This window comes from Populus nigra, chromosome 2 (genome assembly GCF_951802175.1).
Source record: "Populus nigra chromosome 2, ddPopNigr1.1, whole genome shotgun sequence".
NCBI lineage: Eukaryota > Viridiplantae > Streptophyta > Magnoliopsida > Malpighiales > Salicaceae > Populus > Populus nigra.
Genome location: NC_084853.1, coordinates 41,489,395 through 41,557,566, shown reverse-complemented (window position 1 = coordinate 41,557,566; position 68,172 = coordinate 41,489,395). Strand labels below are relative to the sequence as shown.

Below are 68,172 nucleotides of genomic sequence, written 5' to 3'. Positions count from 1 at the left end.
ATTAACTCTCAACAAAACTGAGCTTGGAAAACATGCTTGTAAATCTTTAATCTAATTCAATAATTGAATTAAGAATCATACTTTGAACTTAGATTTTTTAAACGCTCCCAACATTAAATTCTTTTATTTAAGAAAAACTCATCCTCGAGTTTACAGTAAGAAGTTAAACTTTCTATTTTCAAATGAACAAATATTTCAAATGCAACATTATACTTAGCTTGTTCATAAATTGAACCTTTCACTAACACTTTAGCAAAATTAGTCTCTTTAGCTTGTTTCTTTTCATCATTTAGACTAGCTTTTTCTACGACTTCAGAAAGAAAATTTTTTCTCTGAGCTCTTTAATATCAACTTCAATCTTTTAAGTAATTCTAGCAACTTGTTCTAGCTTTTATCAATTGGTTTAATCTTAACTTATTCAATAACCTTAGTTTATTCTTTAAATTTCACCTCAACTTCTTGAACCATTAATTATAGTTTATTGACTTTTTTTTTTACATTATTGAATATTCAAAGTCATTTGCCTTAATTTGTTATAATTCTTTAAATGAAAAAAACTTGATAGTGCATGTGGTCTCTCAATGGCTTCTTCTAATAATACTAGAACAACAACCATATTCTATTTTTCCTATGTCAATTTTTCCAATGATAAAAATAATTACTTTTCTTTTACTTTTTTAAAAATAAACTTTTTAGTTGGAGCAACTGATCCACCATTAACCATATTGCATATCAAAGCCAGAATACTTGGTGTGCGTGAGTCGGGAATGAAATTGTTTTTAACTCTTTTTTATAATTGTCTTGAACAAGTCTTGCCTTAAGCTGCTTTTTCTTTATGTGTTACCTTCTTTCTATTTAAGAAGGTTGAATAGAAGACAAGTAATGACAATCTAATTACTTATATGTCCAATATAAAACCTCTTTATAATCATTTTGTACAAACTTAAAATTAGGATTTTTTTTTTTTTGTATTTTTCCATGATGAAAACACAAGTTTATTAGCACGAACATTGGCACGAAAAACATCATACCACTAATTTTCAGCATTATAAGTAAGTTGATGTCCTGAAAATCCTACCATCAGATAACCAGGAATCTTCATCAATAGATAGTACGATTTTAACTTCAACAACCATTTAATAATTTTTTTTTTAAACAACTCTCATGGAAGAAAGAAATTTTAGATAAATGTTGAATAAAAAACTAGTAACAATCTAGCTATTTATATGTCTAATATAAAATTTCTTCATAATAATTTTGTACAAACTTCAAAGTTAATAATTTTCTCATACTTTTCCATGATGGAATTGCAAACTTACCAATACAACTCTAATCATGTTAAAGATCATATCACCTATTTTCAGCACTGTAAATAATTTACATCTTGCAAATCCTACATCATGATATCTAGAAATCTTCTTCAATAGAAAGTATGCATACGACTCCACAACCATTTGATAAATTTTTTCTTCAAAAAAAATCCTAACAAGAAAAGGAATTTCATTGAAATAAAAAACATGTCTACAAAACTAAGTCTTTAATGCATTTCCAATCATGAACATCACTCTTTATACAGACATGATTGATTTCTAGGAATATATCGATGGTTCAGTGTACCTTGTGATAAATCTGGAGGCACATCCCTTTTTGTGCTGCCTCTCGAACTTTTACAGATCAAAGATGGCCTTCATTCCTTTATCACAAGGTGAGATGATATTGTTTTTAATGTTGTCGTCCATCAATCAGGCCAACTAGGCTCTCATATCGATTGAGTGTATAATAAAAGATTTAAAATTAGGGTTTTTTAAGCCTTTAAAATTACAGCTTTAAATTGTAGAAAAATAGACTTGAATTTCTGAAACTCTAAAATCACAATACTAAACTGTAGAGAAATCTTTAACTTGAAAAGTTCTGAATAAATTTCTAAATTATCAATTTGTTTAATCTCTTCTAAAAAATAAACTTGAAATATCTTTTTATACTATTCATGTTCTGGACCTATATTCTTAGAGGAAAAGAATCTTTATTGAAGATTACATGGTTAATAGAATCCAACTAATATTAAAAAACTCAAATTATTTTTGGCATGAAAACGACATGAGTTGAACTTTTATAGAATTGTGTATATAGAATACACTAACAAAATCCCAATCCAATCCATCAATATGAGATTAAAAATTAAACCCATTTTTGTCAAAAAAGTTTGTTTAACTTGTGAACAAATTATTGGACTTGGACCTTTGACAATAGTACCCCATCAACTTTGTACAGCTACCCGAGACATGTAACATTTATGGGGAAAATGATAATTTTATACTAATAATTATTTAAAAATACGACCGGGCCTTTAATATTTAAATAAATCCAATATTGTTTCTATTCTAATTACAGTGCGACATGAAGATTCTCAGATTTTGCATTCACGTACGACTTCTATAATTAATAAAGAAGATAAATGAATCAAATATAGAAATCAAAGGAAAAATATGTACATACATTGCTAATTATTAATTTGTATATACTTCGTGGGAAAGCAAATATTCCAAGAATAGTCTTCGTGCTATATATTCATTTGTATAATAAGACAATGAAAACATCAAAGAGCATCTTCAACTCTCTCTGCCTACAAAAAGGATAGATTAAGAGGGGGAGAAATCATTAAAGCGCTTAGCAAAACCCTAAATAATGAGTGTTACCTTTCGTATTGTGCCTTGTCTTCTTGTAACTCTATTATTTGGCCTCTTTGACCTTAGCAATGTCCCAGTTCACACACACACACACACACACATATATATATATATATATATATATATATATATATATATATATATTCCAACAAGATCAAAATTATAAATTAATTAAAACCCTAAAAAGATACTTATAATCTCCAACTCATTTTATACTCGCGAGCTCATCATATGCAAGCACATGTGATGTTCCTTCTAGCAAACCATTGTCTTCGCCGTTTCAGTGTTTATTAATCATATCCTGATGTTTCCCTGTTTAAGCTTTCACTTTAATTCATCTTGATAATTCTACAGCAAAATAGAAAGGGGAGCAAAAAAGAGGGAACTTAAATGGTGATCAGGTGCCTTTTGTTTTTCCAAAGAATTGGTTGACTTTTTTTTTCCAGAGAATTGGTTGACTTCTTTACATGACGAGTTGTTGATTTAACTAGAAACATATCATATATCATTTTATGGCGTTCCATGTGATAAGTTCAGTTAAGAAAGGTTAACCAGAAAGCAGTGCTGATAATTTTCTTGAGTTATTAGGATGAAGTGAAGAGTCAAACGGGTTTAAAGCAATTGCATAGACATAAATTAATTATAGACGGACGGACTAAATATTAGAATATGGTAAAAAATATTAACTATAAAGATTATTTTTTTAGCTTGACTCATGAGAAAGCATTAATTAATCATTGTAATAGTAACGTCAAGTTTTTACTTAATGTTAAAACTTAAACTTCTTATTGGAGGTCTCAAGTTCTTAACTGATAGATTTCCTTATGAGAATACTTAGGGATTGATATCCCTTATAGTACTATAGTTAAATGATTAATTTATTTCTATTAACCTAAATATTCATGAAGCATAACCATATAATTAAGAAGACTAAAGAGAGATTATATCTATATAATGTATCATTCAATCAGGTTCGATATGCATGATTAATTAGGGAAGGAGCATGTCAAAGTCCTTAATTATGTTCTCAAGGGAATTAGTCCTACATATCTCATCCCTAATTAAATTTCATCCCATGATTCTTTTTAGATTTTGAACCCGAGACCTCTAAGTGAAAATTTAAAATCTTCATTAATAATGGGGTTGTCCAATTTGGGATACTGTTGTTGTTGTTTTGATGATAAGCAAGTAATTTTAAAAACTATGGTCCTAAATTAAGACGTTATTTGGTAATGTGGCTGCGGGTGAGGTTTACTCGCAGCCACACATATCAGTGTTTGGTAAAGTAAGCAAAACTGATTTTGCTTGGTAAGACCCACTAATTTTTGCTGCCCAACTGCAGGATTGGAGAAGCAGCATTTTTGCTGCTTCTCGTGGGTATTTTTAAGGAACGGTGGAGTATGGCTTCACCGTCGTACTGTTCAGTTTTTTTTTTTGAAAAGCCAATGAGAAAAGTTTAGTTTTTTCCCCGAAAAAGCAGTGTAGTTAATCATGAACAATATTTTTTTTTGTTTTTTTTAAAAATCAGTTTAAGGTGAATTAAATTTACTCGTACTGTAATCTCAATTTTATTCTTGATAATATTTTACCTAATTTTATTGCACGCTTAAAAAATCATGGAAACAGTAGTTCTTGTCGAATGAGTTTTGTACGTAATGAAATTGTAATTTTTTTTAAAAAAAATTGTATTTCACTCGAAAAACTAGTATTTAATTGTTGGATAGATTTCATATGCAATGACATTGCACATTGTTTAATGGAATAATAAAAAATATTTGATATCAATATTATTTATTTCATGATGTAATAATAGTAGTTAAATCTACAATATTTAAATTAAAAATCATTAATATTAATATATATATATTTTTTAATTATTTTATAACCTCAATTTAAAAAGCATTTTTTTAACTAAACATATTAAACTACTTTTTGTTCAACCTCAATTTCAACCACAGTTTTAATCAAACATATATTTTTTCAAATCAACCTCAACTAAAAGTACTTTTTATAAAACAATTTTTTTAAAACCACAACCATAACAGTAACCGCAATACCAAACACACTCTAAGTGTCCTGCATATATATATATATATATATATATATATTGCTAGATATCATGTTCCCAGCACGAATAAAGATCGAAGAATCCTGTAATTAAGCGCTTGATATAGTATATAAATGAGCAACTAGAAGTCTAGAACACAAATGACAATTAAAAATTTAAAACTAATACGGAAAGCAATTTTACATTAATCCCAGTTGAAAGGCACAAATTTAAGTAATATCAATTCTCTTGATCAAGATTGCAATCTTTTTAAAGTCCAGTGACGACGATTTGAACCGATGGATGATTAAGACCAGAGACTGGGTCATGGCCAACAAGGATCGTCGAGAATGACATGAAGATCCGACCATGAATAAGGTCGAAAACGTTCGGTTGTCTAGGTTCATTGCTTACACGACTGTGCTAATTATCAGTATCTAGTTTGAATCACATTTAGATGTATGGTACACATTTGTCCCCCTCAAGTGGCTGAGCTGGGACGAGAATCGAACTCCCTGAAATCTAACCTCATTAAAGCACTTCCCACTTTATGTTTATCACCACAGGGAAAGAAAATAAATGGGGCAATTAGATAAGGTTTTTGGTGTTGGTGGGGTCATAATAATAATAATAATAATATGTGACATGAGTCCAATTAGCCCCCACGTAGGGCCATTCCATCTATCAGTTTTTTTGGTAATGATATGGTTGTATGTAGAGTGTATTGTCTGTCTATTTGTACATCAGCAAGGAATTTTGACATTTTCAAATCAATAAATATATGAAGAGATCCTATCCTATCAATATCAGAATATTCAAAACTTAATATTTATGTAAAAGAAAAGATCACTATACCTCTCACACTAAGAGATTCTAACTTTTGCGGTATAGTTTTCGATTATCATTCTCCGATAATTCAAAGGTAAAAAAAATAATGCGAACCGGGGAAAACCATTTTGAGCTAGGAAATGTGATGCCGTTCATGCGCAGAAGTACTGGAAGTGTGTCAATGCTGCAGTACTACATTTCTCATTTCTCTCTGTTTTCTTTTTTTTTTTCCTTAAGAAAAAAATCGGGATCATTAATCTGCAGATACCATGAGGAGGTAAAATGAAGATGGACAAATAGTGATCGGAGCAAAAGTCATTTATATATAGATAGTTCATGCTGAGCCAGGTTAACTATAACCATTAATGCCGGCCTCTTCAAGAGTAATTGTAAATCATGTGAAACGTGAAATAGGGCTCGGACAGGTATTCCTTCCTGGTCCAAGGAGGAGGCCAAATAGCCCCAGAAGGCAGTCTTATTTATAAAAGATGACCCGACGCATGCATCACGCTAAGGATGCGTCACATTCTTCAGATCAACTACAATAAACAGACCTGAAAGCATCATCCCGGAAAGATAAGTAGGGGAAATTGTAGTTCAGGAGAGCCATAGAAACGAATCCAAACCGAGCATTCATTTAATATGATGTCATATATTGTATTGAAGGGACCCTATTCATTTACACATACAATTTCAAGCAAGGCTGTAAAGTAGGGACTCACGATCCCGGCTGTCCATGTATAGGGCCCTCTGCTGAGCAAGCGATGACATGACTCATCTCATGTGAGGTGGTAAAATTCCCATGATTGATTATCATGACCATGCAAATCGATTGATTGTCAATGTGAGGTGAAATTAATCTCATGTTTGTGCACAAGGTCAAGTTTCACTTAGTACTTACTTTAGATTCTCAGACCCCACAGCAATTGACTTTTCACCCTAATTTTTAATCAGCAAACATAACTGGAATTGTTTCCAAGGCTATTCATTTCCTTATATTATGTTTATGATGAAGGGAAATCAAGGATCATGAACGAGACACGCCATACGCCATCATTAAGAACAGTGATTGTCGGCAAACCCATTTTTAACTTGATTAATTCACCGTTACCCCATGGTTTAGATCCCAGATCAGTGATGGATTTCCACTTATTTGTCTGCCATTATAATTATTATAATGACTTTGCATCACTATTCACCAATCACTTCCCTACTATGCTGCCCCTCAACTGTAAACAAGGAGTAGTAAGATAAATAGTAAGCTCCATTTGTTTCAACTTTAAAGCTTCATCTTTCTGATATTTTAAAATACTTTCACCAGTATAAATGTTTGTGTGTCAGCTGTTGCAAGGACAAATCTAATTAGGAGTTGCGTAAAAGCCTGTTTGGTTGGCTAATCCTAATGCACGGGAACTTTCTTCTTTCTTTCTTTGAAATTCCGAGTATTCTCGAATGGCTTTTTTTATTTATTTATCGGCTTTACAGCAGAATTTTAAGACTTTGTACCCTTTCAAGAGTAATATCTAGTTCATATATAGATATATCCGCCTCGTCTCACGTCACTCACGTCACTAGCTAAACCTTCTTTCATCCCTTCAATTTGATGAGCCCAACCTGCTTTCTCTCTATACGAAATCCCCAAATCACTCTCTTAGAATTCTATCATTGAAAATCTGTTGCGATCCATCATTTTACAAGATTTTCAATACTAGATATATAAAACCAATTCTAAGTTTACAAGGTGGTTTTCATCGTAAAATGTTAAGATTCATGACACATCATTGTATATATATATAGTCTAAACCTCTTAAATCTTTTATATTTTTTTTCTTAGAATGCAATCTATCTGACCAGTGAGAGTTAAATCTTTGTTCATAAATTAAATCTATATGCTTCAAACTCATCCATTAAATATACAAAATAAATTTTAGAATACAGATAAAAGCTTTAAGCTTTGAGACCAAAAAAACTTACAACGATTCCTTGGGACAGCACTTCAAAACGACTGAAAAGAACACATTGATTGGAATTAGCTAGAAAATTAGAGAGATTGAGGCATATTAACAAAAACATTGATCATCCATAGAGAAAGTTACTGTTCACCGGACTCCTGTATTGATAATTTCTCCATCACCATAACAACAATAAACAGTAGTTCAATAGGCTTGTTAATTTTATCATATTGATCGGGACAATTTGATGTTTTATCATTTCTAAAACAAATTAAAATAACTAAATTACCTTTAAAATTTAAAAAAATAAAATAAATATCCAGGGGCTTTTTGTATTTTCAACTTGGTCTTTTACGTATAATTAAAAAAATTAAAAGTGGTTGTCACATGCAACACATGCACCGACATTTAGAGGGTGCTCACGTTATTTCGACGATGCATGCAACATCTTTCGATGGACAAAAATTTCCTTCCATCATGTCATTGGAATTGTCACGATGTTCCCTTCCATTTAGGGTAGTGCATGGTGTCTGTTATTGGACGGTTTGTTGCTAGAAGTGCTTTCTTTCCTTTTCCCTGATTCTCTCTCCTTCCTTAAAAATTGTGTTGCTCATTGATCAAAATTTCAAAGTTATCCTATTGTTTATTAGGATTTCAATCTCGGTCTTTATTCTTTTAATTTCTAATTTATGTTTTTGGTATTTTTGTAAAATTCTGATTTGTTTTTAATTTCACTATTCAATCCTATTTGTGATATGTTATTTTTTCAATTTAGTCCTTATTCGTTTGATTTTGTTTTTTTATCCTTTTATTAAATTGATTTTTTTTTCAATTTCACATTTCAATCAAAATTTTATAGTTTTCTTCTAATTTAGTTTTTTATTTCAATTTTGATCATCATTCATTTAATTGATATTTTTTTTTGTTTTAGATCCTTTTGTATAATTGATTTTTTTAAAAAATATCATTCAACATCTAATTAGTCGAGAATTTAACTTTGTGGTTTATTGGAAGAGAATGCTTTTGGTTAATTGACCCAGGTCACGAGTTTAAAAAGTCAAAATGAGTTGGTATTACTTTTTTTTTTATTTTTTTTTAATTTCATCATTCAACATTGATTTCTTAAAAAAAGTAACAGGCTTTGTGATTCTTTTCCTTTTCTTTGCTATCGAGTTATCCTGATATCATGACATAGATCGCAGGTATGATAGGTTCATCGAAGTTTGCTCGACTCTTTTTATGGAGTCACTTTTTAAAAAAGGAATTATAATCTTTTTTTTTTGTTTTGTCCTTCAAGGTTTGGTTCATTTTGAAATTAATATTCACCATTTTTCCCGTTTTAGACTTTACCGGGTTATCCTTTTAGCATGATCTGAGTTGCAAATCTTGGTTATTTTAGTTGGTTATGATTCTTTCAGGTCCTATTTTTTGTTAATTTTTTTCTTAGTTTCATACTTATATAATTGGTTTGTTGAGAATTAAACTTTGTGATTTTTTTTTATTTTTTTCAATTGGGTTATCTCACCTTTATTATCCGAGTTACAAGTTTCTCATACTAATTTGGGTTGACTTGGTCCTTTTCTTTTATCTAATTTTGCCAATTTTGCCCTTTCATATTTAATTGAATGAAAAATGAGCTATATTGTTTTTCCCCTTTTGAAAAAGTTTTTTTCCTAGGTTATTGTGTTTACTTTTTTTTTATTTGTTTCATTTTTTGTCATTGCCTTTTTTTTATTTAGTTAAAACAAACCAACTTATTTGACTTAATCGGGTCTAGGAACCAAGTCATAAATTCTTCTTCCTTCCTTAAAACATGCTTACAACTATTGAACATTACTTTCTCAGAAAAATAATAATTTATCCTTGCAGCATAGTATGGGTCCATGTCAAGTACACCTAAAATGCTTGATAAATTTTATAGAACTTTAGTGTTTATAAACAATGAAGTTCCTCTCTGTTTTTTTTTTCAATTTAGCCTCCTCTTTTCTTTTCCTTACTATTTTTTCTTTCAATTTAATCTTTTTTTTCCTCAATTTTATCATTATATATTTTTTTAAAAAAAAATTATTTGGGTTGCCTTTAGATTGGCCAAGCCAGTTGGATCATGTCGGGATAACTTACACACAGTTTAATTTTCAATCTGGGCTAGGCACGAAGTTGGGTTGATAGTTGTTTTTTTTTGTCAATTTTGATAATTTGTTTATCAATTTCATCGTTAGACTTTTTTTACTGGTCAATTAGGTTGCCTTTAGACTAACTAAGTCGACTAGGTCATTTTAGGTGATCTCTCATATGGTTTAATTTTAAACTCGAGATAAGCAAGGAGTTTGTTGAGAGGTTTCAAGGTTGACTTATTAAGTCGGGTTTAATAACATTGCCAAGAAGTTGTCTATAACCTAAATATTTTTTGTTACAATAAAAAAAATTTGGATCCAACTCATCAATTTCATCGTTAGACTTTTTTTACTGGTCAATTGGGTTGCCTTTAAACTAACTAAGTCGACTAGGTCATTTTAGGTGATCTCTCACATGATTTAATTTTAAACTCGAGATAAGCAAGGAGTTTGTTGAGAGGTTTCAAGGTTAACTTATTAAGTCGGGTTAAATAACATTGCCAAGAAGTTGTCTATAACCTAAATACTAAATATTTTTTCTTACAATAAAAAAAATTTGGATCCAACTCACAATATAGCGCGACCTAATAAACTAGTTTTACTAATAATAATATCTAAATTTCAATATATATAAATCCAATATGATGCATTTAGAGATGTTAATTATGAATTATTTTAAATTGAATTGATACTTGTATATTCTCAAAGATATATTCTAAACTTTGGGTCCTTTTCCTTTCTAGCTTGGTTTCAAAAAATTAGGGGTGATCATTTTCGATTCGATTCGGTTTTTATTAAAAAATAAATAACCAAATTGAATTTAAAAAAAAAAACAACCGAAACCGGTTCAAACATACTGGTTTCGGTTCTGTTTTTTAGGACAAAAACAAGTTTGGTCGGTTTTTTCGGTTTCAGACTTATAAAACTGAACCGAACCAGTCGGTTTTTTAAAATTTTAATCGGTTTAATCAGGTTTTTTCACGGTTCGGTTTTTTTGGTTATTTTTTTTTCTGATTTTTCCAGTTTAATTGATTTTTTTATTTTTTTGCTCACCCGTACAAAAAAATATTGGCAAACCAACACAAGTTATTTTTTTTTTCTTAAAGAAAATAGCCTAGTTTGATAAGAACCATACTTGAGAAGTTTGATATTTTAAAATGGTGCACTTTTAAAGTGCACCATTTAAAAATATCTTCAAGTGCAACAGGCTAATGAGGGTTGATCATTATCTCATGGGTTTAACAAGTTAATGAGGATTGATCATGATTGATTCAAATACATCATCATATCAATTTATTTATTATCATCTAGGTTTTTTTTTTAGTTAAAAAAATTTAGCATGACCCACAACGTTGTGCGTACAATAACCTAGTTATATTCTATACTAAAAAATAGTTAGGATTCTTCATGGAGCTTTATTATTGATATCAACAATGAAGCTCCTCATTTTTTTTTTCAATTCGCCTCCATTTTTTCCATGACCTTTCTTCATTTAAAATATTTTTTTCACAATTTTATCTTTGTAATTTTTTAACAGTTTTTCAGGTTATTTTTGAACTAGTTAATTCCATTAGAATATATTAGAAAAACCATCATGTTGTTTAATTTTAAATTTGGACTAGGTCAGGAGTCGGATCAAGAATTTATTTCTTATCAATTTTATCCTTATATTGTTTTTATTAGTGAAACAAATTATCTTTGAACTAATTTGATTAGTCATATAAGAACTGCTACTATATAATTTAATTTAAAACCTGAACAAAAAGAAATATTAGGTGGAGAGGTTTTTTCTTTGTTAACCATTTTTCCCCTCAATTTAATTTTTAATTTTTTTTAATCCATCAGTCAAGTTAAATTTAAAACTTCCAAAGATAACTGGATAACACCAGGGAGCCCCTGTACTATTTAATTTTATAGTCGTACGAAGTTAAATCAATAAATTTTAAAATTGATTTGACGAACCGCATATTTTTATTTCTGTTCAGAAATATTTTTATCCCACCTGACATGAAAACTACGACACTGCAACCAAACTGAGGGAGCCTTTTTACTTGATTTTCCGACGTAAAAAAGCGTAACGAAAGAGGTAATGATGGGCCCAATAAACCCACAACACACAGAAGATTTGTGTCCTAACGGTTTAATGATTGCCCGAAGAAGCTTTGCTTTTACCCCCCCAAAATAAAACAAATTACTAATATATGGCGCGCTCGCCAACACGTGTGCGTCTGCTATGGGGGACCCATCAACTATCTCAGCCACCTGTAAACGCAGCGTCACATCCTCTCCGTACTTCCACGTGTAATTTTATGCCGCTCTTGTTCCGACCTCTCATTGGTCTAGGAGCATGGGCCCCATTCTGGCTTCGGAAGAGCAGCTGTAACGTCGTAGTTGATACAAAAAATAATTGGTGCTTCTCTTGTTTTCATGTCTTAAATTTGGTAATCAATAATTCTTTTTTCTCAAAAACCCTTTTCAGGTTTGTTTTCTGTATTTGTCACTCAATTGCCAAAATAAATGTCTCAATAACAATGCTGAGGTTGTTTTTGAAAATGTAATAATAATTAATTTTTAATTATTAAGATATTTTTTTGCCACAAAAACAGATACAATCTATAAAAAGAAGTATGGTTACAAGCATAAACAAGACAACTATTAGAAGTATGCAATTTGCTGATAAATTCAATTTGCTGATTAACATTTTTAGTGTATGGATTCTGTAAAAGGGTCGCCAAATAGTTTCCATTCCTAGCCAGCTCGCTCTCTCTCTCTCTCTCTCTCTCTCTCTCTCTCTCTCTCTCTCTCTCTCTCTCTAATGAGAATTATATTAGCAGGTCCTAGCTATAGATCATTGCTGTTTGATGAATTTTCGAAAAAGAAATTACAGAGATTCGGGGCCTGGCTGGCAAGTTCAATGCATGGTGACCTGTAGCTTCTCATACTACAGAAGCTAGTATCCAAACTGGGGCCTGGTGCAGATCTGCCAGTATATCAAATTGATATTGAAGGCAGCCACAGTTTGATTTGCTACTTTTCTCCACCAACACCATATATAAAGAAAAGACTGTGTGTACATAGATAGATGCATCGATCGCTATCCACACGACTGGATTGGTCACGTGTGGTCATCTACTACTCTAGGACCAAGCTAATAAAACCATGTCTCCTTGTTCTTTTATCTTGAAAAGTTGAAAGAGTTTGTGATTAATAAATGAACTTTTTCTAGTTTTCCATGGAGAAATAAGGTTAGTCACATAAAGAAGAGGAAGTAGATCACGGGATGTAGTCAGTTTTTCCAGTTTTCTCTAATATATACTTTCTAGGAGTGCATGTGCGATGGAACAATTAGGAATATACCGTTAAATATTGGATGGTTTTATTGAAAGGAATATTGAGATTAATGAACACATATTATATACATTTATTTTCTGATTTGGGTATCTTTAAAACTAGTTTATATATAGATCGACGTCGTCTAATTAATTAAATATCTTTATATAAAATAATCTTACAGATATACTTTCATTTTAATAATCTTTCTAAATACTAGTTTTAAGCCTTGAATTAAAAAATTCTGTGAAGAAAACAAATTTCTTTAACCATTAACGTAACCTCTTAATTAAGTGAATATATGTTTTTACAGCAGAAACGGTGTTCTTAAGAATTTTGATTCTTTTAAAATTAATTTTTTTAGAATGTTTTTAGATATGTATTAATATAAAAAAATTAATTTAGAAAAACATTATTTTTTTTATCTTTTCAAATAAAAAACCACTTTTAATTCATCATTGCTATTTCAGTAAAGGGATTTCAATAAAATCCATGCCATATGAATTATGATTCCGATGTCATGTACGAGAATCAATTATTCTTGATTCATTAATTACATATTTGTGTGATTGTAATTGTTTTTTAAAGTGTTTTTTACTCGACAATGTATCAAAATAATATATTTTTTTTTTAAAATTATTTTTGATATTAATATATTAAAATGATTTAAAAATATCAAAAAAATATTAATTTGAAGTAAAAAAATAAAAAATTTTAATTTTTTTAAAAATATTTTTTAAACATAAAAACAAACTAGCCTACCGGTACAAATATTGATCTAGTACTACCGGTTCGCAATTTAATCTTGATTTTTTTGGTTCATTTTAAGCTTGGTCGTGAGAAAGATATATGATGTGGGGTCGCTTGTCATTGGCCACCACATCTCTCTATCTATATAAATGTCGGCCTAGATTATTTTCGTTGTTTATTTAATTATTCAGAATTTTTTGCCGACCTTATTATTAAAGAGTAATTAAAAAGTTGAATATTTTAATTACTCTTAACAATTGAAAACCCGTGATTCTAATTTTTTTTATATAAAAAAATTAAAATAATATGTTTTGTCAAAATAAAATTAAAATTAATAAGATAAGAATTATATTTTAATTGGGTCAAATCTAAATCGATCATGTCAATTCAAGTTTGTAATTGGGTTATGATTGAATTTTTTTTTAATTTTTTTTAACAAGAACTAGTTTAGATTTAAGTTAATTTACCTTGATTCAAGTTTTATAATTATAATTAAAATATTGTTTTGTTATTACACGGGTAATTTAGTTATAGTTTTACCAAATTGGTTTGTAGCTATGGCTTTATGACTAAATAAAAACACCTTTATTTATATATAAAACCTTAAGTATTTTTTTTAAATCCATTGTTGGTTATTTTTATTTAATAATTCAAATGTTTTTTATTGGATTGCATAGAAAAGTTGATTGCATGGCATTGATAAGTATAGCCAAAGCATTTAATTAAAAGTTTTTTCTTTGTACGGTGGATGCATTGACATAGACATTGTTTAGTATTGCATTTGTAACTGCGTTTCATTAAAATTTGAATTTTTTTTTTACAAAAATTGAATACGATTTGTACTTTTTGAATCGTTTTGATGTGCTGATATCAAAAATAATTTTTAAAAAATAAAAAAACATCATTGATATGCATTTCGTCACGAAAAGCTATTTGAAAAGTACCCGCAACCACAATACCAAACACACTCATACTATATATTGATGTCTTTTTCATCAAATCTAAACTTTTGGTTGGTATTCTATAATTTTCTTCAGATGAAAACAGGTACTTAGTCGTCCATTAGACGAACCCGGTTCAATAGCTTATAGAAGACATGGTTGTATATATCATCATCTCAGGAAAAAAAGAAAAGGAGGAGGAACAGAGCATATAAATACACATACATACATACATACATATATATATATATATATATATATATATATATATATATAGAGAGAGAGAGAGAGAGAGAGAGAGAGAGAGAGTAAAAGACATGGATGATGAGCACTTGCACAGAAAAGAAAGCATGTGCAAGGATGACGCCTTTGAAGCGTTCTGATTAATCAACAGGTAGTTTGAAATCTAAAGAGGCATCAATTGAAATGTCCTTGAACAAAGAAGAGGTAGCCTCAGACTTCATTATCTTCAATCCATCTCTTTCCAAAAAGGATGACAAGAAAGATCAACTATCCCTTTGGGATATATAATGGGATTAGACGTTATGCTAATTAGTTCTCGTTAAATTGGCAAATTATTTCGTATCTGCAACTGGACAGCTTTCTATCACTAAGGCTGCTTGTTATTGTAACGTTGATGATAGCTAGCGGCCCAGAATCAACCCACCCGATGACCCACTCTCTTTTGTAGCGGCATGCCACGTTCCTTCTGGAGTGCTGAAAGGCCTAAGCACTGAGAATTAGAGAAGGAGTGTCTATTTCAAGATATGACCCTAATGTATCCCTCGTCGATAGGCCCATAAACATTGGAGGCAGGCAACATTAGCACATGCATCTGTATCGTGTATTTTTCTTAAGCCCTCCCATTACTGCCTTCAATCATGCTAATAGGAGGAAACAAATCCGACGTCTCTTTCGTTAAGAGACAGTGTTTATGTTCAAACCACAATAATTAAGTGAAACACTTTTGATGATCTTTTGAGTCGGTCGATTATGTGGAGTAGAGTGTACCTGCTCCATCCAATAAAGCACAGCTGCCGAAGATAAAATTAAAGATCAGAATTATAATAGCAATTTGACTTTAATGAGAACGAAGACAGCAATTACAGGGAGGATTGAACACCATTAAACCCCTCGATTATCCAAAAGATTTATCAAATAAAGCTTGGTTTGCCCCCCCCTGGCTTTGAGTATATGCAACTCCCCTTTTACTTATAGTGGGGAATGATGGTCGATTTCCATTAATTGCCCGTAGCATCATTGACCTCGATTAAGGGGATAATTAGTCCTTAATTAACGAAGCATAATTACAAAGTCTCTCTTTTGTACACTGTGAGATTTGATCTGGCTATTGAGTTGGGTCTAATCAATCCAGTATTCGCTCTTTAATACTTCAAGATATTATTGGAGGGTGTTTAACAGATCTCCTAATCAACCAATTATAATCTACATAATTCGTGTACCTATAAAATAATTTATTTTCGACAGAATAATCTGAAACAGACTTCACTTTAAGATTATCTTAAGCTGGCTTTTGCTTTTGAATGAAAAGGAATAAAAATACGTTGTTAGAGTAAATTGTAATTTAAACCAAATGGTACTTTGCGATTTTGGTCGAAATCTTGCTCTTAATTTATTGATTGGGAATTATACAAACTTGATTATTCAAAGAAACATACTTAAATTATTTTTGTCATGAATTAATTATTTATAAATATGACTCCATAGTTTTTTCATATATATCTCATGTCAAATGCAATTTAAATATAGGCGATGTATATCCATTGATTATGTTGATTTTTTTTTCATTGACTTTTTTTCCTTTATTTTTTTTGTATTTGATTGATTTTTAATTACTCTTCATAATATATTTCGATTTGATTTCTGTAAAATTATTGTTGTCTCATATAAATGGTCTTTCGTTGGTGCTCAATTTTTTTAGTATTTAGATCTGTTGTAATATAATTAAATAAAAAAATATTTATAAAAAAATTATTAGATCCAATGAGATTTATGGCACAGGTTGCTGGTTGTGGCCCTTTTTTATTAATGTAATATTTTTTTCAATTTCATTTCTCAACATCGAGTTGGAGAAATTGACCTTCATAATTTTTTTTATTTGCTTTATACAATGTTATCACGATCTTATAATCTGGATCACAAGTTTGGTAGGTTACCCCGACTGATATATATAATGTGTTTTCATCTCAATATTTTTTTAAAACTATCATCTAATATATAATATTCTCGATAGTTAAAAAAGATACCGTTAGTATGCATCAATTTTTAATTCATGTTTTCAATCTTTGTTCTTTTTATAAAACACGTTAGCAATAGCTATACATTTTTTTTATGTTGAAAGAAGAATTTGAACTAACTCGTTGTGTAATGCAGACCAGCGATCTAGTTTAATTCTAAACTTGTTGCTAGTCAAAACTAGTTGTAGTAGTTCAAAATAGTATTGTTAAACTCGAATGATGACTTATCGACCTGACTCTTGACTGTGTTCAGGTTTCAAAGAAAATTGATTGCTAATTAACTTGATATGGCTTAGTTAAAAACACAGTTTGACTTTAAAAAAAAACAATATTATTTTAATTTAAAAAAAAAAGATTTTGACACAATATATTTTTGATTTGATCCAAGTTAACTCATCTAACTTATAGATGAGATTATATACTTTACTAAGTTTAATCATTTTTTTTTAAAAGAAAATTGTGATTTCAACTCAAATCTTTTAATGTTTTTTTAGTAATGTGATTAATGATTATCATATAAAAAAGAAAATGCAGGATGGAAAATTGAGATAACAACGTATAATGCTACCTTTTCTAAATAATTGTTTTACGCGAATCACTAATGTTCGTGAATATTTTTTGCTCTACAAGCCGAGGAGAATGTGCATTTCGTGTACAACAGGAGTACATGAATAGAAGGGCTCGCGAAGCTGCCTGAAAATAAGAAGATAAAGAAAAAGTTATCCAATCAATTCGAAAGCTAAGCAATAGGCTAAACACCACATCAAGATCATTTCAGTCAGATTAGGAATTGTTACCATATATTATATGAAAGCAATTTTAAATGGCAGTGGCAGGAGATAACGACGTCTGTTAGGAGACAGTTCAAGATTCGAAAATGAGATTTCATTAGTCCACTACGCCCACCGATTCATAAAATTAAATTTATCCACTTCTCGAGTCCTAGCCAGTTCGATTCTTGGTGCAAGTACATGGAGCCTATTGACAACAACACTCGAATCATTATGGCTTGATATTTTAGCTTTAGGTGCTAGTTCAACCCTGGCTGGCACAATTTTCATTGTCCCTGGTCAGTCATATTAATAGATGTGAAGCCTCTGGTCCCTTTTCCTCGTGTAACTCTCGAATTTCTACAAGGCCATTTCCATTTAAAAAAGGTGTGTCCTTGTTGACTTCAATATTGAACTTTCATTATCTTACTACAATGGACCGTTGTTCTTGACACATGTCTTTTCGAAATAGCCTTTTCTTTCTTTCCTTTTTTTTAAACTTGTCAAACCATGACGATTCTACAACAAACCGTTTAAATCAGGATTGATATGGTTGCATCAGTCCAGAAACTCTATATAAACATTGGTGCTTTTAATTTACTTTGAAAATAAGGAAGTCCATCTTGTGGCTTCAAAGTAAGGTTGTTAAATGGTCTGTGCTTGTACTCAGGAGAGAGGGAAAAGGACAACATTTGAAGAACCAATCAAGCACCGTTTTCGTTTCCAACATTGCGAAATTGTGGCCAATGCAAGCTCTTGGGCCTGTTCCGAAGGCGAGCAAGGCATTCGGATGTTTTGCAGCTTGGGAGAGTCCATTCATGAACCTCAATGGATTGATCTGATTAGCATCCTGTCCCCAGTATTCCTTACTCCTATGGATCGAGACGACAGGAATTGTTACATATAAACCTTTTGGAATCATCAAATTCCCTAGTTTTGTATCTTGTGATGCTTCTCTGATCAAACCTAGCTATTTCTGGACAGTAAAGTCTCAAAGTTTCAAGAATAACCATATTCACCTACAAACATTATATCCAAGATTTTAGTCCTTTTGACAATATGATTACATTGCAATTGCTATAACAAAACTATATGACAACTTACCAAGGCTAACCTGGTCAACAATATTTCAGCATTTGGAATTCCCATCCATGTTCAACTTGGAGGTGGTCACTCCTGACCAGCAAAAAAGAACGTCTTGCACTCCTCTATGATTTCATCCATGTTCAACTTGGGACTAATCTTCGTTGCCAGTTTCTATGACCTGCCTTAGCGTATTCTTCACTTTCCTGTCTCGCTTCCACACCTGAATGTTTGACGGGTTAGGAAGATATCTGAAAGGAACAAAGAAGAGATAGAGTATGATTAAATAAACAATGAAAAAAACAGACTGATCACTTGTCTCAAGGAAGTGGCAAAATTTAACAAAATGAGCATCTGGGATAAGAGAATTATTTGAGAAGGGCAATTACAGGCTGCCAGGGATAAAAATGTGTTTCCTTAAAGCAACACAACATTTTTGAAGTTCTTTTTGTGCTTTAGAGGCTCCTTTCCCTTGAACACAGCTACTGCCAAAGGCAGTATGGGCTATTATATCAGCAGTAAGCGTTTGAAATTGCTCATTCATGTCTATCTTTTTATATTCATCCTTGGTGATTACACTCCGGTTTTTCCATTTGTCGGTCTACACGCTGCCATTCTCCCTTGTCATTACCAGCCAGGTCCAGAAACAAAAGGCATGAAAACTAATTATATTTAGTAGTTTATGAGAATTTAAGAAAAAAGGGCATGGCATGGCCGAGTTTATAAAACCTTTCCTTTTTTCCAGAATGACACTGAAAATCAAATTGATCAAACTCAGTTCAAAGAAGAAGAAGAAGAAGAAGAAAAGCAATACCTTGAGCTTGTCCATGGAAAAGCCGTTATTAAGGATTGTTCTGTGTCTAGCCCAGTCCAGCGCATTAAGTAGAACCAATCCTTTACCCAGGAGTGTGTCTATTGGGTATCTCATACTGGGCTTGATGTAGAGACCTAATTTATTTGATAGTACTTGCTTGGCTAGCTCGGGGTCTGCAATGGTGATAATCGGAAACGGCCCATGCCAAAACAAAAGCGTCTCTCCTGTAGTGTGAAAGAGTTAATAACTAAAAATGGTACGAATTAAACTGAATATAACCCCTTTTTGTAGAAAAAAAAGATGAAGAAAAACACAAACTTGTTCTTCAGACCTAGCCATGATCTTGATGCAAATCAAGATTTTGAAAACTACTACTCCTCGATGGATCCCAAAAGACTCCGTAGCTAGAACTAAAACCAACGGGAGGAAAAGCGAAAAAATGATTAACTAGCCGTATTGAGATGACCATTTGTGATAGTGTGGGAGAACTTTCTGGGTTCGTGTCATTAGATTTTGTATCTAGAGACAATATCATCCGCCACTTTCTTCAGCTTCTTTATTTTCCCAAGAGACACGAAAAGGACCGAGCAGGGTGGTGGTCCTTTAATCCCCTGTTTTTTTAAAGCTTTTGGTCAAGGAATAAGGCCTCCACAAGACAATCCTACATATTTGCAAAATCTTCGTAAATAGAACAACTCCCAAAGCAACCACAGCAACGCCTAGATAACCCATCTGAGAAGTTGGCTGGGAGTGTTAAATGAGTTCAGGGTATTATATACAAAACCTCTCTCTCTTTTTCTAATTTTATGGTTAAATATGTATAGGATGAATCATCAGCTGATGCATCATGCACGAGTTCTGAATGCATCATATCAATATAAAAAATATGTCCTTAACAATACCGAAGAAAGGATTTAATTTTCATTAATATACAATTTACTGTTAAATAAACAAACCTTTTATTACATAATTACAAATAAAATACTAGTCTCGCTAAAACTTTATAAACGGGGTGATTTTCTATTAGCATTTTATGAGTCGAGATTCTTTTATATTCTTCTCTTTTACATAACATACTAGTTTACATGTAAGTGTTTTATTACTAGTGGATCAAGTTTTTTTTTAACATAACAAAATAATATTTAAGTTATAAAAAACTATTTGATATTATTATTAAACTTGACTTACCGAATTAACTTTGAAACTCCCGTTCTAACTCCTTGCTTAGTATAAATTTAAAATTAAATTACATGAGAGATGTTCATACATAACTCAGTTAACTTGATCAATTTAAAAACAACCCAATCTATAAAAAAATAATTAAGGATAAAATTAAAAAAATAAATTAAATTAACAGAAAAATCAATGGGAGAAGTGGGAATTGAATTGAGTAGAAACAGATTCAGTGTCATCAGTGAAGGAATTCTTAAGAAAAGAAGTCCTCGATTAGGACGACGAAATAATGGCAACAGCCCGATACAAGGCATTTAGTGGGCAAAGATCAGACTGGGAACCCAAATTCTTGTTCTGGAGAGATTTAATCATCAAAATAACAATATCCCTTATTGCTCAATAAAAAAAAATACAAAAAAGCCTTAACGCATCACCACAGAATATCTGCACGCGACTTTTGGGTGTCGATTGCGGGCTTTTCTGGCTGACAAACACTACAATCTACGGTGGCGTTGGGAGCCTCTCACCAAGATTTTTATGATGGATGGGCGTGTGTCAGCGGAAAACATGAGTTGTGGCTCCGGATGCTTCTTCTTTTTTTTATATAAATATCTTTTTACTTTCATAAAATATAAAAATGTTTTTTAATTTATTTTTTATATTTAATTTAGTTCTTTTCCTTTTATTTTTTTCATTTTTTTATTTTTTTCATTAATTTTTTCTTCAATTTAATTCCTCATCACTTGATTTTATTTTATTTTTATATCAATTTTATTTTTATATTTTAATTATTATTTATGTATCTTTTAAAAAAAAATTCATCTCCAATTTGATCTCTATTTTTTTATTGTTATTTAATTTTATTTTTATCTTTTTTTATTATTATTTTTCCATTAATTTAGTCCCTCATTATTTATTTTCATTTTATTTTTGTAACAAATTGAGTCTACATTCTTTTAATTGTTATTTATTTGTTATTTATCTTTTTTTTCTAATTGAGTTGTGTTTTCAATTTCATCCCTTAGTGTTAGATTTTGATTTTTTTTTGTTGGATTTTTTTATTCTTTTAATTGCTATTTATTTTATTTTAGATCTTTTTTTATTGTTTCCTACTCCTAATTTCATCCTTTAGTATTTCTCTTTACTTTATTATTTTTTAGGGTTTCTCTTCTATAGCGTTAATCCTGGGCTTATGACAAAAGTCGTGAGTTTCAGTAATTGACATGGGTTGATTTCACTTTTTTTTTAGATTCTTTTCAAAAAAAAAATTTCAATCTTATCCTTCAATGTTTGATTTACTTGGAATTGATTTTCATACTTTGTTTCTTTTCTGTCTACGAGGTTATCCTAATCATAATGCTCATGGTCATAGAGTTAACAGGTTAACCTGAAATAATTTAGATAAATTTTTTACTATTGCTTTTTTTAATATATTTTTTTAATTTTTCCTTTCAATATTGAATTGTTTGATAATTGAGCTTTATTGTTTTATTCATTTTGCTTTCAACAAGGTTGCCCTAGTATTACAACTGCATCATAAATTTAGCATGCTAACCTGGTTGGGCTCTAATTGTTTTTTTTATTTTCAATTTTTTTATCGGTTTATTTTATTATCATTGCATTTTTTTATTTCATGTTAATCAAATCATATAATCTTATTAAATCTAGTCAAGTTGATGACTTAAATATCAGTTTTTTCTTTTGGAATCACTTACATTGCCTTAACATCTTTTTTTGTAGTGAAAAAAATTCAGGTTAGCCGGCAATGTAGCACAAATCACCTATCTAATAAGAACTAATTGATGAGAGAAAATCATTGTTCTCCTCCTCACATCTAATGAACAATAACATTTTTTTATTTTCTATTTTTGTTTTCTTTTTCTTTTTTTCTTTTTTCTTTTTTTCTTTTTTTTTTTCATTTTCATTTTTAAACATTGAGTATATTGGGAATTAAATTTTTTTATTTTTTTTAATTTTTTTTATATGGGATTATCATAGTTTTAGAAAAACATTACGGCATTGGGTTGGTGCTCAGTTTTACGATCATTAATTTTTTTCTATCATATTATTAAATAAAAAAGGTCCATCTATTATGTTGTTAAATAAAAAATGGTTTTGAAAAAAATATTATTATTATGAATTGAGTTTTATGATTTATTTAGAATTACTTTTTGTGAGATTATTTGATCTTAAAAAAATGTACTGACTTGGGTTGAAGCTCGGTTTTCAAGCATCTATTTTTTTTATCATATTATTAAATAATCGTGGTCTCAAAAAAACATCATGGTATTGAGTTGGTGCTTAGTTTTGCAAGTGTTTATTTTTTTATCATATAATTAAATAAAAATAGTTTAAAATAAAAAATATTAAACTCAATGGAGTTCATGATCCAGGTTGCGGGTTTGACAGGTTGACCCGGGTTGATTCAACGTGTCGCCATCTTAATAATTTTTTTTAAAAAAAATATCATCTTGAAAATATTTTTAAAGTCAAGCCATGGTTTTACCAGTTGTCCGAGTTTGCTTTAATCGGTCAAGTTTATTAGGTTATGTCAGGGTAACTCCTATACAATTTAATTTGAGACTTGAGCTAGGTAAGGAGTATAATCAAGAGGTTTCAAGTTTAATTTATTGAGTTAGGTTTAATAACATTGTTAAAGAGTTTTTTATGGTTTAGGCATTTGTTTTTTACATGTAATGAAATTTTAATCTCACTGTAATATAGCAATATAGCGCAAGGAATCATCTAATCTCTATTTAAGCATGCTAAACTATGCAAGTTTATATATAAAACCACACTAGATTCTTATTGAGTTGGTTAAAAAACCATCATGATAACATGACATAGCAAGGCTAGTGGAAATTAAATGTTTTGCACATTCAGATGGAGATATGTCACAAGCAAACTACATGGATGACATAGCAAATGTTTTTGTAGACTGACAGGACAAGTTTAAATCCAAAAAAAGATGTTTGGTTGTGTTAGATCAGAATAATAACTAAAAAAGGCTATAACATAATATTCAACTATTGGATTAGGATGAAATTTTTACAGGAGATTCTTGAGACCTAATTCATAAATGACCAACATTTTTTGTCATCTACTATCTAAATATTTTGAAATTAGATTTAAAAGATCCTATTTGAGCTAATTTTGTTGTTTTTCTTTGACATTTCCAGATTTATTATTTTTTTTGGATATTATATAATTTTTTTTTATGCTTTCAAATTTTGATTTTGTTTACTAGAAGAGATAGATTTTCTAGTCTATTTAAAAGATTTGTAAATCTTTTTATGATGTGAACTACTCAATTTATTTTTAGAGAATAAAAATGCAAATTTAGAATTTATACTTGCTAACTTTTTTAGTCAACAAAATTTTATTTTTCTATGATTCTTTGTTTGTCTTTTTAGCTTTTGCCCGCATTACAACAATCATCCGGATAACAACAATAATGTGATTACATGAGCAACCATGCATTTAATTATATAAGAGCATTAAATTAAGAAATTCAATTTCATTAGAAAATTAAAATCAATCGAGATTATCATTTTTCATTAAATAAAAAAAACATTTTAAGTTCAAAATTAATATTTAAGCCATCTATTTGATTAAAATAACCTTATTCGGAGGTGGCATGAAGGATAATCTTGACCGAGGTTAACAGGACAATAATAATACAAATGCCATTAATAAAAGGATATATATATATATATATATATATATATATATATATATATATATATAAGGCAATTTGGAACTATAAAGATGTATATGTTAATTCACAGTTGATGCCATTAATTCATTTCCTCCAATAATGAAACTGAAAGCACGTCAAGCCTGGACTCGATGCTTGTACAATCCAAACTAGCTAGAAGCTACGCCTCCATTGCTTATCATTTGCGAGCTGATGTATTGGCGTGAATAATATCCTTTGAACTTGGAAAGACAGCTGAGCGCATAAATTCCAGAGGAGTACTGGCCACTCCAGACATGGCCGGCATCGGAACAGATGAGTGTGTGGAATGCCCTCCGATGTTCAAAGGAAAGAATGGCGCTTGTGATACCGACATGGGTAGCATCTGACCAGCTGGTAGCCTAAACATGCCTGAAGCTGGGAATGTTGCTGGACTGCATCCAACACCCATTTGCATTAATCTCGTATCCATCCCCACACCCATAGGAGAAAATTGAGCTAATAGTGGTGCATGTATATGTTGCATTCCTGTTGGTAACATCATTAGAGGCATACAAAGCCTAGTTCCCATCGACATCATCTGCCCCAAGACACACAGTTAGGATTACAACTACATATATGTGTAAGATTATTATGATCATGTGCATGTCTCATGTGTGTCAAAAACTGAAAGTAAGGAAATATATACCTGTACTTGAAGCTGAAGGGATTTTAGGTAGTCTATTGCCTCACCAAGCATAGAAGCTTTATCCACCTGACAACCACAGGTAGAAGAGCAAAACCAAAAAAAAAAAATTAAGAAAAAGATTATGAAAGAGAACATATATATTTATTAAGTTTTGGATGAAAATAGTGCCAACCTTATTTGAATTGGGTATTAGATCTTGTAATGCACGCATCTTCTTGTTGATCTTATCTCTTCTCTTCTGCACGTACGCACACATAAATGCATAAAAGCTAATTAGATTTGTCAAAGGATATCAGCTTATTGATTTAATTATCAAATCAATGACATCACTAACCCTTTCAGACAGATTATGGATTTCTGTTGCTCGCCTTCTCTTGGAACCTGCACTCCCTCGAGTAGGTACTTGTTCTTCTTCCTCAAGATCCTGGGTCATTTGTCAAACATGAATTTTGTCAGAATAAGAAGGAAATGAAACACGGAAAAGGTAGACAAGTTCTACTAATTCACGCACATCGCTTGAATACGCTGTCCCCTCTGTGTCTTCATATTGCCTTTCTAGAGAAGATGTTGGATCATTTGAAGCTCCTCGTGAGCATATTGAACTAGTTGCAGTCAGTTGATCTATAGATTTTCCTCTATCAGGCTTCCCCTTTATTGTTTTTTCCGCGGAGCCTGAGGTTGAACCGAAAACCCGATCGCAGCACCTCTTACTGGTAGTGGCATAGTTATGGAGAACAGCTTCAGATAGCTCATCTGGGGGTGACGCTTCTGCAGACCTGTCAATTGGTCCCATAGGAACTATCTGACTTGCCAATAGATATTGTTGGTCATTGAAATATTTAAAAACTTTTGAAGCATAAGTCGGCACCATCTGTCCCGACTCAACAAGATTTCTACAACCTGCTGGAGGCTCGTCAGTGTTGCTTTTCAGTTGCTGGAGTCTTGATGATCCAGGACCGCTTGTCGGTCTTGTTGCATTACTGCCGTGATTAGGTTTAGGAAGAGCTGGCCTTAAAATGTGGGACAAGTTCTGCAACCTCGAGTGGTTGTCAGATCCAGAATCCACCTGCTGCAGCTTTGAATTGGGCAATCCATGGAATAGTGGAGCTGAAGCTTTGTGTTGCTCCAAGAAAGACTGATATAGCTGACCATTACTAGCTGTTGTAAGCTGAGGAACTTCAGCTGGAAACTCGGACGCATTCCCCGGTCGCCAATTTGCATCTTTATACCCCGGAACAACATGGGCGTCCGTGATATTCTTCTCATAAATGTTATTTTCATTATTTTCCAAGAGCATATTGAGATTAGTTTCACATAATTCAGAGAATAACTCAGGATGGTGATCGTCTTGCGAAGATTTGTCACGCTTGGCGAGTTCTCTATCATCTATCAAAGGAAAGTCGCCCAAGATAGAATCCCCAGTTCCTAACCTTGGCCTCTTTGTAGTGTAGCCATCACTATTATTCTCGACTTCACTAACATTTTTTATAGGATGAGGAGTGTAACTGGTGCATGAGCTACTAGTACTGGGCAATTCTCGCATAAGAACCTGACCATTTTCCCACACCAATTCCATATGCCCGCGATCATCCCTGCATTTAAATTAAAATAACCTGTCAAACAACGCATCCAAGAAAAAATGTCTCCAAGAAACAGGATGTACCAAGTTGGTTTAAAGAATAGCATACATGGAAGCTAAACTAGCCAAGCGGGTCGTCCAGAACAGGATTGATTCTGGTCAGGTTGTCTCTTATGATACTGGCTGAGGGTAAAACTTTATGGAGAGGACAGACTCAACAACGAGGACATCAAAGCAGTATTACTTTTATAGAGTTATTCGTTCTCTCTCTCTTTCTTTTTTATATTTTTGAAGAGAGTATCAAGAAAGAAACAACAACGACGGTGGACAAGAAGATCTCGAGCAGACTCTGTGATAGGATATCTTGAGATTAATCAACCGAAAGGATAACTCCACATGGTCCAATTCCAATTTATACACTGGACTGCGTTATCCCTGTTAACAGCTGGTCCATCTTCAACCACTTGAATCATGAAAGGCGATCGAGAGTTACTGTGAAAAAAAATAAAAAAAACATCAAAATCATGGTCTCAATTTAAAACGGAAACTACGACAACACCCTTCTTAATGGAAGATTCTTTGGTGGCCAAGTGAGATTCTAGCATTCACAGAAAACATGTGTACATAATCTAACCACGTCTCCAATGGACTATGGTGCGGAAGGTCAGCGTCCAAGACCAGAAGCTGGACCCACTTGCTGCTCTAAATAGTAAATACAAAGAAGGACCTACTAATTTGTTAGCTCGTGTGAGCCAAGAAGTTAACTGGGGCTGTGGCATTTGGAGCCATATTTTTTTTTATCTGTTTACATGATCAGGACTCCAGACTTTGTAACTGTACCAGCTCTAGAATATCTGGACCAGTTTCCATCTCACCTCATGAAGATATTCGCATCGAGGTTTTCTAGATATGGTAACTGTGCCCACTTTACGCTGGGGGTATCATTTCAAACGTCAACTAACAAGGCTTCTGCCTTGTAGATACATTTTTAAATTTGTTAATTAAAAAAATATAATGAATTTAAAATTATATAAATTAATAAATTGTAAAGAGAGTTGTAAACGATAATTAAAATAACATAGTGGGAAGTTGAACTCGTTAATAATAAGCAAAAAATAATACATACAAATATTTAATAAGAAATGGAATAGAAAAAAAAAAGCATTGGCAACACAATAATTTCTAAAACTAGTTTTTATTTAATTAAAATAAATATTCAAAAGAATTTCAACGATTAAAATTATAAATAAAAAGTATTTATTTAGTCAAAATTCTTTGTTTTAGTTTTGGACGAAACATTTTCTTTATTAAGAACATGATTTTTGGATCTCTAAAACCTAAATTTCAATTTATTTTACCCAAAACAAATCCTAAAAATACTATATAAATCTCAATAACTTCATCTTCAACCACAAAACAATCTTTAATCAATCTAAAAGTAAAAAGTCAAACAAAAAATAATAATAATAAATTTAGGACTCTAATGTACTTTTTTGACATGGTTGAAGGACAAATTTATTATCATTAAACCCCCATCTCTTAACAAACATTCATTAACATTAATATCTATCTCTTGTGATTGGAATGTGGCGGACCCATTCACTCTCTCATCTTTTTTTTCAATGACTTTATCTTTCTACGCTTAATAATCAAGTACTAAAATGTGAAGGAAATGAAGTTTTAGAGTCAAAATGTAAAAACCTATAACTACAGGGACTGAAAATGTAAAAATAGAAACTTTAAGGATGAAATTGAACCTTTGTGAAAACTTCAAGGACTAAATTGAACTTTTTCTCAACATTTATGGCCATGGAGAGAAAAATTAAGTTTTATGGCTAAAAATAAACATATAAAACTATAGGGGATGGAAATAAATTTTTTAAAAAGATTTAGGGATGTGATTGAACTTTTTATCATTGTATGTATTTTCAAAAAAGTGTTATTGCTCTCATTTAATGAAAATTATAAAAATACCACCATTCATTGTTATTTAAAGAAGGATACCTATATTTTAGCTATAATCCCAAATCTTAAAAAGCAATAAAGAACACAATTTCACCACACTTTCAGCCAAAGTTCCAGAAGTCAGAATACACAAGATTTAACAATATGTTTAAGCCAAATTTCTAGAAATTAAAAAAAAAACCCATAATTTTCACCATAATTTTAGCATTCAAACTTGTCAAACCACACTACCCAAATTCTCCTAATCACCAAGACAATAAAAATCATAGCCAACACATTGTCAAATTTGACCAATAAACACTCACTAACATCATTAACATGTCATCATCGATCTACATCAACTACTATTACACTTTCACCTTGGTTCTAACTCTCTATAGTAGCATTAAAGGTTAGTTTAATACCGAACTTATCTTTAAAAATGGTATCGAGTTCTTTAATTGATATATTTAGATCAACACTCATTCTAGTTAGTTAAAGGTTGGTTTCTATCTTTTTTATATTATTTTTCTATGTTTCAGTTAGTATTAGAGCCCAATAATTTCCAGTTGTTAGTTATTATATGTTATTGAATAATAATGGTTGGAAGAGATGGTCGCAAAACAACATGTGTTTAGGTAGGAGGGGATGAGGAGGTCCCCTTTCAAAGAAAAAAACATTTTAGAAATTCATGAAAGAAGAAATGAAGAGACAAATCACAGAATTGACCCGATAGTTGGTGGAGAAAAGAAGCCTAAAGAATTGTGATGAGAGTGATTACGGATATATGACTAACTTTGAAAAACTATTTTAGAGGTGAGAGCATAGAAGACATCATCTTGTTCGAGATGAGTATCATAGAAATTTATGATTTTGTATAAAGATTTATGAGTTCACGGGTTCCTTACAAACAGAGAAGTTTATCAATTAATTGAATGAAATTGAGAAGATTTTCGAGTACATGGAAGTTCTAGGATAGATAAGGTTAAAGCTAATTACCATCATATTAAAAAAGCAAGATTTTGTTTGGTGAGAGAAATTGAAAAGGTCTAGAGAAAAATAGAAAAAAACAAAAGATTAATGATTAAGAGAAGATGAATGAGCTTTTTTTTTCATTTGGATAAACTCAAACTTTGTAATGACCCCATACTTTAAGACAATGTAGGAGAAATTTTAATGAATGCATTGCCAAATTCTACTAGAATGATTGTCAGAAATAAAAGAGTTGTTGTTACTAAGCACCTATATGGATTGCAGCGATCCATCAAAGACATGTTGTATTTGCGATCCTTATCGATAATTTTAGAAGTCTATCAAAAGATTTTTGAGTATAAATAAATAATATTTTACTAAAATAACTAATTGAGGTTTATTTTAATTTAACAAGAATAATAAAAAAATATGTCAATAAATAAAAATCATACGTTCAACCTGAATCAGTAGGTAAACAAACTGAAAAGTTAGGGTTCAAATTTTAGACTTAAAAAGAAACATATAGTATCGGCACTTAAAAAAGATGGAGTGGTTGTTAAAAGTAAGAATAAAAATATATATATTGTTTTTAAAAAGAAGGAAGCTTAAATTATATATAAGCTACCTCCATTCACACATCTTGAATTTATTTATTTTTTCCAACCCAAAAACTATACCGTGATGTATTTGGCAATAAAACATGAGTTGTATATTTTTTTATAAAATGTTAAGAAATCATAAAAAACTGATCAAAATATCATTCTCCATTAAAATCATAAATATATTTTGCAACTGATTGTAATATAAAAAACACTATTTATCTATTTTGCAATCCGATCAAAATATCATTCTCTCCTTGTTCAAGAATTTTTGTAGCGTCTTGATGATTGACTTGTGTGGTTTTTCTTTTATTTTTTTAGAAGTGAAAAGTGCCAGCATATAATTGAAGAACACCCACTTCAATTTTCATTTTCTAAATGAAAGCCGAGGAGGAGACTTCGCCAAAGCCTTTATATTGGTTGTTCGAACACTCACTTTCATCATCCCTTGCTTGAATTGGAGGAAGCGCAATGTTTGCAAGGAAACTTCGATGATGAAAACGACACCACTAGAACCACGACATGTGCCCACTCCAGGAATTTAAGATGTCCTCGTGGCGCAAGTGTCCTCTTACGAGAATAGGCATTTTCACGGGCGGCCCCATAGGGCCCATACCCAACATCCACTTCAAGTGGGACCTACCACCCCCTGCTGGCTGCTGCTACTCATTCTCGATCAACGTTCTTTCAAGTTTGACAAAAGAAAAAAAGAAGGCAGGAGGCAGATTAAAATTAAAAAAAGGTTGCACTTCACGTGCACCCGCGTGCCCATTCACGTGCATCGTTGTTTTTCTGTCTGGGGTCCGTACCTTTTCCCCTCCCTAAGCACCGACTGACTGGCGACGTAACAAAATCAGAGCCAATCCAATCCAACAATCAGATAAGGATTGCTTGCCAATAAAAACACAGATTACATGCAATAATAATGAGAGCATGCAGCAGCCCCCACCATCAAAGCATGGAGCGGTGCACATAGCAACACCACCCATTTCTCTCTCTTTCATTCTTCGATCGCCAAATCTCAAAAATATCCTTAATTAAATCCGTGTCTTTTGTTTTGTTTTGTTTTGTTTTTGTGAAAACTATATCCATCTCTTTACTGGGTTCTAAAATGTCAAAATGACAATCCTCATCCTCCACGTTCTGTCATATCATACACCTTATAGCCATGGAATTTCATGGCTGCTAGAATGGCTATGCGTGAAATATTTATAGAATTGTGGTTCATCCCAGCAAGGCATGTCAATCCTGTCTTGAAGCTCATTTTGCACAAGACATGGCTTGCTGGTCAGTTGAATGCTGGATAATTGAGGGTGTCTCCCAGAAGCCAATCCATTGAATCTCTTGTAACGGACCGCCGATCTTTAACAAGTTTTTTAATTTCTTTTTCTTTTTTTCCCTTTCTAGAAGGCGCTGTGGAAAGATAAAGAGGCTATTATGAACTCTGCTTGTAATAAGTGCACATGTAAGCAAATTGACAAGAAAGACTAGCAGGGGCCTCCTAGAGCAACTTATAGCAACATTGTCATGTTCATTTCTAGTGAAACATGTTCTATGCATGCAGTGACATAGACTGTAACCTTGGACTCGCCTTGATTCGTTCCCATGCACTACTATGCTCTACCTTCTCAGGAATGAAAATACTGGAACAGTGAAACATACTTTTACCATGATGGACTGCTTTAACTCATCAGAAGGCAGCTCGAGGAAGAAAGGCATATCAAACTATCTAATCTGTTGTTGGCTATTAAATGAATAATCTCACTATTGTTTACTATAAAGCCAAACTGCAACACCGTGGACACGTGACTCAAAATTACATGCCACAAGGCACAAGGAGTTGGCTGTAACGACATTTAAGGCATGATCCCAGCGCAGTTCTGAAATGAATGTCAGATTCCACAGAATGATGTGCAGTTTTGTAACCTGGGAAAAGGTAACCTCAACCTCTAGGAGACTCTATCATAAAAGTCCTCAGCCTCTTCCTAACACTGGTCTCCGTGCAAAGTCTCCATCTCTTTAGCCATCATGAACGTCAACTTAGGCCACCCTCATTCAAGCCCTTGCCTACATTCAAGCCCTTGCCTACAACATACTTCAACTGGAGCATTTTTTCCCTTGCTGACTGCAATGAATGAATGACAGGAAATGTTCAAATTAGCTTCATAAGCTTTCTTTCAATTATTGACTACAACAAACTGTTTTTTTTTTTTTGGCCTTTTTAACGGGCATAACCCTAGATGCATAAAGGCATAACCTTCAATAGGCCAAAACTTGAGAAATCTCTAGGTGTAATTATGAACTTTAAAGGTTCAAGCACTAATAGATTAATGGTGCATGACAAACACTAGTTCATAAGCTTTTGGATGGGCTGGACGGGCAAGCGCACCCAAGAATGTGAATTCTCTTGCCACCATCTCAAAATTAAATGCCATACCAACAGATGCGACAGAACAGCCCATATCTACACGGGCAAAGGCCGCTGAGCATGCAATACAGTTATCATGAAAAATAAACCCAGAATCCAGATGGTAGGAAATGCTGGCAATCATATTTCCTTAAATAGAAGCAGACTTGCCTTGTGCACAGCTGTGATTCTTCTTTGTGCATCATCTAGCTGTGTCTTCACTGTTTCTTCCGCTTGCATCAGAAGCTTCTGGTGTGATGCTTCTGCGATATATGGACATATTCAATGAATAAAAAACTGAGTATTTCAGAGTTTGCATATACGATAGTTGATACATCTTAATCCAACTCTGTTTCTGTTGTTACCAGACTGGGATCCATTAGTGTATCATAGAAAGACTTAGATCAAGCTAAATGGCATTTAGATACTTCCATGTTGTGTCAAAACTAAAGTCATACAACCACAACAAATAAAAGCGTTGCAGATAAAGTAGCTTTATCAATTCAAAATGATAAATCGATATTGTGGGCACTTATTTACTTTCCTGTCGAGGTCTAAAGCGCAAAAGAGATAGTGCATATGACTGTCGTTAATCTTCCACTTACATACCACTACCTAGATGGTCGAGCACGTCAATCAAAGAATTGCCCTGAGATGTTTCTATCCCCAAATCATTTACACCAAATGAAAACTATGCAAGCCAACAATTAATTTATGTCGGATATACAAGTAACCAATTAAAAACTTTTATGTAATGTTAAAGACGTCAGTTAAAAAAGTTTGGAAGTTGTGATCAACTTGAAACTTATCACAGACCCAGTACAAGCATCATGACGTCCAAACTCACATGCTTGTATATGTACCTCAGAAGTTAAAAGTATTAATAAAAACGAAGGAATAGTGTGAAAGCAATCAAACACATTCAATACCGTATTTATTAATAAATTTACTCGCTATAACATATGCTGCCATACTTTGCTTTTTCACAGTTCCTTTGAAGTCAATCTGGTGCAATTCTAGTCCTTCAAGAGTGATTTTACACTCCTGGAGATGCTGGTAAATATCTTGTTTGAATTTATCGTGTATCAATTTTAGCTGTTCTTGTTGTTCTGCGCACAGGAAAAAAAAATGTAATTAGAACACCAGCTATTCAAGCTTCAGCAAGAAGAAAAATCTAAGACAAGGAATTGATCCAACATAACAGCTTGACGACCCTTGAAAAGTTAAGGCACAGTGAGACTGGTTAGAATTTATCAAATCCACAGAACCTTTATTTAAAGAAACATGCATGCCTGGTATGGATCTGCATGTGTTGCCAAAACCTATATTTATAAACTACCAATTCATAAACAGTGACAAGGGGAACTGAGATACAAAAGATTTCATGAGAAACAATACCAAGTCATTAATACAGAAATGAAGAAACGGGTGGTGCTAAGCAAGGTTTGAATACTATTAAAAGGGATTATTGGATATTATAAAATGCGTATTTACACTGCAGAATAGATGGCTAATGGCAGTTCAAAAATGTGTTAGGTCAACCATAAAAAAGAAAAAAATACACCATCATATTCAATAATCAAAAGGGAAAGATATGCTTGACTGCAATGACACTTTGATAAATTAAAATTGCAGTAGATAGTCAAGAAAGTTCATGGAGCCATTCGGTAGCGATAAAATTCATTACCTTCAAATCTAGACTCCAGCCGTTTTCTTTTTGATTTACTAACACTTGACAGCTTCCCCCTGAAATATTATCAAGATTAGACCTAATAACTGACTTTCACAATTAGAAAACCAATTAATTTCAAAAACGCACAGATCTGTTTGGATTTGTGACTCAATATTCTGCAACTGTAGATGCATCTTCTCTGAGACAGACGTCAAAATATCAGAGGATTTCTTTCCAGTCTCCAACTTCATTTTCTTTCGGAAGTTTTCTAAAGCCATGACAAATAGCAAGATGACCCTGAAACATGATTAAGTCCAAAATCAAGCAAATATTATAACGTAACGGTATTTAATAGTTCGGATCCAAACTAGAAATTTCTCGTTTGTCTTAAGTATAGAAAGGAATACCTTTCTAGTTCATCCCCTTGGTTTTGTTCTGAAATCTCAGGAGTCAACTCAGTTTCAACAATGCCTAAGAATTTATTTTACAGAGAGAAAACGAATTAAAAAGGCAGATGATGGCAGTAACTCTGTGGACATGAAGCAGTAAGTGTTACTAAGTTATAGGCAATGCCTGTTGGAGAGGGCGGGGTGGGACTAAATACTCTCACTTTTTCACCTTTGTGGTTGCAGAACCTTTTAGTTGGATGAAGCATGAACTTTGATTTTTCAGCTGTTGCAGTTTCTGTAGAGCAGTTTTCTTCTTCCCTACGACCTGCGCATCATGATTAAGGGGGTGATAAAAAAAGGAAAAATAAAGAAAATAATGTGTGGGAACAACATAGAATGATAGTACCTGGTGAACATTCTATGACAAGTATAGAAGAGAAATAAAATAGTCGTTACCCTTAACAAGAGGTGAACCATCTTCGGAGCTCTCAGAGTATCCACATTCAGGAGATGATTCAGAAAGACCACCTTCCACGTCTCTTTTCCCCTTAACAGGTAATGTTTTGTTGGGTGGGGAATCCATAAGTTCTGCTGCAATATCCTGAAGTCCAATAAGGAAAGGCAAAGGCAAAATGAAACAAAACTTGACTAGGCATCAGGAACCTGATAGTAAGCTACCGTATTGAAGTGCTCAAAATACTTAAGGATACAGGTGATTCTGTTTGAATATTTGAGGCAAAACAACCTGCATTTGAATTCCTGAGAGTCCAGAAGCTATGGATTTTTCCCACAGTAAAGCTTCTCATTGCTTGTTCAGGGCTGGCAAAAACATGCTTTCTCTGATCAGATTTTGGCATTGAGCTTGGGAAGGAACTTAAGGTAGGGGAATTGATTTTGAATGTTGGACTCTGGAAATCATCCCGTGGGTTGACAGTACTATTTGAGGAGGGAGTATCAAAGTTTTCTTGTTGATCCCCATGTTCAGGTGCTGCTGGGCTGTTAAAATCCTTCTGTTGATCAGTCATGTGTGTCCACGGGGACTGATGGGAATCTTCCCTTCCAGATTGATGGGAATATCGTTCTTGGTTTCTATTCTTCAGTTCGAGGTGCTCTCTCTTGTTCCTAGGAGAATCATGAAAATTTCCAATTTTATTGCTAAGTGAAAATGTTTTCTCAACAGAGAACGATGCTTCCCTTGCAGATTGATTGGAATCTCTTTCTTTGTTTCCATTCTTTGGTTCACGGCACTCTCTCTTATTCTGAAGAGAACAGTGAATATTTCCCTTTTTATTGCTAAGAGAAGATGTTTTCTCAGCAGGGAGTGATCTTTCACTCTTGTGAATTCCTTCCTGAATCTTATCTGCATTGTAGTCTTCACTGACGTGAGTCTTACATGGTTCGATGCCGCAACTCTTTATCTGGCCCTTCTTCATTGTAGACATTGAGGAGCCACCATTGACAGCAACATTTTGTTTTCCAGGCAATCGTTCTTCAAAGGAGAAGACATTCTTCTCTTTAAGTTTTTGTCTGTAACTGGAGGATGGACCAACTTTATTTTTCTCTGGTTTCTGTTTGGTTGAAGCTCTCTTTCGGGTCAAAGAACGAGTCACTGGTCTCTTCATAGTATGATTGGGACTTTCAGAATCAGTTTCTATGGTATCTGGGCTCTGTCTAGGCTTGACAACCACATCATCTGCTTGGTTAAGAATTTGCTCCGGATTTAAATTATTGGCACCAATCTGATGAGCCTGAGAATTAGATGGCTGAATTTTTTGTGAAGAAACGTTTCCCAATATCTCCCATAGTTTCATTTTCAAAGTTTCAGTTCTCTCTTCCGTTTTATCATCTGTTGCCACTTTATCCGGCATAGAGCCTTCTTGTGCAGTTGCAAATGTAAATTCCTCTCCTGGCTGTGAGTTTCTATCCTCTCCTCCCTTACTTTTGTATGTGAATCCACCAAACTTCTCCTTTCCATCACCAGAATGTGAATTTGATGTATGTTTGGCAAAAAACTCTACTGAATGTGTTACAGGCACATTCTTTGCTGTGCTAATCCTGTTCCTCCTCCCAGTAGAGCGTGGTAAGCTGGAAGTTCCTACAGCGTGAAGAACACCCTCAGAAATTGGTGATTTTTGGTGAAAGGATCTTGTAGTGGTCCAAGGGGAAGGGACCCGCCCAGGAGTTTCAGTTTGTTTCCCTTTAGTGGTAGCATCAATGGCACCTTTTCCCTTTTTTTTGCTTTCAACTGAACTTTCTTTCTTAGAATTTACCCTTTCTATGTTTGGTACTGCAGCTTCATCTTCCTTCGTGCCTCCGGATCTTTTCTTTGGCAATGAGTCAATCAGAATTCCAATCGAAATCTTTCTAGATTGGCTAGATGGATGATAATTGCTGCCAAAACTGCGACAGTTGCTCATTTGATCCTGAAATGTGCATTTATAAGACGTCAAATATCTAACTTTCACGAGACTTCATCAAGTTGCAATGGGTGACATCAACTAATTCGAATTCCATCCCCTGAATATCATTTATGGAGTTAAATATAATTCAAGGGTAATCCATGACCTAATAAAATTTCACCAAGGTGCACGCCACAGAGATCCAAATGAAATCTAGCCATGACCAGCGACATGCAGCTGAATATGCCAAATAATGCAAAATTAAATTATTCATCTTATAAGACTTTATGATCAGATAACTCCATTGGTGTCATAAAACAATCACTTAGCTTTCACTCCAACAAATAATAAAGTGCACTATAAACATAGACAAAAGGCTTTAGCTAATTAGCAGAAATCATGTTGAAACCCTTTCCATTAGCAGTATATCCTAAGAATCACGTATTCAGCACTTACATCTTGTAATTTATGTCCCGTATCAACCTCCATCATGTTGCTTCAGCCAAGCAGGTATGAAATGTATACCACAAGAAATCTGCAGCCAAAATAACAAGAAAATCATTCAAACAGAGAAATAACTTCAGGACCATGAAAAGAAAATCCATAAAGCTAATTTTAATCTGTGAAACCCGAAAAAAATAAATAAGAACTGGAGCAGTAAAATTTATGCAAAATCCACATAATCCTCCACTCAGATCAGCATTTTATTTGATATGAAAAATAAATACATTACTCCGCACAAGATTGTAAGCTCCGGTTTCCTCGTCAACAAAAGAGGGTGAAAATCAAAAGTGAAAGTTTAGGAAATTTTCGAAGTGACAAATTCACTTCACTGTTGATACAAGCAGATCTAAAACCAACACAAATTTCAGGGAATGAGCACTTAAGATCAAATATCACTAAACCCTAATAATCTACTATTCAAATTCACTTTAAAATGTAATAAATTACATAATTCAATTTCAAGCGCACGAAACCTCGAAAGAATTAATCACTAAATGTAAACAGATTAAGACAGTGAAATTCGAGAAAAAAAGAAAACAGGTATAATTAATCGTATATTTAGAACTCCGTACAGTAAAAGCAGATCATCAGTTGATATAATTAAAAGAGAAACTAAGAAAGATTGAAAAGGACGGGAGAGCTGGATTTAAGCTTTTGAATTGAAATTTTACTAGAGTAATAAGAGGAATCGCTTACAGATTATTTGGCGGTGATGATCTCTGGGCTCAATTTTATTTTATTTTTAAAAAACCAAGAGAATCGCGGAGAAGTGAGATGTAGTGAAGAGACAGTTTGAGAGAAAATTTTAAATTTTGGTGATTTCGAAATAACTATGTTGCTGGTACGAGGCGGGAAATGAAAAGGTGTCTTGATGAATCTTAAACGGCCTGCTCATTCTAAATTGTTTGGGAGGCGTATCGCGCACATATGTTGGTCAATAGACAACAATGCCCCTATATGGTATTATTATCAAAACAAAGCTACATTCATAAAATATTATTTGTTTTTTCTGTGTTTTTTCTTCAATATTATATTATTTTTAGAATTATGATTTATAATTTTTTTTATTTTTTTTGAATTATATATCTATCTCATAGATTTAATTTTTTCTTTTTGATTTTAACTTACAATATTAAATTTATTAAGAATGAAACTTCATGATTTTTTTTATTTGTTTTTTTATGAATTTATCTTGATTTTATAATCTTGGTTACAAATTTAACGGTTAACTTATAGATTTAGTTTTTTTTTCAATTTCAACTTATAATATTTGATTTGTTGACTCAAATTTTTTTTTTGTTTTTTCTAGTTGATTTTTTTTTAATTTTATCCTTCAATATAGAATTGATTGTAAACTTTTATTTGTTTTATATAAGAGTATCTCGATCTTATGACTCGAGTACTTTCAACAACTTTTTTTTTCCAGCTTCATTTTCCAATATTAAGTTACTTTAGGAATTGTGTTTTGTAATTTATTTTATTTTTTTTTTGAATGATAAAATTGAAAAAAATGAACAAAAATGATGAAATTAAAAAAAAACAATTGACAAATTTGACAAAAAAAAATAACTCTAAGTTAACATTTCAAACTTGCAACTTGAGTCATGAGACTAAGATAACCTAATAAAAAGCAAATTATAAAACCTAATTTTTAATCAATCTAATGTTAAAAGATTAAATTGAAAAAAAGAAGATCCAATTAAAAAAATGACATAAAAACCAACTTAAGTCAACTCGGGTTAACCAACCAAACCCGTAATCCAAGTCATAAGATGGGAATAACTTCATAAAAAACAAATTGAAACAAATCACGGAGCCGAATTCCCAATCAACTTGATGTTGAATGATGAATTTGAGAAAAAAGATTAATAAGAAAAAGGAAAATAATTGAGTCAACTCATTAAACCTGTTATCCAGATCATGAGATTGAGATAATCTCATAAAAAAATAAATTGAAAAAAAATTATGAAGTATAATCTTCAATAAATCTGATGTTAAAGGATACAATTAAAATTAGAAAAAAAATAAAAATATTATTCTAATGAACTAGATAATTGACTTGTACCATGTTGCAAGTCAGATTATTTTTTTAAAAAAATGTAAAAAATTGTCTTGGCAGTGCTAATGCCTTTACTAATAGGAAAAAAAAATAATGTGAAAATTGATTCGATGTGACTCGGTCTTCCTGGTGGGTCAAAAAACAATCTGAATAACTGATAAAAACATAGTTTGACTATAAAATATTTAATATGTGATTTTTTATATAAATATTAAGACAACAATTTATTTGACTGATTAGGGTGAACCTAGGTTAACATGTCAATCCACATATCAAGTTATTAAATCACGATAACCTTATAAAAAACAAATAAAAAAAAGTTACAAAACTCTGAAAGATAAAACTTAAAAAAAATCAATTAAAAAAAACCAAAAGAAATGACCTGAATTATATTGTCAAACATGTGATCCGGATCATAAAACTAGGACAACTCAATAGAAAGTAGATCGCAACAAATTATGAAGCATAATACTCAATCAACTTAGTGTTAAAAAATAAAATTTTAAAAAAATTAATTAGAAAAAAAACACAAAAAAATAACTCAAGTCAACAAAGGTCAATCCACTTAATGAATAAAATTTTTAAAAAATTAATTAGAAAACAGAGAAAAAAACTCAAGTCAGCCTATTAGACCTACAATCTAGGTCACGAGTCTGAGATAACTTTATAAAAAGTAAATTAATAAAAATTATATAATAAATTTAATATTAAAGAATAAAATTAAAATTGAAAAAATAATATAAATTAAGAAAAAAAACCAAAAGAAATTAAAAAATATTATTTAAGTTAATAGTATTATGTGAAGAGTGTTACAGGAAAACATGTTTATTTATCTTTGTTAATGGTGTTTTGTGAGGAGGAGTATAATAATTGTTTTTTAATGTTAATATTGAGTTGTTGTTTGCATCTGAGTGGTTTTCCTTGGTAATTTTTAAAGATAACAGTAAAACAGAGCTCAGTGGCAAGAATCAAGGGATTAATAAACCCATCATCATCACAGGTCACAATGGATTGAGGCCAAACAAAACGTTTCCATCCAAGATAACATCCTTGCAAGGCAACGGTTCCTTTGCTTGTCAAACAGAGAGTGAACCCGCAATGACTTCTACCTTCACTGACCTCTCTCTTCTCCGGCCAACAATACCCTCTCTCATTCCCTCCTCTTTCTCAAAATTCACCACTCACAGACCCTTAAAACTCCGTTGCTCCCTAACCGAAGATTCAACTACATTTATTCCCTTCAAGCTCAACGGCGAAGCCCAATCCAGCGCCGGACATTCTGCCACAGCGGATTGTGTCATTGTTGGAGGCGGAATTAGTGGGCTCTGTATCGCACAAGCTCTTGCAACCAAACATTGGGATGTTGCTCCCAATGTGATTGTCACGGAAGCCAGAGATCGCGTTGGTGGCAACATCACCACCCTTGAAAGAGATGGTTATCTCTGGGAAGAGGGCCCCAACAGTTTCCAGCCTTCCGATCCTATGCTCACCATGGTGGTACGTTCTTCAATTAACCTCAGTTTTTATTTTATTTTAATCCAGTTGCAGATGATATCTTTCTATAATTTAATGTTTTCTATAATTTGAATTTCAAGAGTTCATTTATTAGTGATTTGGTTGAATTTGTGAGCAGGTGGATAGTGGATTGAAGGAGGATTTGGTATTAGGGGATCCAAATGCGCCGCGTTTTGTATTGTGGGATGGGACATTAAGACCAGTACCAGGCAAGCCGACTGACTTGCCGTTTTTTGATTTGATGAGTATTGGTGGCAAACTCAGAGCTGGCTTTGGTGCTCTTGGACTTCGGCCTCCGCCACCCGTTTGTTCTCTTTTTAATTTTAAGTAATTGCTATTATATGCACTTGATAAGAATATCAAACGCTAGTGCCATGTTGCATATTTATGTTTTCTTGTCAGTGAATCTTCTCGTAATTTTAGACTTTGACAAAGGTGACAGGGACACGAGGAATCAGTTGAAGAGTTTGTGCGGCGTAACCTTGGCGATGAGGTTTTCGAGCGATTGATAGAGCCTTTTTGTTCAGGTGATAATTTGCAGCTTATGTTGTTAACCAATTTGTTATAGCTTCTACTGTAGTGGGCATTACTGTCCTTTATAACAATACCATGCTCAAACCGGGCACTTTGCTTCAGTGTATAATGTAGTTGACGTTAAACATATGCAGCATTTTGTATGCCTATTATTACTAAGTTTTGCAATAGTTTTTTCTTTTATTTTGTTGTCATCATGTATTTCTTGTATCTGTTTACTTCTATCTCAAATGACAATGAAAAATGACACTCTAACATTTTGTCTAATTGGCTAAACTCGATTTTGTAAAATCTCTGATGGCTGTGTCTTTATTCTTAATATGCCATGTAAGACAATCTTTTTGTTCGTTCTCGTAAATATTGCGTGAAATACTATGGGGTCATCCATCTAACACCAATGAATATACGTGTTGGTAACCTCCAGCCAGTAGTTTGTCACATAATAGATGAACTGGATCCATTATGGTCTGACTTCCTCTAATCTGCATTTTTGCAAAGATCATCTATGCTACATTTTGTTTATATTAGATGGAGAGTGGTTTCTAGGTTTACCTAAAACTTTTGCAGTACACAGGTGTTTATGCGGGTGATCCTTCCAAACTAAGCATGAAAGCGGCATTTGGAAAAGTTTGGAACCTGGAGCAAACTGGCGGTTGTATCTTTGGTGGGACTTTCAAAACAATCCAGGAGAGAAGTAAAAACCCCAAGCCACCTCGAGACCCGTAATAATATATACTTGGACTGAAGCATTATTTTATTATCTTGTATTTGTTAGTTTATCCTCGGTTTCTTAAACTCTTAGTAAATTTGCAGGCGTCTTCCAACGCCAAAGGGCCAAACTGTTGGATCTTTTAGAAAAGGACTTGCTATGTTACCTGATGCAATAGCAACAAGGTGCACCCCACTACTAAAATTTTTTTCTGAAAAGCAGATGCGTGTTTGAATGATGCTTATGGTTCTTCACAATGACCAAAGTTCCTTCACCATTATTTGATTCACTTGATGCCCTTGTGTTATTGTTTGGAAGTTTTTTCTTTTTCCTTCTTTCATTTATTTATTTTGCTTTTTGAAGATTTTCAGGTCCAAACTAGCTGTGTGTTGATTTTGGCAGGTTGGGTAGCAATGTAAAATTATCTTGGAAGCTTTCAAGCATCATTAAATTAGAGAATGGAGGGTATAGTTTGACATATGAAACACCAGAAGGATTAGTTTCTCTACTGAGCAAAAGCGTGGTCTTCACTGTTCCATCCCACATTGCAAGCACTCTACTGCATCCCCTTTCTGTATGTTACATTCTTAAAGACTTAAAACCTATTTCAAATTGGTCCCTTTTACTGCTTTTTATTACTGATTTTTCACAAGTGGATTGTGGCCAAGCTCATTTCTTGTTTTTAGTGTTTGATTCCATTTACCTCTTATAATTAGTGAAAGTTGCAACCACTTCTTGAAGCGAACAAACTAACTGGGTTGGATTATACAGATTGCTAAGCTCGTTTTAATCTGTATTTAACATGGGTTGCATCATCAATGAATCTGACTTTCTTTAAAACACGTGTTCTAAAATTATTAATAGATGCTAATGACCTGTTACGCTCTTGCGACAATGTTATTCCTAGTATGGGTTTCTACTAGCATATCTCCCCGCAAGATTCATTTTTGGAATTTTGAATCATCTTATTTCAGCCCAAATGTTTTGTATTGTTGTAAAGTAGCATATAATCTTCTCTATGATGCCTAATTCAAATCTGAGTAAATTTCTTAGTAATTTCTAGAAAACAGTCTTGGCGGTACCTAACCAAAATCTCAATGAAAAGGCGCACCAAAATAATTGTTGTCTAGTTGGTTTTTTTACTTACTAATGAGGCTTTATTTGCTGTTACTTTATATTTTTGTTTGAAGTAGAAATTTCCAAAATACCTGGTTATTTCCATATGCACTCTTGTTTACAGCCTACAGCTGCAGATGCATTATCAAAATTATATTACCCACCAGTTGCGGCAGTGTCCATTTCATACCCAAAAGAAGCAATTAGACCAGAACACTTGATAGATGGTGAACTCAAGGGGTTTGGTCAGCTGCATCCACGAAGTCAAGGGGTGGAAACCTTAGGTAAATATGTTTTAGTGTGAATCAACTCATTTGCCATTGCTGTATCTCGATCTTAAACTTTGCCTTGCTCCTGGAGTTCAGCATCCAAATTTGAAAATAAGAACAAAATACTCCACAGTTTTACCAAAAAGTCAATGTTTTTTTTTTTTTGTGGGTTCTGCAGGAACCATATATAGCTCATCTCTTTTTCCTAATCGAGCACCTGCTGGAAGGATTTTGCTCTTGAACTACATTGGAGGAGCTACTAACCCTGGAATTGTGTCTAAGGTAAGAAAGTTGAAAAAACATTAGATTTCTGTTGTCAATGATCCGCGACACAAATCTAAGGGCAATAATGGTGGTGGGGTTGGAGATAAATTAATGGTGGTGGGGTTGGAGATAAATTATTCGTGTGCCTACAGAAGTTTTAGCTTGTTTTTCCATAAGAATGTTTAGTTGGCTCCTGATAGATGCCTGCTGCAATGCTGAATTCCCATGTCCATTTGTCGGTTTCATTTTTTTAACAAAAGAAAATGTGTTCAAATAAAGTAGATCAGAGCTCATGTTCACAGGATGGAGGATGAGTCTTCCTCCCAAGCAGGAAATAAAAGGAAGGACAAAAAATGAGACGTTGAAACAGGAGGGCTCTCCAATTTTTATTTTATTATTATTTTTTTATCAGAAAGAGAGGTCCCAACAAATCCCTGGAAGTTGAACGCCACATAAATGCTTGTAGAACATTTCTATCCTATAACAGATGATTAGAGAGGATTGACTTTCAAATTTTTTGGAATTCCTGGGTTCTACAAGCACCAATGGTTGAGAAACCTGTGCCATACCATAATAGCTTGCAATCCATTTCTTCCTCGGAACCAACCTATTGGCCAATGGGGTGTTAAACACCTCATCCAACTTTCTCAGATGGGTTTCAATTTCAACGAAGCAACTTCAGTGTGAATTTTGTATCTGGTTCCCCTGTTTAATTGTGGTTGTCATATGTGCTGTCATGCTTTGACTTGTGTAAAGGTTTTTCTTTGCCTATACTAGTTGATACATGTTTTATGTGTAAGCCAATTATATATTAATGAGGTGCTGCATAATTTCTATTTTTTCCCTCTTTTTTTTTGTCAGAGTGACAGATAACCATTTCCTCTCTGGTTAATTTTCTTATCATCAATTTATTTTTCTTTGCAGACAGAGAGCGAACTTGTAGAAGCAGTTGATCGTGATTTGAGAAAGATTCTCATAAATCCTAATGCGACAGATCCACTTGTATTAGGGGTGAGAGTGTGGCCACAAGCAATCCCCCAGTTCTTGATTGGTCATTTTGATATCCTAGATGCTGCAAGAGATGCTCTCAAGGAAAAAGGGTTGCAGGGGCTGTTTCTTGGGGGAAACTATGTATCTGGTGTCGCATTGGGCCGATGTGTAGAAGGGGCTTATGAGGTTGCTTATGAGGTAACTGATTTCCTCTCCCAGTACGCCTACAAAGAGTGCTAGATGCGGGATGATCATTGAGGATTTTAGTCAAGTGTTCAAGTATCCTGTAGGTATGAGCAGATGAGTGATTTCTCTGCGGCTGTTGAATGAGGTTGAGTGGCTGGAGAGTTATTCTTTGTTTTAGGCCTTCTGTATGACTTTGTAGTTACTCAATCCATATTAGGTTTATCATTAGTAACAGTAGCAATGAAATGTATTTTTTGTTACGCAATGATCAGAAGTGGAGTTAGCACAAATGATAAGGATTTGGGAACCGAACTTTTTGTAGCATCAGCTCAAACGGATAACGACAGCAGTCACGCGGAGTTAAACTTTAAACAGGCATATCAGCATGGAGGACCGGAAATTGTTAGCTTCTGACCCCGATTGATGTGGTTTCACTCGGACCTAAGTCGATCGTTAGCGAAGCCCAAGAGATTTTAAACTCCGATGAGTTGAATAAAAGAACTTTTATTGATACCTTAAATTATTTTAGTATTAATTAAATAGAACTTCGGGGTTTAAAAACTCTCTTTACTAGAAGATGAAGGGTATGCCCGTGAGAGATGAAAGGTTGGGTTTTTTTTTTTTTTTGAGCGGGAGAGGTGGCGGCGGCTAAAGCTTTGGTATTTTAGAAAAATTTTAAAAAATATATAATTAATTAAGAAAAATATTTATTAAAAAAAAACAAAAAAGTGCTAGTCTTTTGGAAAGAAGAATTTAAAAAATTATAACTAAATGAATTCTCACCAAAAGCAGCGATTGCCCAGTCATAAAGACCAAGGTAGTAAGCAAAACTATTATCAGGCATCTTTATCAACTAAAGCAACAGGTATAGGAACTTGAACACAGTCTGATTATTGATTCTACGAGTGTCACGTGCAGTGAAAAAACAATCGCTGCGTATTGGTTTTGGAATTGTCGAGCGCATCCATTCGAGTTTTTTTAAAAAAAAGAAAAAAGAAAGAAAAGGTAAGGCACTCGACGTTGATGAAGAGGGAACTTGGGCATGTGCCTGGAACACTATAGGAGCACAATGTCCATCCTAAAATGGTGTAGGGTGCCGAGTGTCTAGCCTTGGTAAACTACCCGGCGGCTATGTTTCTCCAAATGTATCGTATTTCAAAACAAATCTAGTGAAAAAGTCATGCTATTTAATTTGATTGGAGAAAAAGATGTGTAAAGCAGAGCTTAAAGAGGGGATCCTGCCCCACTTAGGGCCTCTTCCTGGAGACATGCCTAAATGGAGAATTAAAGGCAATCCTAAGTTTGACTGAACAAATCAACATTCCAAAGGCGAAGACATCATGATGGGAATGCCTTGAAGCACACAGCTAGGAGGGGAGGGGGGGAGGATGATGATAGGGTTTGATGTACGACACTCCTCAGACACTGAGTCTTCTGGAAAGGTTCGTAGGTAAGGCCTTTGAGTTCAAACACTAACAGTAGTGTGTTAGAGACCAGAAAGTCGTTGGAGCAAGGGAAAGGTCTTATTGGGTCCAATCGAAGCAACATTGTGGTAGGGGTGGTGGGGGACATTTGCTTTTTCTTTTTCTCCCCGTTTGTTTTTGTTTTAAATCCTAAGTTTGTTCTTTCTGGCATTTGTCGTTTCTTTAGGTCCAAGCGAAGATTTCTTGTTCCCCTCCATGTTAAAGAAGATGATGGAGTGTGATTTTGAATTAGAAATGAGCATTTGACACTTGGAATTACACGTGAGGCAGAGAATTAGAGGGGAGATGGAGAATTTAATCACTGCTTTGTGTCTTTTCCACCCTTTCCTTGTGTTCCCAAATGGAGTTGATTTCATGTCTCCGGTTTAGGATGGCTGGATTTCCTGTTCTTGTTTTATTAATCAGCATGGAATCCGTGATATAATTAATTAGGTGCCCACTCTCGTCTGCCTTCTCGCCATTGAGAATTTCAGGGGCCACGACTGTGAGATAATTGGTGATTGGAAATACAACTCTGCTTATGAATTATGATTCACATATCTGTTTATTCATTGGATGTATCTCACCTCTCCATGCATCACAGTTTTAATTCCTTGAAAACGTGCCACGGGAGATTAAAAAAAAACACCATGAAAGAATGCCAGGCCCAGGTAATTAATTAGTCGTGGGATGAAAATCTTGATAAATTCTTTGATTTCATTGGTTGTGAATTAATATGTGTGATTTGTTTTGGTTTGGATATTTAATTTTATGTTTTGTTTTGATTTTTTTATAGGATTATTTCAGTCTGATGATCAAATTTGCAAATTTAAATAGTTAAATCAGTTTTTTTTTTTATATGAGGTTATTTCGGTCTAATGACTCGGGTCATGAGTTTGGCGAATTGACTCGAGTTATTTTTTATGTTCTTTTTTTAATCACATCCTTTAATATTGGGTTGATTGAGGATTGTAATTTATAATTTGTTTCTATTTACTTTTCACAGGATTATCTCGGTTTTATGGCCTAAGTCGCCTTTTTTAATTGATTTTTTTTTCAATTTTATTGTTAAATGTTAGGTCAATTGTGTATTACGTTTCATAATTTATTTTGATTTGTTTTCTATGGAGTTATCATAATATTATAAACAAGGTCGTAAAATTAACATGTTAACAAGGATTGATCCAAGTCAATTCAATATATTGTTATTTTAATATTAAAAAAAGATATTGTCTTGATTTTTTTAAGTTAAACTATGTTTTTAAAGTCAACATGATCACATATAGTCAATCCTCACCTGATTTAATTTTTTTCAACTAAAAAAAATGATATCTAAATAATTTTTTTTACATTAATAAAAAATTTAACACGATCATCCGTAAACAAAGAATAAAGAATGAAACTATCTCGTTGAGGTGTAGTTTCTTGTCATTGTATAGAACAACATATAGTCTTTACCACGACCAAAACCCTTAATTATGTAACTGTACCCAAGACCTTCATGCGCAGCTCGATAATCTAATCCATTGAACATTGGTACGAGATCGTGTGTTAACTTCAATGTGTTTTTTTGTTGCGGAGAAGGGCCTCGAATTCCAATGCCTTTGTATCCTCTCCACCTGAATATCTCCAACTTGTCTCCATTCACCTCTTCGACTATCCACGAGAGTCAGTCGTCATCAACGACGCATGACCATCTTTCCACTGTCCAATATATTTTAACCTAGTCATCAAGAAGCACTGCGACACAAATTGATTTCAATTGTCTCGAGCCTCGGACATGATCATTTTCATGACTTCTGCTTGTTTAGTGTACATTTAATTCACGCACTTGTTCTATTTACATCTTCTCAAAAATAGAGATTGCATTGCAAGACTCTTCCGGCCTCTCTCGTGCCTACGCAATTGGCTCTTCTAGATCTAGACAGGCATAGCCTTGCGTGTTTTTTTTTTATTAAAATTTTTGTTTTGTATTAAATCAATATAAAAAATACTTCTTTTCTTATCTAATAATATAATAAAATAAAAAAATTAATTTGATTTAGTGGCGTTCATAATTCGAGTCATGAGTTTAATGAGCTGGCTAAATATTAATCAAATAGTCGGTTTAAGAGTTTTTTTTCCATTTTTGTATATCTTTTATTTTTTTTTCAATCCCATTATTTAGTGTAAGTGTTTTTTATTCAATTTTTTCTATTAATATTGACTTGATAGTAATTAATTTTTATATTTTTTATCATTTAATAAAATTAAAAATATAATTCAATCCAGTAAAGTTTGGTAAGTTTAATATATTAACTAAATATTAATTAAAAAGTGAAACTATGATTTTTGAAGTTTGAATAAATGCCAATTTTTTTTTAATAATCCAGATATAATTTATTTTTTATTAAAAAATTAAATCCAACCACCAACGAAATTGTGGGCAATAAACTAAAAGCCGTATTAATGAGTTGTCTGAAAATGTGAGCAAATAGGTGTAAAGAAAATAAAATAATGTGTGAATACACTCCTGACTACACGACCTATATATTTTGATTTTTTGCTCGCACATGAACCACATTGAATTTAAGCTGAAGAAAAAATCATGACTCCTTGTGAGCAGGCTAGGGCTCGACACGTGTAGATGTCGGTTAACTTGACAACTTATCAAGGCCGTGAGTTGCATGAGAAAATGCCTTTCCCCATTTAATTAATTAATATTCATAAATATTTAATGCTCTCCATACTATATATTAGAACCTAAGGTGGCGGCTTCTTTGGCTTCACACCTCCAAAATGGGCAGAGGAGCTACCTCTAGTTCTTCATCTTCTTTTGAAAGCAGCAACTACCCATCTGTATCAAGCAAGTCCTCTCTCTCTCAGCTAAAGAAAGACCTAAGCACAGATCTCAGGCTTGGACTTAGCATCTCAACCTCTCAACAGGAGAGCCCTTCTACACCAAGGTACATGCGCGTCTAATTAGTAATTCAATAAACCAATACCGCCCATTTGAAGAATTTTGTTGGCAGCTCAATTAAAGTATTGTTTTTTCGTGATCTGATATGAATCAATTCAGTGATCAGCAACTTTCGGACTGGCCACCAATCAAGCCATTTCTAAGGAAGGCGTTAGCGTCAGAAGAAAATGAGTGCAGTAGTGCCACCTTCTTCGTCAAGGTTTACATGGAAGGCATTCCGATTGGAAGGAAGCTCAACCTCTTAGCCCATGATGGTTACCATGACTTAATACAGACTCTTGACCAAATGTTCAACACTAGCATTCTCTGTTAAGTATCTTCTTAATTTTTTGTTTTTGTTCCATTTTCATTAGCAGCTGCAGTTTCAACTTCTTCTTCTTCTTTTTAAACTAAAGTATGTAAAAATAATTAAGTTGAAAATGATTAAGCAGGGCCTGAAATGGACATTGAACATTCTGGGCAATGTCATGTGTTGACATATGAAGACAAAGAGGGGGATTGGTTGATTGTTGGGGATGTTCCCTGGGAGTAAGTTCCATCTTCCTTCTTTTTATCATACATTTATCATTCTCGATCTGTTAACATCAAGTAGCAACAAAACTAAACATGTTTAAGCATATCTATATATATATACATGTATTGATTTGTTTTCTTTAATCTGTAGGATGTTCTTACCTTCTGTGCGGAGATTGAAGATCACTAGGGCAGACAGCCTATGATTTTGGTTCATGATGCTGATCACTAGGGCAGACAGCCTATATGATTTTGGTTCATAATCGATGCTTATGCGGTCTCCTTTTCTCCTTGACACATATATAATATGGCGAGTCGAAAATAAATAGGTAGTGGATAGCTAGGTAACTCTATATGAAGTGTTGAGAATCACGTATGCACTTGTACATCATCCTTGGGATAAATGATAGAACAAAAGTTGTCTTTTGCTTGTAAATTAACGATTTTCTCAGATTCATTGTTTTTTTCTTTCGGTCAAATCTATTCCAAATTTCCAACACCAGCAAGTTGTCAAGGCCCTAACTAGCACCGGGAATAATTTTATGATAATTATGGTCTTGGCAGCTGATATGGCAAATTACTACTACTAATTAAATTTTTACTTTATTTTCTGACAATGAATTACTATTTGTTTTTTATCGCCCATCATCAATTGTTACCTCAATGAGTTAAAGGGCGAGTAAATAATTGAATCTTACTACTGGCAATATTGTTCAATACTAAGAAATCTCTGGGGAAACTGGGAAATTTCACACCAAACTAGGCGCACTCAACTGAACTAAATTTATTTTGGTAAAGTGGATTTTTGGTTAACCCGATCAATTCCCATCCATTCCTGCTGGGTCCATTGACGTATGATTGTTTTTTCTTGGCCCTTTTGAGTCCACTAACCACTCATGCCATTAGTGCTAGCGGCCAGGCTATTCGTTCGATCTTAGTGTCCCTTTTAGTGCATAAACCATTTAGCCCAGGAAGATAAAATAGAATACATAAATTGGTTAATTTGGGTAACTAAATCTAAGATCTACCAAAGGGAGTTGAAACAAAAATCTAGATAGTTTTCCAAAAAGTCTATGAGCGTGAGCCTGTTTGTTTTATTTTTTTCTTGGCTTTAATTTTTTATTGGATATACTGATATAAAAAATTAAATTTTAAAAAATAAAAAATTATAATTTAAATACATTTTCAAATAAAAAACACCTTTACAACAATGAAATAAATAGAACTACATTAACCTTCTGCTTATCTTATGCTCTAGGGATTTTAAAACCATCCATGTTTATCCACTTGGGCTCAAAGCCCAACCTTTCATTTTAAAGTATTATAATTATCGTGTTGTCAGTGCATGTAAATACTTAGTAGTTCATAGTTAATTAATAGATATTTATTTATCACTTAAATAATATTCTCTCTCTTCTCAAAAGTAACAAATACTTTTTTTATTTATTGAGATTATATTTATTAGGTTGATTAGGTCACCTCTTAAACCAGCTTAACAAAAACTCAACCCAAATTAGATTTTAGATTAATATGAGTTATCGAATTGATCCATCTCATCTCAGTTTAATAACATTGGTTTGCAACTTGATTATAATTATAATATTTTGAAGTAATTATAAAAAATGATTGAAAATCAAACATCTCGAGCATGACAAAACCTGCTCCTAACCAGCCGGACATGTCGAAAATTCAATATCAGAACATTCATGCATCATATAAAAGATAATGGGAGCTGATGAAACGTTCTTTGTCGCTTCCTTTTAGCCACTACTTCTTGATCATTTTTTAATGTACGCTCAAAGCAGCTCAGTAAATTAACGATATTATTCATAGAGTCTTCAGAAGTCAAATGGATCTCTTAACAAGTATCATTTGCATAATCACTCATTACAAAAACTAACCACGACAGCATTCCACAGCCCCAAATTAATGAAAGTAGAACCGGAAACAGAACTAAATATTTAGTTAAAAGGATTTCTGATCTTCACAATCCAAGTTAGACCCGGTGCTAACATTGAATAATGTAGCATATCTCTGAAAATATCCGATCCGATCATTGACTCGTCCATCATTAGGTATTCCACATTCAAGACCACCATTGATAATGTTAGTCACCAAACCGTAGCCGGCCGTCCGATTAGCTTTTACATCAGCCGCTGTTGGCTTATATTTCCCGATCATGACGTTGTGGCAAGATGGTTTTGGGTTCTGCTCAGTCATCCAAAACCAAAGAGCTGTCTTGAAGGCAATTAAGGAATTGTTAGACACTATGTCTGGGTTGTTAAGCCCATCAAATCCCAGGGCCTTGCCTGCTGGTCCATAATTGTAATTCCTGCCACAATATTTTAAGTTTAATTAAATATTGAAATCAGCATGAATTCTGAATGCAATGCTTGTGCTAAATGAGTAAATAAATTTTACCATGATAGTTGAATAGGTCCTCTTCCTTTGTAGGATTTGCCCGGAGAGCATGGCCATTGAGTGTTGCTTGAGTCACAGTAATTACTCTGTGGACTCACTTCTTCCTTGAAGCATAACCCCCATGCAAATGGTCCATCGGGTGCGGTAGCCCACCCACCTGTGGTCTCATGGGATATTTGAGCAAGAAAAGCTGCAACTTCTCGCTTCCTCGTAATGGAACTACCTGTCCTGCCAAATTGAGGAAAACATCTAGATGCTTGAATGAAGGAGTTGTACGTGTAAAAGCCTTTAGCAGGGCATGCGTTGTTGTCCTTGTGTAGGAATATGGAATCAAAGAGGCCTTTACTAACAAGAGAAGAGATGTCATTGAATCTCCTAGCTTCAGCTTTAAATGATCCAAACGAGAGGAAGATGGTGTAAAAAACGAATGACAAGAAAGTACGAGCAGAAGATGCCATTTTGTCTTTGCTAAAATGGGTTGTATTTGATGCTTAAAGAGGCGAACGTGACCTTATATATACAGGTCTTAAGCATGGTTAGTTGTGTTTAGGTATTACTCGTTAAAATCTGATCAAGTCAGAGATGGAGATTTTGACTTGCTATGCATGTATTATTTATAAATGTCAAGAACTCATCAATAGGTCCCTTTATTGACTGGTTCAAATGGTATTCGCAGTTGACTAGGTAGATTTCCCATTATTTTCAGCCATTAACGATCTCTGCTTCATAGTCTATAGCCTTTATACCAAGGTGGAAAATGTCGACACCAAGCACAATAGGTTATGGAGTTTTTGCTGAATATACTCTCTCTATTTTTATTGGCCATCGAAACCCTTAGTCGTTAATTTCAATATGGCATCCAATTACAGCGAATTCGCTTATACTTTAATAACACGTTGAATTCTGACCAAGCAATTTCTTCCCACGTACAGGCCACAGCCTACAACTCTTCAGAGGTCAAACAAAGAACATGTGAGATATTGCAAATGACTTACAGAAAATCTCCAATGCAAGATGCTATTTTAAAGTGTAAAAATGTTAATATGGTATTGGAGAGGGAGAAGGAAATATGCTTTACTTTTTTTCCCAAGAAGTTTAAATTCATTTTCTTTCCGTGTAGCTTTTTTTTATTAGCTCCCCTTCATCGGTTTCGGCCATTTCTTTTAAGATATGTAAGAATAATTTTTATAGGAGAGAGGAGTGATTTTGGCTATCCCTTTCACCATTCCTGCTGGAGCTACTAATTGAGGAGAAAAAAAGCTTAAAGGATAGTGTTTTTTTGGCTTTGGCTTCTATTTTACCACCTGCGTTGGAGATGCCCTAATGAACCTTATTGGGGGCAATAGCAACAAGCTCTCTGGGTCAACGAGATATGGGTGGCAGAGTCAACACATATTTGAATTCATGAAATGACATTTCACTTATGTGAATTACAAAACCTAAACAAGTGGAGAAACCACTTTATATTATTCTTGATTTACTATGGTTTAAATAGTTAACTAACTGAATTGCTCTTAAAAAAAATAAGACAATACTCTCTTTCAGGGGTAAAATAGTTCTTTTGCTAGGTTCATTTATAATTTTAGAATTATTTGGGGTATCTTAATCTTTCCCTAATTTTTTCATAGAGAAATTACCTATTTACCTTTAAAATTAAAAAAAATAACTATGGTTTATAAGCTTTTTCAGAATTTCCTTTGACATGCACAATGTAACTATTCTATTTTTCTTGGAATAAAAAAGTCTTAGGCTGATATTTTTATATTGATATTTTTTTTTTGTAATTATCAGGTTTAGGAGTGATTTGGTAGTTCAATTAATAAAAAAATAATAATAAAAAAAGAAAAACTTGTACGCGTCAAGGAGTGAGTCATTCTGCCATTTTTAGATGACACGTGTGGTGGCTTGTGACGGGTAAAAATCAGCTTCTTTGGTGTTTTTTGATTTGCAACGGCAAGGGCCAATTCTCCATGCATCGCACGTGACTTAATTTCAAGTGATTTGCTATGATTGTTTTTTTTTTTTTATTTTCTTGTTTTCTCTTTCTTCATCAGTTTTCGTGTTTTCTTTTTCAATATTTCACATTAACCCTTCAAGTTTTTCTGATATAGAATTTGGTCTTTTCTCTTTTATTTGCTAGTTTTTATTTGAATTAGATTAATGAATTTTTTTTTTTTCGATTTCATTCTCCATCAATTTTTATTTTTCATTTTAGATTTGATTATCATTATCATTATTTTGATTGCAATTTATTTTATTTTGAATGGTTTTTGGAAATGAATTTTTTTTTTACAATTTCATCCTCCATTATATTTACATATCATATTTTATCTTCATTCTTTTGATTGTTATTTTTTTAACTTTGACAAGTTTTTAAATTAAATTTTTTATTTCATACTTCAACATTAAATTGAGTTTCTTGACTGACCCGAATTTAGAATTTAGTAGATTGCAAATTTTAGGAATTAACTTGAGTTTAAGAGATTCGCCAAGTTCATCTGTTGTTGTTTTATTTTTATTTTTTAAACTCATGTTTTTTAATTTTATTATTTGAGATTTGATTTAATGGGATATTGGGCCCCAACATATATATTTTTAAAAAAATCTTTTTAAGGGACAAACAATTTATCATTTGCTTTTTTAAAAAATAATAATAAGATGTTATGTTGTCTGTTGAGGCAAATGATATGTTGTTTAACTACTTAGATTTTGGACACTATTATGGTGGCTGAAAAATCAAAAAAAATATTTTTTTGCCTTGAAAATCTATTTTTAACTCATTTTAACTTAAAAAACACCTTATAAACACCATTTGAACATTTAAAACCCAATTTATCATACCTAAGGAACTAAAATAAAGATTAAAAAACCCGAAATCAAACTAGATTAGATTTTTCTCAATTTAGATCTACTTTTATAGGCATTATTGGGATTTTAAATGACCACAATCAAATTTGTTTTATCAAATGAAACCTATGGACATCAAGATCAACTATTTTGATTGTTAGAATTGGCAAAACGATGATTTTCTCTTTATATATTAGAATTGACGATACTCTCTCTCTCTCTCTCTCTCTCTCTCTCTCTCTCTCTCTCTCTCTCTCTCTCTCTCTCTCTCTCTCTCTCTCAAACCAAGAAATGAAAAATAAATTTTTATATCAAAATTGAAAATGAAAAAAATAAAGGGATGGGAAAGTTATAATATTGGGAATTAGAGGATCAAATTAAACTTTTCACACCTCTTTTGAACACACTATCTAATTTTGACGCCTTTTCCGTGTTTGTTCTTCTTCTTTCAATTTTTTCCTGGTCAACAAATATAAAGCAATTGGTTATTATTTTTATAATTGAAGGACTCAATCAATGAAAAAAGTTCGGAGACCAAAACCAAATAAAAAGCTTTGTTCGAGTTCGCAATACATTGTGAGTTTGTGAGTGTGTACACAATATTTTACAGTCCCCCCTTTCGTTTTAGTATTTTTAATGTATGAAATTGGAAACTTTTAGAACTTCGAAAGTGCTATAACTCTTGAAAGCAATGCCTAATAACGCCTATGAAAAGACGATAATAATAAATAAAGTAAAGAAGAACCACTGGTCGCATATCTAAGCAACCAGCGGCAGTGCAAAATGAACTCTTCAGGAATGTTCCATCATCAGCTTTGGCCGGTACCGTGGATATGGTCCTGCAATTGTAATTTAATTACCCTAGGGTTTCTTTTTTCTAATATAAAGAAGTCGTCTCTGTCTCGATGCATGGTTCCTAAGGCATTTGAATACCTGCCCTTGTTTCGGTTGTTTGGGTCAGGATAAACAACTTTTAATGCTTGACAATTTCATCGATTTCCATGGCTGAGGATTAATTAATGCCTTGGGGCATTTTCTTCATATTAATCCAGCCATCGACAAGAAAGAGAAGCGTCTCGGTTTCTTAATATTATTTTCTGGACTCTGCTGTCTGTATTCGAATTCAGCCCCCCCACCCCAGCAAAACTGCCCAATAGCTGAATTCGGAAGAAAAATTCGACAAAAGGCTTTTACCCAGACAATTATGGGGCAACTAGCCCATATTCATAATGGGCTCAGACTTAGCAGGAAAGTAATGGGACAGAGGGAGATGTCCATGATTTTAAACCAAATAAAGGTCAAGTGTAATTTTTCTTTTTTGTTATTGTGTGTGTACATGAAAAGTCTACTATATTTTGATACGATATCTCTATAGACATTAGTACCAATATATTTGTTTTAGCCTCGCCCATTACTTGAATTTTGGCAAAAGAGCTTATCTCACGATTCCTACCGCCCGAATGATAACAAAAATGTCAGAATATTTGTAGAAAAAAAAAGGCAATAAAAAACAAGTTATGAATAGCACCATAAAGTTTTTTTTTTTTAAAAAAAAAACATTATAAAATATTATTTTAATGTATTTTTAAATAAAAAGCATTTAAAAAAATGTTCATTTTATTCTGTTTCGTCCGGAATGGCCGAAACATTTCATACCAATTCAAAAAACGAAACAAAACGAAATAATTTTCATCTCATTTTAAATCTCAATCGGTTCCAGATTTTCCGAATAAATTTCTGCCGTAATGTTCCGGTTTCATTTCACATGTTCCATTCCGGGCTTGAAAAACCATTAAATCAAATTGGTATTATGAATATTTTAAATTTTAAAATCATATTCGTTTGATATTGTATTTGCATTGCATAATTTATAATTAATTTATTTTGAATTTGAATTATGTTTGTTGAATTATATATATATATATATATATATATATATATATATATATATATATTAACAGTAAACCCCGAAATGGTATGTTGAAATGCTCTGAAACTGAAATATTTTATTTTAATTAAAAAAATAAAACACCTATCAAAATAAAATTAACAATCTTATAAAAAATAATCGCTACCGTATTTTTAACATGTCATTGATGATTTCATAGATCCTTCGGAGGGGGAGAGGGAGGAGAAAGAGGTCGTCTCGTGGTGGCCCTCTTCGGAAAGAAATGGTAAAAACTAGAAGACAAAGTGAAGAGCCTATGTTGACAAAATGGGAAATTAGAAAGGCCCTCTGTTATCTATATATGATCGATCCCATCAGGGAACCCCACTTCTTTGATCGAATTGGATAGAATAAAAGGAGTAACGTGGGAGTTACAATGCCTTATAGGGAGGGGGTCCTTCCGTCCCCATCCAAAGACCATTCTTCAACATTTTTTCTACGCCAAAACAACTCGCCTGTCTGTGTTCACTGCTTAAGTTAATCAGTTTTCATTTTCCACAACCGAACTCCATGCCTTCGCGCTAGTTGCATTGCATCTCATGCAAAACTCGAGCAAGGTCACTCGCTCAACGAACTCACTAAAGAAATATATAAAGCAACGAATGCTTCTAGAAACCTTGACCTTTCGAACAGAGGAGACGGATCCCGCAAGGCCAGAAAAAAATCAATGCCGACTTGCCTTGCATTTTCGGTAATATGCGTGGCGCCTTTACATTCATGTATTAAATAAGGTTACAAGAACCTAACACTTCCATTAATTAATTATCAGCTCGGTGGCGGCCCTCTGGTTTATCCCGGAGGGGTTTTCGTGATTGGCAGAGATATACTATCATAGTTTTAAGACCCGGCCTGGTGGATCCGGTTCAATACCTGGGGTTCGGATTTTGACCGGGTCGGCTGGATCAATTTTTTTAAAATCAAAACGACATCGTTTTACTAAAAAAACAAAAAGTCAACGGGTTTGCAACTAGGTCGCCGGTCAACCCGCTGGGTTTTTTCTTTCCCTGTTTTTTCTTCAACCCAGCCTGGTTCCAGCCCCGGATCAGCCGAGTCCCAAATCGACCTGCCGGGCCGAGTTTCAAGACTATGCATAGAATTGAACAATCTTCATTCCATTTTGTAACCAAAACTAGATATTCTGATCCTTCTAATTCACAATTTTATGTGTAGTTTAGCTAACCAAAATTATAAGCCGTTTTTCACAAAATATATATATATGATTTTGTTGAAATCTCATACATAAAATTTTAAGTTACTAGCTTTTTGAACCGCGCTGTGTTATGGGTCAAAAGCTTTTTTATTAAAAAAACCTGAGTATACAGGCTATTTCAATAAGTTTCTTTTCATAAAAAAAATCAAAGTATAAATTGAAAAATCTATCCAGACATCTAATCAAATAAATCTATAATTATCTATATAAATACATAGAAACATTCATTAACAATAACTAAAGAGAAACTAAAAAAATTAAAAGATGGATATAGATCAAGATATTTGATCTCCCAAAATGATATATTTACCTGTTTATGTCCACTGAATTTGTTTATTAAAATCAATAAAAGATAATAGAAATAGAAACACATGAAACTGAGTGAATAAAATAAAATAAAAAAACATTATGCAAGGCTAAATATATTAGAAATATTATTTCAAAATAACTATTTTGTTTTTTTATAAAACAAAGCTTATCTGTATAAAATAAAAAACAATCTTCAAAAATTAAATACAAAACAAAACATCGTTTTCAAAATCCTTTGTCCAAAAAAAACTTACAAAACTCGTGGTTTAGGTCATAAAATTTGGATAAATTGATAGAAAAGAAATTGAAGATACTACAAACTAACTTTTTTATATATAAAAAAATAATATAGAATGATAAAATCATAAAAGAAAATGAGAGAAAAAAGATCTCTAATCATATTAACTCTTAAAACTCGTGACTTGTGTTATTAGATCTGAAGCACGACAAATGAGAAAACCATGAAATCCAATCCCGAATAAATCAAATGCTAAAGGATGAAACCGGAAAAAAAAATCAATCACACAAAAAATTATAATTAAAAGAATGAGGGTGAAAACTAAAATAAAAAATAAATTAGATGGCATCAGAAAATTCTAAATGGAAAGGTTAAATTGAAAAGAAAATTTTTTTTCTAAAAGAGTCAAGGGTGTAAATAAGTAATTAAAAATATAAGGATTGAAATTAAAAAACAAAAAGAAAAGAGGATAGACGTTTACTTTATTTGAAAGAGAGAGAAAAAGAAAGAAAAAAACGACCACTGGAGATAGATCACACATCATCTGCCGTCATGTACCACACTAAAAGGAAGAGGGTGCTGCGGCACTTCTAAGAATTCACTGAAAGATTAGGTTTGAGGTGAAATCACAATGCCACCCAAAAAGTGTGGACGCCACACACTGGTTCACGAGTAATGAACATGTGTTAACAAGTTTTTGGAATAAAAAACTGAAAAATCAACATAAAAATGCAAAATGCCTCATATAACTTTGAAAATTACAAATAAACTCTATATTATTTTTTATCTTGAGAACAAATAAATTTTTTAACTATTTTAAAATTTATCAAAAAAAGTTTTAGTTAACAGCTCTAAATTAAATACTCATAATTAATTTTTTAATAACAAATGAGTCATTAAAAAACATCAAATCACTCCCACAGCCAAGACTTGTATTTTTTCAACTCAATTATAAAATAGTAATTTCACACAGTAAACCATATCTAATGTCACAGTAAAAAGGACAGACGCTATATATTTTGTTTAATGGTAAGGGGTACTAGAAGTCAACCTCAGCCTAACATCCCTTTCCACGCACATAAATTAACTATGGAAACGACAAAATAGCCGACAAAGTAGCCCCATTGAAACTCAATCAAACTACCAAGACATTTAAGAGACCTCTGTTTAAAGTCTACAGCCTTGAAAATGAGATTACCCCCTCTCCTCCTCCTATTTTTTTTTTATTTTCAATATAATTTATATATCACTTGATTAATATTATAAAATTCTAAAATTAAATATATAATATTTAAATTAATAATTTTTAAAAAATAAACTCAAAATCTAACGAGCTAAATTAGATGGTTTTCTCTCTTGAAATGGCCATGTATCCCTTCAATTTGGACCCACTAAAAATTGAACGTGACTTTGCAGGGAGAGTTCACCTTCCAAATCCCTATTGGGCATCGGTCAATGGAGGAAAAAATCTATAAAAGTAAATAAAACATGCGAAGCTAAAATTGAAGGAGAAAGGAAAAGCATCTCTTTGGCAGTTTCCATCACAAAGGATGAGTCCCACACGCAATTGGATATCGCACCCTTCTTGTGGTATTTCCTTTTGTCTTCCCTCTTCCTCTTATCTGCCTTGTAGAGAAGCTTTTCCCCTTAAATAATTAATGGCATGTTTCTATATATTTAAAGAGGCGACGTATCTCTAGCATTTTCCTCAGATCAGCGGAACTTATTTTCTATATTATTGACTTTTAGGCATTGATTTGAAGTTAATTATGCTTGCCGACATATGAGTGAGCCCAGAAAAAATTATACTTTAAATATATTCAGTATTCTGAATACATTTTCAAGATAGTTTGGAAAAAAAATATTAAATTTTAATATATAATCCTATAATCTTATTCGAAGATATTGAAGGTTAATTATGCTAGCAGTTTCTAATACGAGTTCCTTTATTCGACCTAACTTTTTTTCCTTTTTTAAATCAAACACAGACATCGATTTAAGTATGCAAGCAGGGAAGCCTCGAGTACGACGTGGGAGAAGTTCTGGAGATTCTTACATCACTTCAACAGTTCAACTCCTTTTCACCATTGAATTGCTCGAACTCCGTATATGATACTCCGTTGGTTTGCTTAAATGGTATATCAATATTATATAAAAAATATGTTGAAATAATTTCGAGAAACATACGTCACGTTCGCTCTGCAGTTGCCTCGACCTAGCCCCTACCCCTGAAAGGAAACCAAAAGGCATGTAGTGTTAATTTGGGTCAACTTGTGTGATGCAACTTTTAAGTCTCTCAACTGCATTTTCCCCCCCTCCAAATCTTGGGTTACCAAATGGAAAGAAGGGTAAAATTTCTTGTTCCAAGTATAGTCTTAAGACTTTGATGCGGGGTTCGACTTTGAATAAGACTCGAGTTATGAATAGAGAGGATGAATTTTGTTCTATATACATAATTTTTTTAAAAAAATATTACTTTGATAAAAAAATAATAATTAATGGGTTAATGGTCGAGTTTTAATCAGGTTAGCAAAGTTTTTATTTTATTTTTTTCAACTCAAACCGATCCAGGTCTTGGATCGACCAATTCCTTGGTTAAAAGATTAAAATGTTTAGAGTATATGGAATTAAAAATTTATTTAGATATCAACTCACTTTAATTATGATACTAAATAACTGCTGAATTAAAAAATTAAAACGTTTTTAAAGGGAGTGCATGTTTATTTAAAAATTTACAACCCCAATATAGGATTAATCTGAAAAGAAACTGAGAAGCATACAAGGAGAAGGATCTAGAACGTACGAGTTGGGTTATCTTAAACCATTGATATTTCAGAATAAATCCTGGCCATTGATTGAAGCTACGGACAAATGCTTGTCTAGCTCTGAAGCTGGCAAATGAAGGATGATACAAGACTGTATTCACAGATGGAGCAATGTTAGGTAGCGTTTTTGAAAGAGAATATACAAGTGTTTTTAATGCAATAAGAGCTAGAATTTTAACTTAGAGTGAAGTACAAGTACCACCAGGGTATAACTTGGCATAAAATTTGTGTGGTGTGATAAATAGGTGAGGGAGAAATTAGGCTGAAAGGTTAGCACTTGAGCATTTTTTTTCTTTTGTTTTGGTGGGAAGAAGAAAATGAATAATGAAATTATAGTCCTTTTTTAATTTGATCCCTAGACTTTGAAACTTTAAAATAAAGCCTTTAATAAGTTATAATCTTTTAGATTCTTTACAATTTCACCCTTAGCTTTCTTCAATTGAACCCTTACATTTCATGCGTTTTTTACAAAGTAATCTTTGGTCTTGAAATTCTTTAATTTGACTCTCGCCCAGTCTTCAATCTTCAAATTTCTTTCAATTGAATCCTCTGATTGCACCGATTTATCCTTTTAAAGTTTCAAATGTATCCCTAATCCTCCAATCTTTGCGAATTGATGTGATTGCACTGATTTATCCTTTTAAAGTTTCAAATGTATCCCTAATCCTTCAATCTTTGCGAATTGATGTGAATTATACCTCCAAACTTAATTTTTCTTCAATTGAATCCTAATTGAATAAAAAAAAACCCTTATACTTAATTAGTTCTTCCAATTTTTACCCACCTGACTTTCAAAATTAATTTTTATTCAATTAAATCTTTAAATAAGTCAATTAAACTTGTTAGAAGTTTAATTAAATCCTTAAACTTAAATAATTCTTTCGATTTTGGTATCAAGTTTTGATTTTAGTCTCAATTTTTTTCATTTCTTCATCCCAACTTGTAAAAATATTTCAACCTGGCTATTATTCTAGTATTTTGGTCTTTTGCAGCTCAAAAGTTTATCTTCGTGTCCCGAACTATTTTTGAATTTTAAATTTTAAATTTCTTTAGATTTAAAAAAATGTATTTCTTTTATAAAAACAACTTTGGAGGATATAGAATATAAGTCATGACAGTCAGAGTGATTGTATACCTACCACAATAAAATTAAATAGCCTCGTCAGATAAGAAAGGTGCAATCAAAGTAATACTGCAGCACAAACATTAATAAAATCTCCCTTAAGAACCAAGTCCAGAGCCATGTACACATGCAAACATACTTGGGGTTTGGTTATGTCTATATGTATCCAGCACTGGAGCTTGTAAATGAGTTATCCTCTTTAATTTCTTTTTTAAGTCGTGTAAGCTGTGAGATATAAATTAATTTAAGGATTATATATAACTTATTATCTGATTTACAATGTTATCGGGTAGGCAACTTTATCCTCAAGGTTACCAAGTGTTAATTAATTTTTAAAGTTCCTTTCTATCAAGGCTTAATTAATTAAGCCGTTGATGATACACGGGAAAGTTGAGTCTTGACTTCTTTGAGGCTGAACGTGCGGGCAAAGGCAGATGCCCTGATGGCTGGGTCATTATTGTTTATAGATAAATATATTGATCATCGATAGCCATAATTTTCTGAACTGAGGTGGATTTGTAGCTGTTGCTCTTCCGCTCCCAGCCAGCTTCAAGAGTCGCCGCATTCTTTTTACTAATTGCCTCACCATTCCATCTCTCTGTGAGTTTGTGTGTCGTTATGTGTTGACTCAAAGGCAAACGTTGCATGTGACATGCCCACGAACCTTCATTAGTTCCCAACCCATTAACATCCCTTCCATCTTTTAGAATCTTCTCCCAGCCTGGATCACCTTCTCTATTCTCCGACCACACAAGATTTCCTCTTTTCTTTTCTCCTAAACAGAGGACAAATCTTAATCTGCACCGCCCATGTTTCTCACGGAATTAATAGATTATTCTAATATCCCCCCCAGTACAAGTTGTTTGAGTTATTAGACCTTGCGCAGCGATGTAACTTTCCAGTCCTATAGCGGACTCATTCAACATGTATAATTTAGGCTATGCTAGCTGATATAAACAAGCTTCTTAATTTTAGACGATTGCCAAAAACTTTCTAAAAAGAAAAGAAAGAAAAAATGGGGTGTGGACACTAAAAAGGAATTAAGTCAGAGGCATATCATGTGGTGACAAGTTAGACTGCTAGTAGGCCTCCTTTTCAAAATTATAGATAAAGAAAGAAGAAGGGGACGGAGATGTTTAAATCTAACTTAATAAATTAACTAAGCATCATTGACTTGTGGATGTCTTCACGTGGAAAATAAAGACCTGGCCTTGTTTTCTTGTGCAGAGCCCGAGACAACTGATCATTCTCAATGCCGTATATTTTACTAGCTAACGAGAAGGACCTTCCAGCTGTGCAGGGTTTCAGTATCAAATAGAGCATCTTCCACGATTGACCAAAATTTTCCACATATTGACCAATTAAACTGGGATTTTTTTGAATAAACTATACGTTGATGATTAGCATGATGTGTGTTGCCTGTGAGAACTTTTCAATTTTATTTTATATATACACACACTTAAGCTAAATGATCGGTCTAAAGTGGTCATTGTTGACGATATATATAGCAAAACTGAGATATACAGTTTGATTTTCTGAGATATACAAAATTATCAAAGAACTAATTTCTTAAAAATAAACACAGGCATTTAATTAGGGCAGAAAGATTTAAAAAATATCTATATGTAATATGCAAAACATTAGGTTAATATTCCTCTCTCAATTTATAAAAAATTAAAATAAAATCATGTGAAATAAACATACAGTGGCAGTTTGTAAATATAATTAATTTGTGATTGTACCATTTGAAGTTTCACCTCGATGCCCTTTTATTTTGTATCCTTATTTGGTAAATGCGCAACTTAACAAGTATGTGTGTGTGTCACTGTGTGTGTGTGTGTGTGTGTGTGTGTGTGTGTGTGTGTGTGTGTGTGTGTAAGAGCAATTAACATTCTATTTCAACATATATGAATATGGTATGATACTCTTGATACTAAACCATCTAATCAATCCATAAGAAGAGAGAAAAATTAGAAAATAAATTAGTCTTGATCATCCATACTCATGGTTTGGTTAGTATCAGAAGAAAGATGGTGTCATAGTCACGCTGCCAATGACTGACAACTAAAGAAGAAGCCAGGAAAATCATGAAATTGCAAGAATTAGCATAAACCAAGCCCTTCTTTGAATTTTTCCATGGACAAGTGATTTTCATTGCTTGAATAGGGCTGAAATTTCCCTGCTGTTTCAGTCCCTTTAATATTTTATTGGGCACCCGAAGTTCTTTGAACATTTCAAGCAACTTGTGAAAAATGCCATTGACAAAACAATTAGTTCATATTATGATGCCGATACGGTGATGAATTAGAGATTTTCAACCAGCCATTTTTTTAGCACAGCTGTTGTAATCACTGAGATGTCGTGTTTCTATATCAAACGAAAAACTTAGTGAGATATCTTTCTGTCAATATATATATAAAATACCGAGATATCTTGGCATTCGAATATGAAATATAAAATTAAATAGTACAATGAATTGTTTAAATTAGATATTAAATACAAGGGACCGTGTATTATTGCTCGGCCTTTAGAGTGCAGTACAGTCAACAATACCAACTCATAGATGTACAAAAACCTAATTCTTAATTCTCAAAGTTGGAATTTCAGTATGTATATCACCTAACCACAGCTAAGTATGACGTGTGTATTACCTGAGGCTCATTTTTCTTCCAAATTAATCCGGCGATCTGTTAGTTTGTGAAATCAATAATTAAAGGTTACCGTCCGTAATTCTAAAACAAGGGGCAATCATACAACGTTAGGAAAGTACTTACAGTCACCACCTTTGATCCTTGCTTAGTTACTTCAATTAATAATTTCTTGGCTTTGTAATTACTATATATTACTCATGAATATATAGTTTTGACATGCACCTGGGCCAAATCAGTCCCTCTTGTAGAGGCTTTTAAGCATTCCATTCACCCATCATAACCGGCACACTCATAATTTTTTTTTTATAACTTTTTTCTGGTTTCTTAGGAATATTCGTATTCTAGATGATAAGATAAAGAACAGATTTATTTACCAGAAATATGCTAAACTTCGATTATTCAATTGTGTAGCAAAAAAATCGAACCATATATTTAAACGGTAGCTCTATACGTACATCATATATATATATACACTCAGTGTACACATGGAATTAATTATAAGAGGAAGTTTTAAGAAATTGACAAGTCACCATGGCTTGGTCTAGCTAGTCGCAAAGGTTTGTTGGCTGACTTCTTTAGTCTTAATTATGCACTTGCAAGGCAATTCCGTCGACTATACCACTATTTTTCTTTGTACTACTTTGGCTTCTAATTAGAGAAAAGTACTATTGAGGGCTCCATGGCCACTTGGAAAACCCTAGCATGTGTGAACAGCAGATATATGGTAGAATATTTCTGACCGAATGAGCTGAGAAACTTTGAATACCTGATGAACTAGCGGGCGTTTCTTTGCGTCTTTGAAAGTGGGAAGAGGACCAGAAGTTAACAGCCGTATCAACGGCTAGACTTTTAGAATCTGTAGAAGGAAGACAATATTGCAGCGAATTAATGGTCATAAGAATTGAAACCAGATTAATACAGCGGTCAAGAATTCCTGCAGAATTATGATTTTTTTTTAATGGGAATTTACATGTTAATTATAAAATGTAATATTGCGAGGAGTTTTTGTGATTTTTTTTATTGGGATTTTTATAGGTCGTAGCACGGCAGCATCGAATGGGATATGTCCTTTTTGTAGGGGATCTCGTCCTGGACAATATGTTCGATATTAATGAACATAATTGCTTGTTGTTGGCATGATGGAACTGAATATGCGTTTGGAATTGAAGGCAAAAACTCAACCAAACTATGGACTGTCCTCTCCCCATATTGCCATTAAAAATCTTTATGGAACTTTGTACCGAACTATGGACTGTTTCTTAATGACAGCTTACAGATATTTTATTAATTCTCTGTGTGTCTATATATATACAGTGAGAAACACGAATTGTTTGTATGTATACATGTATTAAGTTTTCACTTTTTAAAAAATTATATTTTAAAATCCCATATAATAAATATTTAAATTAAAATAATTATTTAATAAAACATCATAACTTTGTTGATCACAGCATCACTGAAATCTATACAAATTTAAACTTTAAAAAGTTTTCATCTAAGAAGGTACTTCTTTGAGACACTGTACCGAAAGTTTTTGATGAAAAAGTCTTAGGATGTTATGACAAGGAGGAACACAAATATTGGGTAAAACGACTTAAGTTTAGAAAAATTAAGTTAAAAAAAGAGTTGATTTTGGGTAAATTTGGTGAATTAAAAATTAAGTATTAAAAAGTTTAATCAAGTACCACGTCAGGGAAGTAGAAAAGTAATTTTATCCAAGCATATATTTCAACTATGAATTTATGATTAATCCACCACTCCAACTTTATCTTTCAGTATTTAAATTCTTGATTATTTTTTATTACTAAAAAATTATTAAACATAAATGAAAATATCAACCAAAAAAACTCATCAATAAATTAATTACAATGATATTTACTAATAGAATACTTGTTATTTCCCTTTTTTACATTGACATATATATTTTTTTTATATAAAAACTCACATGCAAATTAAAGACCATAAAAAATTGGTGCAGCACTTATGGATAGACGATCTAAAAAGTTCATGGTATAGATTTCAATAAATTTTTTCTTAAGTTATTATTTTTAAAAATTTGATGACTAGTTTTTTTAAGGAAATATATAACACCCGATTGCAGGAAAGATGTGAAGACAATTCTTTAACCCATCCAGAACTCGATCCAGATTTGTGGATAAAGGATGAATCATCTGATGGACCCTATAAAAATTAGGTTAAAAATTAGGTTCATGGTGTCTCAAACACTACAATTGAGAACATAGTTGTAGTGTATCAACTATTAGCTCCTCGCAATCGGGTTTGAGCTCCTAATCTATAGTTGTCTAGACGATTGTATGAAAACAAGCTGAAGCTTAAATAACCTAGTTTAATGTTGAGACGACCCAATTTATGTCTGGGATGACCAAATTTAATTGATTGTATGAGGAGCTATTGTCAAACCTTGA

At 32.8% G+C, this 68,172-nt stretch overlaps 5 protein-coding genes and 1 pseudogene across 6 annotated transcripts; 2 read left to right on the top strand and 4 right to left on the bottom strand.

The window, feature by feature from the left end:
* Nucleotides 1–18,249: 18,249 nt before the first annotated feature.
* On the bottom strand, nt 18,250–20,306 carry LOC133682984 (cytochrome P450 709B1-like; annotated as a pseudogene).
* A 4,194-nt stretch (nt 20,307–24,500) lies between these two features.
* On the bottom strand, nt 24,501–27,208 carry LOC133681646 (transcription factor PIF3-like). Its single transcript, XM_062104738.1, has 6 exons — nt 26,821–27,208; nt 25,644–26,724; nt 25,467–25,556; nt 25,305–25,370; nt 25,133–25,198; nt 24,501–25,024 (listed from the first exon to the last, which is right to left on the bottom strand). Coding segments are annotated over exons 1-6 (1,686 nt in total). The 5' UTR covers nt 26,823–27,208; the 3' UTR covers nt 24,501–24,643.
* Nucleotides 27,209–31,737: 4,529 nt separating this feature from the next.
* On the bottom strand, nt 31,738–38,468 carry LOC133682231 (meiosis-specific protein ASY3-like). Of its 2 annotated transcripts, none has more exons than XM_062105517.1 (10): nt 38,294–38,468; nt 37,550–37,628; nt 35,405–37,117; nt 35,151–35,295; nt 34,924–35,019; nt 34,713–34,776; nt 34,453–34,602; nt 34,321–34,379; nt 33,608–33,742; nt 31,738–32,896 (listed from the first exon to the last, which is right to left on the bottom strand). In XM_062105517.1, exons 2-10 carry the CDS (start codon nt 37,583–37,585, stop codon nt 32,775–32,777), a joined length of 2,520 nt encoding a protein of 839 aa, XP_061961501.1. In that variant the 5' UTR covers nt 37,586–37,628; nt 38,294–38,468; the 3' UTR covers nt 31,738–32,774. The 2 variants fall into 2 exon arrangements, with proteins under 2 accessions (XP_061961501.1, XP_061961500.1); XM_062105516.1 differs by having other exon boundaries at nt 34,879–35,019; nt 38,294–38,467.
* A 2,187-nt stretch (nt 38,469–40,655) lies between these two features.
* LOC133681395 (protoporphyrinogen oxidase 1, chloroplastic-like) lies at nt 40,656–45,529 on the top strand. The gene is made up of 9 exons (XM_062104432.1): nt 40,656–41,153; nt 41,290–41,475; nt 41,614–41,698; nt 42,280–42,427; nt 42,519–42,599; nt 42,817–42,988; nt 43,655–43,814; nt 43,978–44,081; nt 44,988–45,529. Exons 1-9 carry the CDS (start codon nt 40,755–40,757, stop codon nt 45,291–45,293), a joined length of 1,641 nt encoding a protein of 546 aa, XP_061960416.1. The 5' UTR covers nt 40,656–40,754; the 3' UTR covers nt 45,294–45,529.
* A 3,924-nt stretch (nt 45,530–49,453) lies between these two features.
* On the top strand, nt 49,454–50,625 carry LOC133683183 (auxin-responsive protein IAA4-like). The gene is made up of 4 exons (XM_062106724.1): nt 49,454–49,647; nt 49,761–49,969; nt 50,093–50,189; nt 50,326–50,625. Exons 1-4 carry the CDS (start codon nt 49,481–49,483, stop codon nt 50,378–50,380), a joined length of 528 nt encoding a protein of 175 aa, XP_061962708.1. The 5' UTR covers nt 49,454–49,480; the 3' UTR covers nt 50,381–50,625.
* Nucleotides 50,626–51,980: 1,355 nt separating this feature from the next.
* On the bottom strand, nt 51,981–53,125 carry LOC133682044 (chitinase 10-like). Its single transcript, XM_062105283.1, has 2 exons — nt 52,596–53,125; nt 51,981–52,506 (listed from the first exon to the last, which is right to left on the bottom strand). Exons 1-2 carry the CDS (start codon nt 53,051–53,053, stop codon nt 52,140–52,142), a joined length of 825 nt encoding a protein of 274 aa, XP_061961267.1. The 5' UTR covers nt 53,054–53,125; the 3' UTR covers nt 51,981–52,139.
* Nucleotides 53,126–68,172: the final 15,047 nt, after the last annotated feature.

What these genes read in the sequence shown, in the direction of transcription:
- LOC133681646 (XM_062104738.1), bottom strand. An exon ending in GGACAGCGTATTCAAGCGAT is followed by an intron (nt 25,557 to 25,643) that starts GTGCGTGAATTA and finishes CAAATGACCCAG; the next exon opens with GATCTTGAGGAAGAAGAACA. An exon ending in TAATACCCAATTCAAATAAG is followed by an intron (nt 25,199 to 25,304) that starts GTTGGCACTATT and finishes TGTGGTTGTCAG; the next exon opens with GTGGATAAAGCTTCTATGCT.
- LOC133682231 (XM_062105516.1), bottom strand. Translation starts at nt 37,585, where the DNA reads ATGATGGAGGTTGATACGGGACATAAATTACAAGAT. An exon ending in CACCCCGCCCTCTCCAACAG is followed by an intron (nt 34,777 to 34,878) that starts GCATTGCCTATA and finishes ATAAATTCTTAG; the next exon opens with GCATTGTTGAAACTGAGTTG. An exon ending in CAAGGGGATGAACTAGAAAG is followed by an intron (nt 34,603 to 34,712) that starts GTATTCCTTTCT and finishes ATCATGTTTCAG; the next exon opens with GGTCATCTTGCTATTTGTCA.
- LOC133681395 (XM_062104432.1), top strand. Translation starts at nt 40,755, where the DNA reads ATGACTTCTACCTTCACTGACCTCTCTCTTCTCCGGCCAACAATACCC. An exon ending in ATCCTATGCTCACCATGGTG is followed by an intron (nt 41,154 to 41,289) that starts GTACGTTCTTCA and finishes ATTTGTGAGCAG; the next exon opens with GTGGATAGTGGATTGAAGGA. An exon ending in TCAAGGGGTGGAAACCTTAG is followed by an intron (nt 43,815 to 43,977) that starts GTAAATATGTTT and finishes TGGGTTCTGCAG; the next exon opens with GAACCATATATAGCTCATCT.
- LOC133683183 (XM_062106724.1), top strand. Translation starts at nt 49,481, where the DNA reads ATGGGCAGAGGAGCTACCTCTAGTTCTTCATCTTCTTTTGAAAGCAGC. An exon ending in GAGAGCCCTTCTACACCAAG is followed by an intron (nt 49,648 to 49,760) that starts GTACATGCGCGT and finishes GAATCAATTCAG; the next exon opens with TGATCAGCAACTTTCGGACT. An exon ending in GTTCAACACTAGCATTCTCT is followed by an intron (nt 49,970 to 50,092) that starts GTTAAGTATCTT and finishes ATGATTAAGCAG; the next exon opens with GGCCTGAAATGGACATTGAA.
- LOC133682044 (XM_062105283.1), bottom strand. Translation starts at nt 53,053, where the DNA reads ATGGCATCTTCTGCTCGTACTTTCTTGTCATTCGTTTTTTACACCATC. An exon ending in GGACCTATTCAACTATCATG is followed by an intron (nt 52,507 to 52,595) that starts GTAAAATTTATT and finishes ATATTGTGGCAG; the next exon opens with GAATTACAATTATGGACCAG.